At 37.0% G+C, this 72,089-nt stretch overlaps 1 protein-coding gene across 1 annotated transcript; it reads right to left on the bottom strand.

The window, feature by feature from the left end:
• Window positions 1-17,203: 17,203 nt before the first annotated feature.
• MTPN (myotrophin) lies at window positions 17,204-58,916 on the bottom strand. Its single transcript, XM_035343606.1, has 4 exons — window positions 58,599-58,916; window positions 33,746-33,859; window positions 32,539-32,622; window positions 17,204-20,444 (listed from the first exon to the last, which is right to left on the bottom strand). The coding sequence occupies exons 1-4, from the start codon at window positions 58,668-58,670 to the stop codon at window positions 20,358-20,360; spliced, it is 357 nt and encodes a 118-aa protein (XP_035199497.1). The 5' UTR covers window positions 58,671-58,916; the 3' UTR covers window positions 17,204-20,357.
• Between the last annotated feature and the right edge of the window lie 13,173 nt (window positions 58,917-72,089).

The following is a 72,089-nucleotide window of genomic DNA, read 5'->3' as shown; positions in this document are numbered from 1 at the left end:
GGGGCTTCTGGACTCCACCATAAAGCATTAACTTGATTTGGTAACAGCAAATCGGGCTGAGAATTTTGGGGGATATGAACTTATTTATGTCCTTGACCGTGAGATTTTTCTCCCTAAGTGTCTGCTTCCTCTATAAACCTCCTACATGCAAAAGAGTGTACAAGAACCATGCATTACTAATTATAGTTTTCAGCTGTTTGCCCATGATATCATGGTAGTGGTGAACTCAAGCAAAGATTATGCATCATTCAAAGCATATGATTAACTTTTAAATAACTGTGTAGTATATTCCCAGAGTAATGATCAATTATTGATATATAAGACAGACTGGTGGCTTGTCCCATGCTGTTTGAACTGTCAGACTGTTGGCAAAACTTGGAGTTTCAATTGCAAAGAATTTAAAAATATTGCAGAGATGCTAGTTCACTCTGTTCCTGTGTTTGCAACATCAACAATCTGTCCAAACCTAGGTGAGATGGCTATGAAGTCATGTATTGAAGTTGCCTTAAGAGTAGCTGATCATTTGTTTCTTGCTACAAGAGTTAGGGGGCAGGGAATCAATTCATTCATTTAGAAAAGGTATTGATCACTACCCTAAGCATAAGTTTACCCTTGTAAAGAACAGTTTAAAGACTACGATGCTTACTCTGCAGGAAAAGAGGTCTTTGGGGAAAAATCGAACTTCTGGCCAGACTTTAATTGCTTATTTATCTACTTGTTATGGATACTTGCATCCCCTATTTCCTTTGAAGTTAGAGTTGAAGAAGCTGAAGAACTTTAAAGTTGCAAAATAATTATTGATTTTTAAGGAAACATATTAAGAAAATAAAAATGCCCATGCTATTTCTTCTCTATTGCCACTCCCAACACAATATCTGATTGATTTTAAATACACCAACCTGCAGATAGAAAATGTTTAAAATTTCCAAAGACTTTTTAAAACCTCCTTTACAAGAAATTATTGGAGAAACTCAGCAACCAGCATGGGCTAAAGTCACAATGTGGTTTAAATGTGACAGAGAAGTAGTTATGAGTAGCTATTTCTCACTGTTGACAGAGGTTAATACTAGGGCGACCTTGGCACCAGGATGAGGACTGGACCGAGGACATTCCACCTACATATTAATGAACTGGAAGAGGTGAGCAGCAAGGTGACTATATCCCCTTGATTACAGTTGATTATTGTGGCCAGTGAGAATTACAAGAAACTTTGGAAATATGTGGTATGCCTGGGGAATGTGCCAGATGCAATGAATCCACAGATAGCTATACACGTTTTTTTGTCACTGCTATAAATTAAGAAAGAAAATTTGCTTCTGCTCGCTAATGACAGCTGAAATATTGTTTTAGTCTTATCACATTTTTGTTATTACTGTTAGGCAATATTTTCTGCTGTTTCAGCTCTCTTCAGGACCAGGTGAACATTAGTGCTAATGCAGGAAAAGAGTCTGGGGTTTGGCCTAAGGCAGGGGATGAGATTTGCCTGTTCAGCAGCATTTGCTATTTTAACTGCTCCATCAAACTGCACCACAAATTATCTGTCCAATGATCAAACAAAATCTGTTATATGAGGAAGTTAGCCCTCCTGAATCTGGGACAGCCACTTAATCACTTGGAATATCCTTCTCAGCAGAGGAAGGCAATGACAAGCTGTCCACTTTGTCTTTCTGTACTCTGTTATCTGTAATTCTCCCACCACTGCTGCAATGATGACAACACACCTGTAAAATCTGTGACAGCTCACAGCACTATGACTCTTACCAGTTGCAAAAGAATCCTTTACACCAGTCCCCAATACGTTAGCGTTTGAATAGTGATTTTCTTATTCCTCTGCTATAGTTCACGGAAACTCATCAGCCAAGGCCTGCAGTATTATATACTAACAAGGCATTTAACACCGCTTACAGCAAGCCTGGAGGTGATGGCTGTGAAAAATGAAGTAAGTTGCAGCCAACGTAAACCGGTACTCCTGCCACTGCTAGCTAGAAGAGGGAGTTGCACCAAGGACAGGACCCTGGCAGGAGAACCAAAGCTTTGTCATGCCAGAGTGACAAATAAATTTGTACTTCCCAATGTCTATTGGGACTGATTATTCCAAAAGGAAAAGTTTAGTGTGGGTTTGTTCTGTTGAAATATACATTTATCTTCATTATTTCTCTATTAAGGATTATTGGATTGGTGATAGGTCCTCAAACTTTAATGTATAAAGAATCTGTGTTAAAACAGAAGAAAATTTCACAGCTTCCAACCAGCTACAAATAAATAACTGGAGCTTGGTCATTCCCAATGATAAGAGAGTCACAGTATGTGTGCGTAGAAAGCCTATGGAAAGCAGGGCTTGGAAAGGGATATTCACTTACATGCTGGAAATTTAAACACACTTGCATTTTAGGGAGGTTTCTGGTTTTGTCTGTTTCAGCAATAAACATTACAACTGCTTTCCTGTTCTTCTTGCAACAGCGTATTTCACAATTTCCACCCTGTAGAATACAGTGGCCTTACAGTTCAGGACTAAATAATAACACCACTTAGAAATTAAACATTGAGCCAAAGAGCTTCAAAGTTGCAACTTTCACGTACTCAGCTTTTATGTATTTATTTAAAGTCACAACTAAGAGAAAACAAAATGCAAGATAAATGAAAAGACATAATTATTCCATTTGAAAATAGATTTTAAGGTCTGCCCTCAAGTTTAGACTTCTTTCTTTCTCTCTGCCCCAAATTATAGCATAAAAAAATGTTTTCAACACTTGTCTCACCATACTGAGCTAATATCCTCTGGAGAATAACCCTTTGGACTGTGTACACTTAAAGTTTATTATTGAATGCATTGTGATAAATAGGATTGATACTCATTGCTTTCCTCTCCAATACTGGATATATTTTGCCATTCTCTAATTTTTTTCCAACTGCTGTTACGATACATACTTCACATTCTTTTTGATTTTATTATGTTGCTTGATAATTTTCCATTTTCACTAAAATCACTAGAAAGTTCCTGCTTTGCTCTGCTTATATATCATCATTAGATATAATGTTGAAGCTGTCATATTCCAATGTAATTTTCTCCACTTTTTTTTTTTTTTTTTTTTTTTTTCATCCTGTCATGCGAGCAGGGTAAATTCAGAGTTCTCCAGCTTGGAAGAGGCATCTTTGTGCAGCTTTACACATTAACTGTGCTTAAACTACTTTCAATCCAGAGGAAAACTTATAATTGAGAAGTCCAAAACAATGTTTTAAGGATTGATTTGCTAAATAACTATGATCCAGAAGGCAGCAAGTATTTTCTGGTGACATAGTTTATTTATATATTGGAAAACCAAAAATCAACAAAATTCAACATTTTCTTCCTATTTTGCCACACTCTTATCTATTTTATCTCAATCCAAGTTCCTTTAATGAACGAATGCAATATGAACAACATTCAAAGCTCAACTTTGGCTTTGCAAAAGCTAAACACAACAGATGAAAACAGATTAAAATATTCAGCTCTATGTCTAATATTTTTTTTTCCTAATATTTCTTGAGAAAGGGAAGCCCCACGTCTTGCAGTAACAAAATAAAAAACATCAAAGTTTTTGAGAAGGCCTGGCCTCCCTGTAGACTCATGGCCTGGCTAACAACTGAAACAATGCTATATGAAAACTTTTGTCTGAAGACACTCTGGAAATGGCGAACAGATTGCTAATATACAGACCTTTAAGGACTGATATCCCATGTTTTTCTTGTGTAGTCACATAATGTTATGGTAACTTCTTTAAGATGCTGCCACTCTTGGCACAGGTAGAGAAACAATGAGATTTGTAACTTTGGTGGACAAAATACTAATCTTCCAGCTCACCCAGACAGGAGCACAGAACTGCATCTTTCTTTTTAGTTGTTCATTTGTTCTGCTTTTTAAGTTTTCTAGCAACACTTCTAGTCAGACATTTGCAAAGGAAGTGGAAGATTCCCACAGGTATTTCCATGCCTGCTTATTAGCTGCCACTCAAAACCAAATACATTAATTTAACTCCTCATTATAAAGAAAGTGCTTGGAACAAATTGCCCTGAATTCTTCAACTCTCAAGAGGAAATTCTTACATATTAGGTACCAGATGTTATAACAAACTGATCCATGACATGATCCATTTATATAGAATTAAACTGAAAAAATTCATCAGGTCTTGTTGATACACTAATCCTGCCAAAGACATCTTGATGAAGAAGGTATCAATTTTTGATCAGAAAACAGTACCAAAGTCCAGAGATCAGGGAAATTCCTACCCCTTATTACTTTGTGATCGATGGTCCTTGAGTAAGATAAATTACTCTCTCTCTCCCTCTCTGAAAAAAAAAAAAAGCAAAGTAGCTTTACAACAAACAACAACAACAACAAAAACCACCACCACCACCACCAAAAAAAACCAACAGTTTCTATGGTGAATATTACTCTGTACATTTAACATGTATATATATATATATTTCCCCAGGTTACAAGTATTTATTTATTATTATTATATTTAATCCAAATAGCATATAAAACATATACCCCAGTTTTAAATCAGAGTACTGAAAAACAGAATAACCAATAAACTATCCTTATAGGTAGATGAAATTGTGAACACAAGGAGAAGGCTGACTGAACTTCTCATTAAGACAAATGTTAGCCTGCAAAAAAAAGCAAGTATTAATAACACATTAAAAAGGGACATCCATGGTCCCTACTATTAACTTAATCTGAAAATAAGTTCAGTGAAATTTCAAGTCTTCTATAAGAAACGCTTTGTATTTTTATTTTGTCAAATACCTTAATAGGTCAACTCCCATACTAGCTATTAGTCTTTTTTACTGCTGTTCTTACATTAAATAATAATAAAAAAACTGCTACCCCAGCATCCCCATGCATCCCTCAATTGGTACTATTTCTTTTCTTAATGCCGGTGCTGTCAAGTAACAAAGGTAGGTTTAGACTTCTGGTTTCACTCATCATTTTTTTAACAGTGAATTGCAGAACATTTGAACAGAAATTCTGAATCCTCAGTAAATAGATTACATGACTAGTTGGCAGTTGCATCCTAGCACATATACCACTTTCCTGGTAATGGTTTTAACATTTCATTGGGAGAGGATCCAGCAGAATGCACAGTTTTCTATAGAAGGTTTATATTGGACAGGTCAAGCTCATGTGAGAAAAATCTCAAATAATTTTCTTCAGACAGGATCTTCTGTGAAGCTTATTTTATTCACGATTGCAATGGCGGGTGTCCTGTCAATCAGGAGCACATTTTAGCAAACAAATCATAACCTTTTATTCCCTATTCGCCGACGCCTGATCACCTCCCCTTTTTCCCCACTGGCTGAGTACTACGGGTTCACAAGCTACTTGACGCTCCTCTATACCATATATGTACAATTTTTCTTATTTTCAACCCTTTAATTTCTCATTTCTTATGTTTTCAGAACTTGTGATCTTTGTTTTACTGTTCTCACACTGCTCATCCTCTTTTCCTCAAGCTTCTACCTTATTTTAGGACAGTGAGGCCTTCTATTGTCCACTTATCTACTTAGCATTTCTCCTCATTATGACTATACAACTACCTTACTACCTTGGAATAAAGAAAAAGAATTCTCTACTGCAAAAACACAACTTTGTTTCTCTCAATTCCCCCCTCTTCTTTTCTTACTCCTATTGTTGTTTTTGCACCTCTTCACATACCGCACTCTTGAGTTTTTCCAACATTAAGGTGCAATATTCTTCTTTGGATGTCACGGGGGATGACAGATATACAATGCCATTAATATGACAATACCAACAAATAGTTGTTTGAGCCAATTCTGTTCAGGTAACCACGAAGTTAGTTTCTCCCAAATGTTTCTAAATCCCCAAGAATTGTCATCTTGAGCTACTCTGTGTAGGATCCTTTTTTTTTTTTTTTTTTTCCCAAAATATTTTTGAGATCAGTCAAATTCGTCGCATCTGATCTACATATACAGCAATTAGTAATAATTACAGCGCACACTCCTCCTTATGAGGTTACTAATAAATCTAATACTATTTGATACTATTTTTGCAAACTTATCAAACTAGAAAATTCTAATTCTTCAATTATAGCTGAGATATTTACAATAGCATTTTCTAATTCACACACTATTCATCTTTTTTCCCCCAGGTTTACTAATTTTTCAAGTATCTACATAAAGCAGAATTCATTTTCATTTTCAAAGTAGTAAATCTCAATGATGTCAGTTGGATATTAGAAAACAGATATTTTGAAAATAGACTAAATATTAATAATATTTATTAAATTTATTAATAAATAAAATATTAATAGTAGATAATAGATTATAGATAATATTAATAATATATAATATATAATTAATATATAATATGTAATATATAAGAAAGAGCAGTCAGGCACCGGAATGCTTTGCCCAGGGAATTGGTGGAGTCACTGTCCCTGGGGGTGTTCAAGGAAAGGTTGGATGGGGTGTTTGGGGACATGGGTTATTGGGTGACTTTGGTGGTAGTGGGGTGGTTGGACCAGATGATCTTGGAGGTGTTTTCCGACCTTAATGTTTCTGTGATTCTATGTTACACTGATGAGAGGCTAGAGCCTGAGCTGGAAAACGTCGTGTGGAACACGGGAGGTGCAGGGCAGTCCCTGCGGTCAAGGGGCTGCCTTTCTCTCAGGCAAGCCAAATGGCCCAGGGGAGCCAGCCCCAGAAAAGGGTCCTTCAGCCCCCCCAACCCTCCTCCTTCCCCCACATGAGGACATCTCCCACGCCGCTCCCAACACAGCTGCTTTTGGCCATGCATGGGCCACTCCATCACAGAGGCTTGCTGAGGTCACAGTGGCCACCACTGCCTCGTGGGCCCTATAAAACAGGCCCCCTGCCGCTGGCCCGCCACTCGCTCAGCTACTAGGAGACTGGAGGCAGCGAGGCGAGAAGCGGCTCTGCCTGGTTTGCGAGGACAGCCATGCCATCCAGAGCAGCACCAAGAAGGAAGGCAGCTGGCAAGGAGACGTGTCACGGGCAGAGAGAGAGCGCCAGCAGCACCAGATAGAGCAGTGCTCGAGGGATAACTGGTGCTCAGCCCACAGACACATACAAGCAATATCATTGGCACCGCAGGCGAGAAAATCAAGCTGACAGTGGCATGGGACCTCAGGGTGGAACAGGCCGACCCCCTCGTGTGGCACCCTGGCCAGAAAACATGCGGAATCGAAGGCATTCTCTTTGGGCAGTCCCAGGCAAAGACTGACTCATCCTCCTGCCCAACACCATGGAGCCCATGGAGCTGGATCCACCAGAAGATACGGAGAACAACATTTCTCAGTCTAAATGGTTGAGGAACAAAGGACACCTAAGCTTTTCTGAAAAAAAAAAAAAATAATAATAATAATTAAAAAAAAAATGCAGCATCTTTCATCTATCAATTCAGAACAGGAATGCAATAAACACTGCCTTCAACATGAACATAAAAATGTGTTGCAGAACACTTTAAGTCAAAATATTAATGATAAGAAAATACAAGATGTTTCATTCATTGGGATAATGGTCTATGTCTCACAAATGCACAAGGAAAGCTTGCTCATTAAAATTCTAAATGTTCTGGAAAATAAAATGGCTTGTTAAACACAAAAACTTAATGTAATTCTTTACTCTGCCTTATCCCCCTCAACACCTCCTGCCGCCAGCACCCCGCCCCCCCCCAAGCTCAGGTGTTTATGAATAATTATAATTGTGAGGAACTGAACTCTAAATAGAAAATAGACCATGAAAAACTACTTAATTATTGTGTCATTTTTATATCATTTACTTGCTTCTCTAGTCTGCTGGTACAAAGTGCTAAAATACTGCAAATCCTACTCACACTCCTGCCTGGCTTTTAAGTCTATCATTTTAACCTTCTGCTTCATGGACAATGTTTTAAACACTTTTCATTTTACTATGGTATTTTGCCCAGTTAATTAAAAATAAGATGTCCGTTGCCGACTCAGCTTGCTCATTAAAATGTCTGGTCTTGGAGGCCTTCATGTGACCAGGTATATTTTGAAATCTTTTAATGGTCTCAAGTTGCGTCAGGGGAGGTTTAGACTAGATTTTAGGAAGAATGTCTTTACAGAGAAGGTAGTTGAGCATTGGAATGGACTGCCCAGGGAAGTAGTGGAAACCCCACCCCTGGAGGTATCTAAGAGGTGTGTGGACATGGCACTAAGGGACACATTTTAATGATGGGACTCAGTAAGTAAAGTTGATTGTTGGACTTGATGATTTGAAGTTATTTTCCAACTTAGATGATTCTATAAATAAGCATGTTACATCTGTTCAACAAGTTTTACTTGAAGTTCATTGAGCTAAGATTAGCAAAAATTGTTTGTCATTATGAAGTATGCTTACTAAAGCAGCCAAAGCTACAATTTCTCTGTTTCAGAAAACAGGCACAGTAGCACAAAACTCAACTGAACCACAGAATGCATATGGTGATCATTTGAATATTGGGGTTACAACTGCATATTTTTTCTAAAATGTTTTGAACAATGGCAAAATACGTTGTACATTAATTGTAGTTATGCAGGGAAGGTTCTTTCACACACAGATGTGGCAGATGCATAGGATCTAGACAGTTTTTGAAACAATCAAGTTTAATGAATGTCAGGATAATACATTTAGTAGCATGGGACATGTCTTATATCCTTATTTTAAATCTTAGACTTAAAACAGTGATCTGCAATAGCAGGAATCACATCAGTACTAATAGTGTTAATTAAAGCTCAGGAGGAAGGGCTGAGATGACTTTTTACTTTACACCATGTAATGTATCTTTAAGCCATTATGGCTACAAGTGAAGCCAGGTTTGTAAAGAAGGGGCAGTATCTTTTATAAAAGCAGCTGATAAGATTGGAAGAGAGCACCAATTTCTGAGTCCTGGTGAATAAGGCTGGTTTCAAAATGGAATTGAGCAAACATATGCCTGGAAAAGAGGGTCAGCTCAGAATAAAGTTATTTCTGATTTCAATGCTACCCCAAGACTGAACAGTGAAATTGCTCATAATGGTTTGCTTGGGTTTTTCCATAACATAAAACTCCACTATACTGTGTTCCGCCTTTCCCTCCAGTAACATGAGATAGCTTTCCAAGTAGAAGAGCAAAGCAGAAAGAATGGATTTCAGCATTTCCTTGTATCCATCAGTGAGGATGGGTATTTGCCCAGAACGCTTCTTGAACTGAGTGAGAGTTCGGTCCACATATAGAAGCTAAGCAGCATTTACCAACAAAGATAAATTCATGATGCCAGTATCTGGGGGTTTATATGTGACACAGCAATTTATTTCTTTTTTATTATTATTATTATTTTTTTTTCAGACAAGCACTTCCCGCACACAAGGTTCAGCAGTTATTTCATAGAATAGAATAGAACTCCAGTCATTCATAGAATGGCTGGAGTTGGAAGGACCCTAGAGATATCTATATCCAATCCCCCTGCCACAAAAACTGATGTGCGTTGGCCGGGAATTGAACCCAGGTGCACCACTTGGAAAGCAGCTATGCTTACCACTATACCACTAATGCATGGTTTCATAAGCTTCTAAAAAGTCTTTTTTTTTTTTTTTTTTTTTTTTCCTCCTCTGTATTTCATAATACAGATGATTCTAAGTATCTCCAAACTATAGACTCCAAACTATACTCTTTTTAAAGTGACCAATCACTTTCTCATTTATGACTTCATATTTTATTTCCTTCAGCCTTTCCAATTAGACACTGCCTGCTGCATTCCTAGATAAAATCTTTTAGTAAAATGCTTTAAACTTTCTGTAAACTTTTCTATAAACAGGAAAAAAATGCCTCTACTAACATTGTCAAAAAAACATTGAAAATTCATGTTTTTGATGGTTTTGAAAAAGACGAGTTGAACAGCAAACGGTTGATTATCAATTTTATTATTATTATTTTCCTCCCTCTCCTCTTTTGGGAAGAGCTGCCTATCAGCTTGATCAACTTGTAGGATTAGGAGAAAATTAGTCAAAAGGCCATCCAGGTGTCAAACAATATGCAGGTGAAAACACCCGTATTACATCCAAACTGCTTTAGGATGGCACCAAGAATCTCTGGCACCACCAATACTGCTGCATTTTGAAAGCACCTGGTCTTTCAGTAGTGTTTGGGAAAAACAAGTGGAAAGTAAATCAATTTGTTCCAGCGCTATAACAACTCTTTGCTGTGCACCTGATGGGAAGAGGAAGAACAGCAAGTAAATGAAGCATCTGATAAAAAATAAATGGGACAAATTACAGAAACATTTAATGGGAAGAATTAGCCTGTAGTAGCAAGGAGATAGGATTGAAACAGTCTTTATTTCACAGGATTGAAACAGTCTTTATTTCACTTCATTTCTCCTAAGTCTTTTATCCCATGATTTTGATACTTCCATTCCTCTTTATACAGCATCTTTTATGGGGTCAAACTACAGCTTTAGAAAGCTGTACATTAGGTAAGGGAAGATGAAGATGAGAGCACATGTTACAAGTTGGGCATGTGGAGAATGAATGAGCCTGGCCAAATGTGATCTTTAGAAACTACTGAAAGAGATTGACATTAATTTACAGTACGCTTCACTCTGTATAGCTCTGTAAATTTCACTTCTGACAGCAATTAAAAAACAAACAAACAAAAAGAAAAACAAACAAACAAACAAAAACCCTCAACCTCCAAGTTTTGCAAATTGGGATCAAGGGAATTCCTTTCCCCCCAAAGCAACCATCTGTTAAGTGTCAGTTTTATTTATTTATTTTTAATCGGATGAGAGAATAGCCAATTTATACCCAGCTGTTTATAGTCAGAACAGAGCCTTAGAAGCACCTCCTTAAGTGTACAGGTTATACAACTTTATTGTGTAGGGTTTCTTTTCTTTCAAGTTACAATTTAATATGGCTTTGTAAATATTTAAAGCTATCTTCAGAAATTTCATTAATGTATAAGGTTGAGTTTTGTTCTTACCTTTTAAACCTCTGTCATTAGAAGTTGGTGTGCTTCCCATCTGTTTCATTTCTCTCTTCAGATAACCCCTTTTGTGCTTTTGAGAAGGTTACTGACAGTGACTGAAAACACAAAAAACTTTAAGGTGTGTCAGGTCCTGAGAGATAATCCTTCAGTCGGTTTACAGGCCAAGTGCACAAATAAAAAATGAAGGAAAGAAAAGAGCTTTTCAGTTGACAGGTGATATACAGAGAGGTTTGGGCATGGTCACAAAACAAATTTGTTACTGTTGTACTGATCCTAGTTTTTGTTGTATTGAACAAAGTTGTAATGACATCTCACCAAATACCTCCTGTATTCTATTTAAACTAACTGTTCAGGATTTATCTACGTGTAGGTATTGATATCAGGTGAAGGAATAGTTTTTCATAGTAATTTGACAAAGTTATATTTGAGAAGTATTCTTTGGCACAAGTGTCCTTATATAATAGAGAAGAAAACAATCATTGGATATAATTATGATACTTTTTTCAACAAATAACTTAAAAAAATACATTTCTACTGTAAAATGTAAAGTTACCATTTTGCTTTATGAAAAGGAACAATGAAAACTAAACTGCATTATTGTTTTAGGAAACTTTCTTCCTAAAGAATATGTAAGACAGCAAAAAAGGAAATTTATACACATGCACAAAAAGAAGCAATATTTGGAAAGACTTTTTGGAAACTAACATTAGAAATAATTTTCTTTTTATAACAGACTATAGCAGACTATAGCAGGCCATCATAACATGGTAATGACAAACTGCTGTTTAACTATGTGTTGAAAGATGTATACTGGGAAGTCTTCTGCAATACAGAAACTGAGTCAGGTTATAACTCCACTCAGGTCTTTGTCCTAAATATACTTCTACCTCTGCCTTGCACTATAATGGACTGTAGCATGAAGCTCAATTAGGACACAGTATTGTGTCCTAACAATGCCTCCAGGGTGATATCTCAGGTGATATCTCAGGGATATTACAATTCTAAGCAGAAAACAGTCTTAATGATCTGGTTTGGTGGCTGCACTGAGGAGTTTGGGAAGGAAAAAAACGAACAACAAACAAAAACAAATCAAAAACATCAGTAGAGTCAACTTCGAATACAGCTGTTGGTTTTCCTACTGAAGATGAAGACAAATGTGTGGTTGTATTTTTGCCACAATATTCTGCCTCTTTTTAAATTAAAGGTTATATTTCTAAATGAAAGGCTATTTCAAAGAAGAAAGAGGAAGTATTTCACTTTATTTCCATGAACAGCTACATAATTTTCAAGACTTCCCACCTCCAAAACACTTTTGAAGCAAAATAAACATTGATACGAACTAGAAAGAGATTTCTTTTATTCTGAAACAAAAACTTTGGTGAACAAACAAGTTTTCAATAAATGTACTGAGAAAATATTTTAAGTTAGAGGAAGTTTATGAGAAACACATATGGAGGAATGTTTTGAAGGCAATTAATTTTTATACATACAGCAAACTTGAATTTATTGTAGGACAAGAAATTTGTGTTTAGCTTGAGATTTTTTTTTTTTAATTGTAAATTTGGTAGAGGAATTGAGATACACTACCTAGTGGTTTTGGCTCATTGTCCTGACTTTCAACTTTGTAATATCAAGCAATATCCCCTTGAATAAAAGCCCCAAACTGCTAATGCATACACCTCCCTCCCATCCTGACTTGTCAAAAGCAGGTCCTATTATCAGCGGCATTATTTCTAATCAAAGGACTTCAAGTAATTCTAGAGAAGCTGCTTTGATACACGGTGCATCACTGGAAACACTGCAACTAATCAAAGTTTATGCTTGTATGAGACTGCCCTTTAATATCAAACTGTCTTATTGACTATCCATATAAAGCTTTATGGTCCTTAAATTAGAAGGACAAGATCAGCATCCTCACTCACAGCTACTATAGCAATGATTTAATCTGTTATTAATAGAGGAAATCAATTCATATAATTTTTTTACACTTATTATTTACTTTGTAATTTAATCACACTGGTTATGTGGATTGATCTTCCATTGTTTGCGGATGTTCCCTGTTGGTGGTGGATTCCACTATTGCTTAACTCCTGGATTTTGAATTCAGATTAACCTCCTATTTAGACAACACTGATTCTCATTTCCTTCTCCAAAATTTACCTCCTCAACAGAACAAAGACTTTCCAGCAAAGCATCAAAAAGGCTTTGCAAACTTTTTTTTTTTTTTTTTTTTAAAGCATTATTCATGACCAGCAAACAAAGGTAGCAAAAAAAAAGTGATGAATATTTCAAGGTAGAAGCAGAGCTTCTTCATCTCTTACTTACATCATAATAACAGGTAACACAAAGCACAAAACAGAGATAAGGCCTTACTTTGTTTTAAAAAATCTTACTATGTTCTCAGCTTCAGCATTTCAGAAGAATCACAGTCTGTGATTCTTCTGTATATATGCATCACATGCAGTATGCATACATATGCATCCACTACCATTACTACTCTTCTCATTCAGCTCTTAGATCATCAGTAAAGCAGGAAAACCAAACCCCACAGAACTATAAATCCTAAGCTTGTAGTTTTCAGTTTAGATGAAACTGAAGTCCCCTGAAGCTTTAAATGACAAATTTGGCAATTAAAAACAATAATTCTCTCTCTAAATATCTTTACACGGCTTTAATGAGAACTATCTACCTAATTGGTTATAGTTAGAGAACTGAAGTTTTTTTCTTACCATCATAGAGCATTTTTAAAATTATTTTTATTTTTTTTTTAAATTTAGCTCTCTTCTCATGCAATAGTTAGCATTGTGATACATTGCTAACATGTGCTAATGGGTGCACATTGTTTCCCATTACATCCACGTTTATTGGTAAATACTTCATTCCTTTATCAAACTAGATCTTTGGTCTTAGAATTAGCTTTATTCTTAGAGAAAACCTCTAAATGTAAACAGCTTACCCCCCCTCCAACCCCAATATAAAAGCAGATTAAAACCTAGTTTTTTTTTTTTGTTGTTGTTTGTTTTTTTTTTTCCCCTCCCCTCAGGAAAGTTTTTACCATATTGAAGGAAGCAAGTATTGCCATAAAAAGCAAATTCAGGTTGTTTCTTAAAAAGTTTGGAAGCATTGTGTGTGTAACTGCTGACAGATGCAAAAAGCTGCCATGAAAGCTAAATGAAATAATACAAGCACTCAACAGCCCGGTCATCAGAGACACTGTGGAAGCTGTGGTCAGCATCATGACCACTATCCTGACTGACCTGAAATATGCCTGTAACTTTCCTTCATCTACACAATATTGACCTGGTAATTCCTTCTATTCTGTATATTTAAGAACATGCTAACTTTGTCTGGTGAAGACAAACTGTCTACAGTTAAAACCTCAGTACATTTCTCAGCTCTATAGGGATAGTTATCTTTATGAAAGCACATCCCTTTTATATCTAATTACCAAAGACTAGTCTCTACCTTGAGGCTTGGGAAAATGCAAACCCTTCAGTCGATTCCTCCCCTACTACTTCCTGAAGTTTCTCTAATGCATTTTTCATACTATTTTCATGTTTTTGTTTGATTTTGCAGTATTAGCAAAACATTAGAAGTAGTTAATGGAGCTTATGGAAGTTTTTTTTTTTTTTTTTTTTTTTTTTTTTTTTTTTTTTTAAATGAAATTGCCTGTAGTGGCAATATTTGGCTTAGTGTCACTATACAAAAGGTTAAAATTCATGGTACTCTGTTAGTAATGTGCGGAAGGGAGCTCCTGTAAAATTTATTTATATCTATATATGAACATGTTCCTATACGGCTGTTTCACACATTTAGATTTAGCAAAGCATCCTCTTATTCTGAAGACCTGGAAAACATCTATTTTTAACTAGTGCTGATCTTTCCTGTAGAGAGAGCTGTCGTGTTTTTTTTTTTTTTTTTTTTTTTTTTTTTTTTTTTTTAAAGTATGAAGGACACACTGCATCCTGTATTTTACATATAGTTATTAGCATTCATTAGTCTCCTTTAAAGGGTAGCTTGAATGAAGTCTTAGAGAAAAACTAAGTATCTGCTTTTACTAGAAAAGAGACTTGCTTTTAAGGACAGATGGATGTTTCCAAAAAGTTATGATAAAACTGAAACTTTCTTCACCAGAAATACCTATGATCCATATCATAGGTGGATCTCCTCAAAAATCTTAAATATGCATATTGATGCTTTTGATAGGTGTGTAGTCTAGTCAAATTAGCAGCATGAATTGATCTAGCATTAAGACTGAAGCTCTCTTCCTCTTACAAGGAGAGGTATATCCCAACTGTATACATACGTGCGTGTAAAGAATAGAGAACATTTCTGTTTTTATTTCAAATTGGCGCTACTTTCTACCATTTATTTCTACCATTTAGGAGACTGAACTACTAAAGGCAAAATGAATCATTTAAAAACAACTTGGTTATACTGCTTTTACATCATTTTTTTTTCAAAAAGAGTTTAATTTTGCTATGTAGCAACTATAGAGCTAGATGTGAATATTTTTAATTACCTTTGATTTCCTTTCATCTGCTGATCTCCCTCTCATCACATGATATCACAGATAATGATTTAGAAACAGACTAAGTGTGCACAGAGCAGCCATCTCCACCAAATCAGTGTCTAGCTAACAGAAGCACAGACAGCCCAGTAAGAGAGGCATAGTCAGAGTGAAGAAGTTTAATCTCACTGTCATGGTTACCGCTGTGTGGGACAACAGCTAGACAGACATACTTCCTTTTTCAAAATCATCTATTTATTTCAAGACAAGTAGCTGTGCATTCTCTAGCAGGAGAATAGACGTGTCCGTACTGGTATTTCCAGATACAATTTGAAGAGTGAAGATTCCAGGACTTTTCCTATTTGAAGAAGGACTTTCAAACATTAATATTAGATCACAACAGCAAACTACAGTATTTCATTGGATTTTTTTTTTCTAGTTTTGAGTTATTAGAAACATTGTTTTGACTGCTGAGGCAGGGAGAAAAAAGAGTTACTCCTAGGAACTGTCAGTCACTTCCTGAGTGGGGTAATACTGTATGCTTTTGAAGCCTTTCAAAGTACTAAAGAAATAAAATGCTTTCCAATCAATCCAGGTTTATGTCTCAAAGTTTACAGAATAACTTAGTTATAAACTGGCATCTTGGAACAGCTTTCGAGTAAAACAAAAAATATTTTGAGGAGAGCTTTGAGGAGAATATACTATTCTCAAAACAGAGAGACAATCGAGTCATCCACTTGAAAAAATTTGCTTTTTCAGGCCAACTTCCTTTTGAGCTAAGAAATCAATTTCTTCGAGAAGATTGGACAAACAAATATGAGGATAAGTGTTTATATGTATAGAAGAATTTGGTTAGCCAGAAAAAAATGAAGGAAATCTACATTTTAAAGCTTAGCTTGTACTTTGTCCTGCAGAAAAGCTATCTATCCACTAAAAATAAACACAAAAACATGATGTACACGGGAACCAAAGCACACATCAGTTGCCACTAGCTATCACCTTATTTGAACTGCTTTGGAAAACTATTTACGATGAACACAATCCCCTCTTCCATTTTCCAATATTTACTGAAAGGTTGTGCATACAGCAATTAAGTCCCTATTTCCAAAATTTAGCACAGAAACTATTTTTCTTTTGAAATACTCACTTTTTTTCATATTCATTCAATTTTCCCACTTCAATACTTCTTTTTATTCAAAAGTCCGTATTTTAAAAATAAACCATATAAAACAATTGGATATAAATCACTAATTCAGGTAGCACTGACAAAATCAGGAAGAATAATGAATATATATTTGTATACAATTTTATTTATATATCATCTGTGTTTTCTGTAAACAACTGGTTTACTTTCTGTGATAAAGACTAATAATTCATAGTCTCCCTAACAGGTAATAAGGGGGACATCCCTCCACTACAAAATGCCTCTTAAAATTTAAGATGAATAACAGATCTTCAATATTATGTATTACCATTTAACTGGGAAATGCAGACTACAAGACTACAGAATTAACCAAAAGCTTTATATACTTAGTTCTCAAGGGAGCTTCCATTCCACATTTAAATCTTAATTATCTGAGTATTTTAGTCACTGTAAAAGGGAGATGATAAAAGGGAGATGAAGCTTAAATGCCTTCTAGGCAAATACAAAGTTGTAGCCAGATTAATAAAACACAGGAGCAAAAGGAGAAGTAAGAGTCCACATTCCCATACCGCACAATTCAAGTTTATTCCATTCATTCTTGCAACACAAACTTAAAAATACAGTATCATTTAGCATTCTGATGTCTATGAACCATGATAATGAACCCAACTGTGTCAAAACAGTTAACAATGGTGAAAAGAGGAAGTCAAATATCAAAATGCACAAAGCACTAATATTCTTCCATCACTGCGTAGAAAGATGATTGTTTATCCATTTACAAAATATAATTAAGACAAGTTCATTTTGAAATTTTGCATGCAACACTGCAATTGCTTGACCCAGGACACTCCACTCTTACCAGCCTCTTCTACTAATAATTCAATGTTATATTCAAGGATAAGTTCCATTTAACTACTATATTCCTTTTCCAATTTGCTCCCCCTTAACAAAAAGGAGCAGAGGGTACAAAATCCAAAATACATTTTAGGTTATAAGTTATTCAGCACAAGTTTCAAAGGAAAAGGTTTAAGAACAGAGTGGATTTCCAGGTGTATGTGATTCCAGTCTGACAACATATTTAAATGCTTTTTAAAGAATGTAAAATAATTTACAGTTTGGTATTTTCACCTAGTTAGGACCTACTCAAAGATACAGGCACCCACCCATTACTTTTTCCCCTACAATATAGTTAACAAGAAGGGAATGAATGAACAAGCCCAGTTTCTAGAAAATTACAAAAGAATTTAGCTTTTTTTTTTTTTTTTTAAATCCTGGACAGAGCGATCAATCACCTCTCATGTAGTGCAAAAAGAAAAAAAAAAGAATATTTTGTCTTTACAAGTCAAACATTAAATGCCATCTTTTAACGAACTGGAAAGGCAGCTTGGGTGTATATTACAGCCAAATTAATACTTGTCTCACTGAAGTTTGTTTGCATTTTTTTCCCTCAAGTGAAGTAAGAAAAAAATAAGGTGTTCACGTAACTGTAGAAAAAGGGAGGCAAAATCACCTCAGTGAATCACCAGAAGAGTTAGTACAAAGATGATGTTTCTTTACTATTATAATGCTCACTGAAGCTAGTTTAAGGGAAGTGCAGTAAAGAATACAGGGAGAAAAAACAAACACTATAGCCAGACAACTTGACACTAATCAATACAAACTTGAATAATCAAGTTTTCCACATAAAAAACAGATTGCAGTTTTCTAGACTAGTACTTTAATAGCTAAGTATTGACTAGCATAATATGGAGGCAAATTTATGCCAAAGATGGTTACCTTTATAGCTGAATAGAGTTAAACCTATAGTCTGTGTTCAAACACTATTACAATGACATGACAATTTAGCACTGATCAGAGATGAGATTAAAGAGTTCTCTTTAAATAGTCATTAAAAGCACTGTTCACCAAACATGCTTCAACTTTTATCAGCAGCTCACCATTTGATTTATCACTGATTTCCAATCTTTCTGCTCTTCCTCGACACCCATATCCAAGAAGCAGAAAGTAATTGCACTGTACTGTTGATGGCCAGAGTTGATTGTTTGCTCCATTGCTTTCCTTATGGGATATAAGTGTACATGTATGTGTAAATCAGTTTGTTCTCATTTTACAATCTAAATGCAAAGCTTTTTATAGCTGAAACATTCAGTAATAATATGCAACATGATTCAAGTAAAACTAAGTCTCCATTAAATATTTATGAGTTGTAGTCACCAGCCTATTTCTACATATCCTCTTGATTTCAGTGATATCAAAGTAGTATCAGCTACTTTAATGAATTCAGCATGAGATACTATATACATTTTCTGTATTCTGTATATGTTATCAGAAAGTTTGAAATCTGTTTTCAAAAAAAAAAAAAGAAAAAAGATTTATAGTTTGTGGTACTCAATTCTGTTTAATAAAACCTGTTGTTCAGTCTTGGGTGAAAGCCAGAAGCTCAGGCATTCCTGAGGACTATAGGATGTGACGGGAATCTCTAACATAATTTCTTAAATACCTTCTCATGAGTTGTCAAGGCTCTCAATAGCATTGCCATATTTACTGGTACAGTAAGTCGTATCTAAAAGTCAATGGTTGATGTGGTTTGGCTGTAGTGGGAACTTTCAGAACAAGCCCCATGCTTTAGTAATAAAATTTAAGAGGTTTGTTCAGCCAATAATGAAGCACCAAATCAAGGATATCCACAATTACTTTGCCTTCTCCAGCAATAAGAGCAAATGAAGCTTTCAACTTGTAAGTCTTTCTGTTCCTAACATCTCAACTTAGAGAACTCTCAAGTATTTAAATTACCAGAGAGGTTTAGCAACTATATTCACCTGACACATTTATGTCTAAATAATTACTGTTCATTTTGTACGACTTGATTATCTTTGCATACAAAACAGCCTGGAGCTTTTACATGTGGATAAATTTTATGCTGACATGGTGAATAAAGAATAAATTCTATCTTACAATCATTTTTAGAAATAAGTGCAATGAGGTTTTTAACTATTAAAAACAGTTGCTTTAAACCTGTCTTGGACTAGAACATGCATAGGAAAAAAATACTCAAATTCAAGCATCCAAAACTATATTGGCAGATATTCTGGAGTGTAACACCATGCCTCAACTCATCTTTTCTGGTTTACTCAAGAGTCAGAAAAAATATTAGTGTGACATCCAATTAGTCAATAAAAAGACCAGCTCCAATAACTAGTATCAAAAGTCCTCAAAACTGCAACATAAGCTTTAGGCAGAGGAAGAATAAAGCTACCCACAGAGAAATGAGAGAAAAGCAACCCAGCCACCTACATTACTACACTTCAGATTATAGCAGACACTAATAGCATGGGACTATTGTCCCCTTCACAATTAGTTTCAGGTACATAGCACAGTACTTTCCATCTAAAGGAATCTTCCAACAAAAATCTTAGTACTAACCTAGAAGGTTTACAAGCCAAAAATTCAAGATCATGGTCTCTCTTCTTCTGTTTTCACTAGAAATGGGAAGAGATTGTGCACTGAAAAGAAGTCCTAGAGGGACACTGCTCATAATTGTTTCCAACCTTCTCCAAACAGGTTATCTTCGATAAAGGCCCCTAACTAGTCTGATTCATAAAGAATTTCCCTCCCCCCAAAGTATTTAGCTGAAGAAGCTGGAAGATGCAAAGAGTGACAGACAGGCAGCAGTGTGAGGCCACAGGAGAGACATTTAAGATATCAGTCCATCCGTCACTGAAGAAGAGTTTTGATTGCCTGGTTGTCAGTGGCTTCAAAGGCAGTTAGTCCATCTGGGCCTTTCACAGTCTTATCAGCACCCTGTAAAGACATTGAGAAGGACCGTCAATTCATAAAGTTAGGCTGTGTAAGTATCAAGTACATCACAACACTTACTTATCTTGGATAATTACACTGATTAAATTACAGCTTTTCAGTCCAGTGCATATTTCCATTTAGAAACCAAACAGGCTACATTTACTTATTGAACTATTCAGCATGCAGCTAAACTTCAAACTTTATAGCTAGAAAAAAAGCCAAATAACCTTTGTTACAGAGCAAATTTAAAGATCTACAATTTATCAATTAACGCAGAACAGAACTATTAGGATTTGTATGCGGTAACTATTCATATGAACGTAAAAATTCTGTCTCATACATTTCTATGAAATCTATGGTGCAGCATCTCTTTCCACATTCTAAATTAGTTAATAAGATCTTGGAGAGCTTAGATAAAGTGTTTTCTTTCTATATCATAACAGATTACATCCACCTAGCATTGTGCTTCTCTTCCATTTTGGTGGGAAAAAACCTTATTACTACATGGAAAAAAAAAAGTCATTCTAAATGAAAAATTGAACAACCTTTCTGAATAATTTCTGAATAAGCTATGCCTACCTTAAAAACAATAAAACAGAATAGGAAGGCATTTTATTTACAGATCTGGCATTACTTGACAGATGATAACAAATGTACCAAATGGGCAGTAGGAGAACGGTAACCACAAAAGCAGCCCCAGTGCCAGAAATATGGAAGAAAAAAAAAGCAAAAAGTGATTAGTCATGTTTGTTTTGAGCACTGTGTAATATGTAACACATATGTATAACATATATGTAAAATTAAAAACTCAGAGTAAACCATAAATAGGGTAGTTAAATAAATTAAAAGGATAAAACATTAGAGAATATAGAACTTCAGAGATCAAGACCAAGATGTTTCCTGAAAATAAGTTAGATTCCAAAATAACTCCTCATGAAAAGATGTGCAATTCTCACTTTAAAATGCCTGCATTACCTCAATCAAATGTCAGGAAGAACACTGTGGGTACAGACATGTTTTGGCAAGAACATTTGCTGAAGAGTTCTGCCTTTAGTTCATGTATAACCTGTCTATACAATAGAAATTTCTTCTCCAGTACATTAAAGGGAAGAAAGTGCATAGATTAACTGTAAAGGACACCCAATAATTTTCCAAGAACATGCTGGATCTAGAATTTCAAGAGCTTCTTTATTGAGAAAAAGGTTACACACACAAAAAGCAGCTGAACTTCCACATGTAATACCTTGTTTGTTCCCAAGACAACTCTTGCCACTACACTTCCCCCGTAATTGTTCCCAGTACTTTGGATCTCACCTTACTGTAACTTGCTGCCAAAGCTGGAAATATTCCACCACTAAGGAGATGTCTTTGCAGTACTTTTTAAATACAGTAGTGCTCATCCTGTAGTCCACTGGCCAAACTGACCCTGTTTACAACCACCAACTCTCCACCAATGTACAGCATTTATAGTATAACAGACAACATAAATGAAGTAACTTTTAACAGAAGTTTAGTATAGACTTAGGACTGCTTTTCTCCCTGAGGTATGTTTGTACTTCAGAACAGCTAGACATGATAGACTTGAATTTCTAAAATAGCTTTACTGAACGTAAGAAAATGGTCTTAGGTCATGACCACCTAAGAATGACGTGGTTTAATAAAGTTTAATAAAGTCAGTGTTCATAAATTAGGAGAACAGTGTTCATAAACACACTAGAGTCAATGTTCATAAATTAGGAGAACAGCTCTTCAGCTACGCAGAAAGATTCCTGCCAGCATTCAATAAGAAGAAGAAAATAATAAAGTTCAGGTCAAGAGGACTTCAATTTTCAGAAGTGCAACACTGCCAGGAAGCAAATTTAATGAAAAATTCATAAAAGTAAAGTGATTCCGCAGCATCCTCTACTTCCCCAAAGTAAAAAGGTATTAACATCTTCTGTTTCATGTTCTCTTGCTTATGTTTCCTTCCTTATACACATTAAAACATGTATATACACACACAGACACACACTCTCTTTGGCAATGTGAAATGGAGCAAACATTCTTGTTTGTTGTTAAGACACCGTCCAAAGCAGAAGTGTTAAAAATGCTCTGAAGGGAGCACAATAGCTACTATGGTACAGTTGTAGCTCAGAAAAATCTTGAAGGTGGCAGGTAGTCAATGCAGAGCTGTTCAAACCCTGTGAAACTTGAACTGGCAATGCTTGATGAACTTAGCTAATAGAAGACTGTTTTACACAGCCAGCAGTGGACTTTCAGGATAAGTTTCCAGTTGAAGTCACAGAGACAGACATCAGTTAGTTCAAAACGGATGCGGGTGAATTCTTGGAGAATGCTTTTGGAATTGACTTCAGAGGCTTGCATGTCTATTTAGAGGTTCAGAAGTCTTCTGAAATCCCCAATACAAGAGGAATAAATGAGCAAATGTGGTCAAGCCCACAGCTTTTCTCAAATGGCAGTGATCCTGTCACTGTCAAGAGAAAAAAGGTGCTAAATCAAAAGTATGATATTGAATTAGGTGACATTTTTAGTAGTAAGCAAAGATCAAGTTGTCAAAGATCAAGTTGTATTAGATATTTTACAAAAATGGTAGAAGTATTCTGAAAGATGAACTGTGCCACAAATGGCAACCTCCATTAGAAGTAGTCAAAATTGACTAAATAACATCTATTGTAACAAGAAACTTTTATCTTTTGTAATGTAGGAGAAATCTTTTCACATTTAAAACTCAAATATACAACTCATATTGTAGAAAAACATAAAACATTCTTATATATTTCTGCGTTCTAAATAAGTACTTCTGCTGTCTCCACAAAAACTAAACGCAAACTGAAGTACAATGACTTAAGTTAACAGATAAAATGTGCACTAATTGGTATTTTGTTTTGTAGAATGCTTGCATTTTTACCTTGTAAACTAAATTCTTGGTACTTAAGACAATTCATTTCCAACTTTGTCAAAAACTACTGATAATTCACTTCTTCGCTAAGAGCGGAATATCCTTAATCTTCTTTACCATTAATAATACTGAAAAGGCAGAAGTGAACACAATATATGACAATTCTGCTCTACATCAAAGTCACTATATGCTGCAAACCACTTCACTGTTTAAAATGACCAAATGACCAGGAATATTTTTAAAGGTCTTAAAATCCTGGAAGAAATATGTTAAAATTAGCATATATATATATATATATATATATATATATATATATATATGTATATATATATATGCTACTGTTAAGGTGTGTTGGATCTGTCTGGGATGGAGTCACCTTTCCAGGCAGCAGCCCACGCAGCGCTGTGCTCTGCACTCATAGCTGGAACAGCACTGGTATCACTCCAGTGTTGTGTCTATTGCTACATAGTGCTGGCACAGTATCAGGACTCCCTCCAAGCCCCCAAGAGCCAGCAGGCTAGGGGTGGGCAATTGAAAGGGAGGGGACATCACCAGGGCCGCTGACCTAAACCGACCAAAGGGATATTCCATAACACTTGATGTCACCACACTCAGCAATAAAAGGGGACTCTCATGGGGGAGGTGGTCCTCCTGAACAACCGGTATGCGTTTTGAGGCCCTGCTTCCCAGGACATGGCCGAACATCGCTCGTTGATGGGAAGTAGAGAATAACTTATACCTTTCTCTCTGTGTTTTTGCACGGCCTTGTTGTTTCTTTTGTTTCTTTTTCTCCCCATTCCCTTTCCCTTTAATTAAATCATTCTCATCTCAAACCTCGAGCTCTTTGTGTTGTCTTTTCTCCCCCTTCCTCTTTGAGGAGGGGAGAAGTGAGAGAACGACTGTGGTGGAGCTTGGCTGCCCACTCGAGTAAAACCACCACATAAGGTAGCATCAGGCCCTACCTTAGAATTTAAAACAAATTGCTCTTTAGACTAAAGCTAATTACTTTCATGTTGTTTTGCTCTTGTTTACTGTAGTATATTTTGGGCAAACTCAGATCAGTTTTTGGTACCACTCTACAAACCTCCATAGGTCTATTCTTCAGCAGGTCTATAGTATGATATTCCATCTCTTTTCATAAACTTCAAAGCTATACCAAGAATTTCCCAAACTGGTTTTGGGCTATATACATACTGTATAACTGAGGTTTAACAGTTTAAAAGTGATTGATTATTAAAAAAAAAAACAGTTTTGTGGGAATCTGATAAATGGATTCATCAAAAAGCATGTTTTAAAGATATATCAGAGGTCAAAATACTGTAACCAACATAAACGTTTATTAGAAAAGCCTGCCTCAGTTCTGACCTAGAATGTTTATGCCACTGCTGACAAATTTAAAAATTAACTTATAAATTAACTCTTAAAGATAAACTCATTTACTTTAGTAAATTCAACCATCCTTTACTGAGGGTAACAAAAACCTTGCTTTACGAATTATGTATTTCAGTGCTTGGAGTCTTTCAAATTTGAATATCAATGACACTGTATTATTAGCTACCAGTAACAGTAAGTTAATTAAGCTTTTTGTAGGCTTAAAGCATACATGTAGCAGCAATTTAGAGAACAAACATTAAAACCTTGTTCCCAAATGGAAAGAAAAGTTTCAAGTACAAAACACCCCCTCCATGCACTTACTTAAGTACATATTACAGTTCTACGATGAAATGATAATTTCAGACTAGCATTAAAGCTTTAATCCTTAGATGTCTGGAAGGATGACACTATTTGAATATTGTACACACGCTAACAAAAACATATCTTAAAGTTTAAATTACCATATTATCAATATTTCGGTTTAGCTGATATTGGACAAGCTTAAACCATCAAAGAAACATTTAATGAATCCAATCCATCACAGTAATTGATTATGGCTGATCATTACAATTAGCACAACAGCAGAGCTTGAACACACTCAAACAATATCTTAAGTTTTGAAGCTTTCAGACTGTATTTAAGTTTCTTATACTATAATTCAAACTGAGCACTCAAGATTCCAAAATCAAAGCATCTGAACAAAGTATGAGGAAGTCCTCACTGAAACATTAACTTCAGAATAATGAATGTAATCACAGGCACTTTTAAGGAAGTGCCTTTAGATGAGTATAATACATCTACCCTTAAGCCATGTTAGGTATTTACCAGTAATCCTATACATGCAATTGTGAGAGCAAAGTCAGGTAACTTTCTTCTCGTTTTAAACAATGCCAGTCACGTTGTTTACACAAAATAACCATATGTTGGTTACATCATACAGGAAAAAGTGTCTGAATTTGAATACCACCATCAATTATGGTAGTGTAAAGCTACAGTTCAAAGTAGATTCATCATAAAAGATGAATCTAAAAACGTTTTTGCTGTTTCACAAGTAGAAGACGACACTATAAAAATAAAATGGTGGTGGTGAAGCATATACAACCACCACAGCAGAACAAAGCTTGATAAAAATAAATCCTTGTAATCAACTTCAATACTGAACAAAGGATTTACCAAAGGGTAAAAGTAGTTTATAGAGTTGTGGCTTTCTGAAGCTGAAAAAATTATTGTGTCAACCTGCTAGAGTACTCATTTGTAACCACTAATAAATTTTAAATCACATTTCAAATACTTCCTATAAAATCTACCAGGAAATTTCATTGCATGATTTCTCCTTATAGTACTTCACCACTTTTGATGAATGTTCTTTCCAAGGTCAAATCAAATGTTATGGGGTTACCCGCCTTTCACAGATCACCGCTCTTAAAATGCCTGCAGGGATTCTAAGAAGAAATTTGGAGCTAAATCTCTTGGTTTAGGCAGCCCTTAATACCCTTCCAAAGACAGTAATTTGAATACTTTTATCCTTCAATCATCCTGCAATTTCTGAAGTGTCTCCGTATACAAGGCTTACATGGCAAGGTTTTGGTAGTGGGAAGGCTGCAGGGGTGGACTGTCATGTCAGGTAAGTGCCAGTTCCAGCCAGCTTCAAAAGGGACCTGCCGCTGGCCATAGCTCAGCCATGAGTGGCACCAGTTGTACCTCTTGGAGAGGCAGATTTAAGGAAAATCTGCTGTGCTACAGCTGCTGGGAGTGAGGAGTGAGAAGATGCAAAGAACCAGCCCTGCAGAACCCAAGGTGAGTGCAGACAAAGGGCAGGAGATGTTCCAGGCATGGAGAAGAAGTTCCCCTGTGGCCTGTGGAGAGGCCCCTGGTGGAGCAGGCTGCAGGCTGTCCCCCCTGCAGCCCATACGTCCCTCAAGGAGCAGATCTTCATGCTGCAGCCCATGGAGGAGCCCCCAGTGGAGCAGGTGGATGTGGCCTGGAAGAGACTGTGGCCCATGCAGAGCCCCCGCAGCAAGCCCCGGGCCAGAGCTGCAGCCTGTGGAGAGGACCCCATGCAGGAACAGGGAGTCTGGGCAGAGCTGCCACCTGTGGGGGACCTGTGCTGGAGCAATCTGCTCCTGAAGTATTGACCATGTGGTATGGGCCCATACTGAAACAGTTCTTGAAGAGTTTCAGTCTGTGAGAAATCCATGCAGGACTGACAATTCGGGAAGGACAGCATCCAATGGGAGGGACCCCACACTAGAGTAGGGGCAGAGATTAATTTTTATGGACTGACTGCAACCCCCATTCACCTGCTCAAAGGGAAGAAAAAAGTGGATAGAGTGAAGGTGCTTTTAGTTTCTCACTGCTCTAGTCTGTTATCAGTAAGCAATAAATTACATTACTCCCCCTTATGCTGAGTCTGTTTCACCCATTACAGTAACTGGCAAAGCGTTCTAACACACAAGATTGAGGAAGGAGCTCTACGCTGCAGTTTTTATAGTATTCCAGTTCTAATATATAAAGAAGTGCTGCAGGACCTCAACATAGTTATGAAAATGTTAGCTATTTCATAACTTGAAGTTGTGGTTGACAAAACAACTTAATGCATTTGTAATAGGAAGGAAGAAGCAGGAAATAAGATCTAGGAATTCTACGTTTATCCAGAAGTAATCAGTTTGAGTTTCCTGAAATAGTACTAGAAGAGAGGTAGCAGCATGGCATACCATGTTTTTAGCAGGAAGATTTTAGTCTTTTTCCTACCAGTGAAATCCCCTCTCATTGAGCATGCAGCTACAGCTTCTTTTTCAAGTATCTATTTCACTTCACTTTTTACCTCCTTGAAGTCTCACCCCACCTACAACTACAACTGTTACTTCCTATACAAAGGTGAAAAACTTATTAACCCAAATTATTGTATATTTGGATTATTTCTGGCTACTATACTTTTTCATAAAGGTTTTCAATATTTTTATTTTCATTGCTAAAATGAAGCAATCAAAAGCTTTCTTGCTGTTAGAAGATGCAAATATTTCATTACAAGTTCAATACCCAGGCAATGCGACCGTGCATCCAAGCAACCTGATTTCCTGTGATAAGGCACTTCCAGAGGCCTCCCTGTATAAACTGCTAGCCAAAAATAAATCTTATACTACACAGTCAAGGAATATAGTCTCATATGAAAACAAAAAAGGTACAGGTGTGGCAAAAAATATGCCTTGAGTAACCTTTAGCCTTTAATAACCTCTTTCTTAGAACAGATGTTCTGAAGATGCATCACTCCTTCAGATATGGAAAAACAACAAGAGCTGTATTTTTTACGTTACCAAAACTAATAAAGTTTTCCACATAGTTCCTCAAGAATAAATATGAAGTGTGGCAATAGACAGAACAAGACCACTCAAGCCATTGTAAGTGATAGGATGAGGCAAGTATGGGTATAAAATATACTAATGAGCCAGCTAGACAGACTATAGCTTCATTCCTCCCATCTGTTCCACGTCTCCTATTGTCAAGTCTCAGCTGAAATTCATCCATTCCCTAGAAAAACAGTGCCACAGAGACAACTACGTAAGCAGTTAGTATAAGGCAACAAGCAAACATCTGCCATTTACAAGGCAACACAGATACAAGGTGAGCAGTAAGACATAAAAAATGGGTTCTATTGCACATTTGCAAAGACTGCAACAAAACCCAGAAGACCACCCTATAGAACAGGTATGTCACCACTGCAAGAGCACTGAAGAATTTCCCAAGGCAGCAACAGAATTGAAACTGAAGGTATTTCCATTCCATCTTGATTTGGCATCAGTGTTTTCCTAATCCCATAAATTAATGCAAGGAACTAAATTTAAAACAGAACAAATTTGGAAACCTCAATTTGCAGAAAACTAACTGCAGGAAATTAACTTGCAGTAGAGACAAATGAAGAGGGTCAGCGCCAGGGCTATTGTAAGGAAGCAGTTAGAACACACAGGTAATAATATTAAAAGACTAAACAGAATCGCCTGTTCTGCTGGCAACTAATATTTACATTGGCTGAGCTGTAACAGAACTGCAGCTTCACCTTCAATGGTGAATGCTGGTAGACAGCATGCTTGTTATTCCCTCTCACCCTCTAGAAGAGATAATATGCCATGAAAAAAAACATGCATACAAACACTCCTTCAGTCTTCTGTGACTAAAACTACTGCAGAACATCAGAAATTGAACATCTAAATATGACTTAGTTATCTGGTTGCGCAAAATGTGATTTCATGTTAGCTGTATGCTACAATGCATTCAGTAACAATACCTGCTTAGTCCGTCTTTTTTTCATCTCTCCCCATCTCCACAGACCCATATTGATCCTGATAAGGCTACCAATGAGGCTGCTTTTTATAAGATATGGCTAGATTCTTTGTCCATTTCTAAATGCTGCTACGTGAAATAATTCTACTGATCTACTGAAATAATTCTACTGTTGGTGATAGTACAAAATGCTTATGCAACTCAATGTTTTCTCTTGTCATACTATATTCCAATATGTTTCAAATTCTGAGCTGCATGGAGCCAGCAGTCTAACTGAATATGGGCTGCTAATGATTCCTGGATAAACAACCAAATTTCACTAATCAAAGAAATCATTTGCATTTTAGAATGTCTCACACATTCAGCTTACATATGTGCAATAAGTATTAGCTAAGAACACCAAAACAGCCTTTACTAAGAAATCAAAATAGTAACAAACAGTGCTTAAATCACAGGAAAGCCTTTTTGAAAGTCACTTGCAATTCCACAAAACCGCTGCTTTAAGGGACAACAGTTGATGCAGTGACTTCAACTACTAGCACTGTCTACAGAAAGTTGTGTTACTGGTAAGTGACACATACACTAAAAACTTTTGTGGAAACTGAGCTAACAAATTCAGAGTCAGTGTAGGTCCCCCCATTACTTCTTAGATTAGCTTCTTAGTAGTTCAAATGGTTTCTATTATGAGCTTAGCAGCTTGCATACATTCCTTGTAGAACTGCATGATCACAAGATCCAACAAACAGAGCATGTTTAAAGCAACTTTGAAGCAACCCAGGCTACTTCAGCTTAAAATCAAGAGGCCACTCAAACTATGTCAGTTTGAGAGGTGGTGATAAAAGATCAAAAATATAAATATTTCATCAGCCAGCCCATGTCAATGGAAACTAGCAGATGTGGTACAACATCTAGGCCTCCATGAAGAAATCTGAAAACTAATACAAGCTTTTCCAAGCTACCTAGTTTCAATAGCATTTTTCTAATCTCTCGTCCTAGACTAAATTCACGTTCTGCATATCTTTGTATGATTACCTCATATTTATGACCATTGAAATTCACCAATTCCAATCAATTTATAGCAAGGATAGAGATCAATACATTCTCAAAAACTGTGTGGAAAAAAAAAAAGCTGATTCAGGATGGACTTTAATGCCATCACTAACTGAAATCCATGCATAATTGTTATTAGATGCCAGAAAATTCATGCGTGAACTCAAATTTTGAGGCATTCACAGGAGACAAGTTCAGAGCAACTTATTTAGAATGCAAAGCACTTCAAAACAGAAATGGCAAGAAATACACTGTGTGATAAAGGAGATCTTTCGTAATGCATATAATGTCAATAAGTATATACAGTAGATACATAAATAACATTTTTTAAAATCTCAAAATTTAGGATTAGCCCTACCCTCAAGGCCTGTATTTCCAATTTCATTACAAGATACAATCATACAGAGCCATATGAGCACTGCTGCAAATCCCACTTTGTATAAAACCATACAGTAAACAAAAACTATGTAGAAATCATGAGGTAAACTCACTGACACTAACATATCTTTTAAACTAAAATCTCTTGGCTCTCTAAAAACTTGGCAAGTTTGTCTTAACTCTAGCTATTACTGTCACAGTAGATTAATCAACAAGAAAAAACAGATATGGGAATATTAGCTATTAACTTAACAGTTAAAAAACAGTGGTAACAGTAATGTACTGTATCTGCCAATTCCATATAACGAATTTAAGTTTTATATATTGAAAAGCTGCACCTCTAGAAGCGCTCTCATAATACACTCTCCCTGAATCAGAACCTTTTAGTACTGTACCAAGTGTGTTTAACTGAATCACTAGATGTTGCTTTTTTATGTTCGCAGTTTATTGCTCATAGAGGCATGGTACCAAACATCTTTAAGTTATCCTAGGCTGTAAGATGGTGATAGTATTACAGCAATATGCAGAAAATTAAACATTTGTCTTGGCCACGAGCATCTAAGGCAGAGAAAAAGTTACTGTCTTTGAATTGGGCTCTTTCTGGCTTGAAGAATGAAGGATTTACATAGTATGTGCACTTCTAAGACATTAAATTATTTCTAGTTACGGACCACATGTGACAATCTGTTGCAAGGGACTATTCTCAAAGGAAGTCCTCACTACAAAATAAAAAAATAAGCCTTCTAAGCTAGAAATATGTCCAACATCATGGAACAAATTATCAAAACTGTATGAAAATTTACAAGTCTGCTTCTGAACAAACTAAATTTCCAGAACTGAACTTGTATCAGAACTTATGTTGAATCAGACACCAGGACATAAGGACAATAGTCTGTATTTAAGCATTATATACCACAGCTCTGAACTGTGTTAGAACAGCAGCTCAGAAAACAAGAGCCTAAGTCTGTTCATTTAAATTATTATATACTTTACCAGTAAAATGTATTTTATATATATATTATAAAATATATAGTATACAAAAATAGTATATATATAAAAACAGTATAGTAAAAATAGCACACCAGTATATAAAATATATACTGGTATATACCAGTAAAATAAACTAAAGTTCAATACACACCATGAAGACAAATGTTGAGAAATATAAGAATTCTACACTAGTTATACAAAAATTCTTTTCTGTACATATGTTAAGTTTCTGTGGTCCTAAATGAGGGACCAGTCCTTTCAACAGATGTAAAAGACCAATATAACATTTGGATCCTAAATTAAGGAGTCACAGCATTTCTTCACTTCTCTGACCCAGGCTGATGTTAATTATCTTTCTGTGAAGTAGAGATAAAATCCATGAAGTGCTAAGGCAGTTAAGGAAAGCCATTTTACCTTGGAAACTAATGTCATGCATAGCAGGAAACATATATTCCATTGTCTGAATAATTTAAGTGGGTTGATGTACTGAAAATTCACTGTTAATCTTCTCTCTTCAAAGGAAATGAGGTATAACAAGAAGGAGCACTTATAGAGACAAAACACTGCTTGAATTAACTACTGCTTTGTAAAATTGATCACCTTTGCAATATAAATTAAAAGGAGACCAAAACCAGGTAAGTTTATTCTGCTCTGGACAAAATTTACAAGCTCTATAGGAGAGAAGTTTGCCACCTTCCTACTTTTATTGCCCTTAACCTATACTTCTCAACCCTGATGGGTTGTCATTCATCTAAGAGAAGGAGAGGGAAACTGCACCTCTGACCAGCTTCACAGTGGACATACGAGACAGCTAAACACCTACTCCAGCAAAAACTCACTCTTTTGTCCCCTGAACAAACACACTTGTAATTTAGCCTGATCTTCTGTTAACTTTTCAGTCAGAGCTCACAATACTCTTTTAATGGTTTTTATTACCCTTGCTACGCTGAAGAAGTCCTAGGACATTTTCTTTCAACTATCTTTTCATTACAAGAATATCCTTTCTCTTTTAGTAAAATAAAAAACATTTGTTTGATGTTTTGATCTTAGCTGGAGCAGCTAAATCTTATTAAAATATCATAACATACTTCACTAATGGGTAACTTGTTCTAAACACTTGTATCTCACCTTTGACAGAAGCAATTTCACACAGGAAACATGGCCCTCATAGACTGCTGATAAGAGTGGTGTAATATTATGTTTGTCTGGAGCCTGTAAATTGAGACACAGTTATTTGAAACAATTTCAGACAGCATTAAAAGGTTTCACTTAACTTCATTTTGTTTTTGTCAACCACAGAATGAAGTTAAGGATTTAAGAATATTTTCCAGAAATGCATTCCTTCAGATTTTTTTTACTCTGCCTTTTAAAAATAAGTGTGTTTAAAAATCAGTCAGGGAACAGCACGATAGCACTTCCATCGATCTACTTGGTATTCCAAAGTTCATCTAATTTTTTTTTAGGCCAATGACAAAATTTGCAAGGTTTCAGCTGAAAAGTTTTGCCCAGTTTAAGAACAGTACTCCCAATTCTCCCACTTTTCAGACAGTCTGGCTTCAGAAGTCCATTATAGCCGGAAACATTCTCTGTGCTTTCTTCTCCTCTCTAACCTATGATCCTGGAAAGAGCAAGAAGTGTAGCAACTGAAATTTTCTTATTTTTTCCTCCAATTTGTGCTGAATTAGTAAAACACCTACTAATATTTGTAGGCACCGATGAGAAAATTCAAGCTGTTTTGTTAAGGTCTGAAGCTAAAATGTGTTACACGTTAATTTTAGGCAGGTATTCTGAAGCATGGCATTTGGGGTATATGGTTGAAGTATATAGAAACTTCATGGAAAACTGTTTTGAAGTGCCAATACTGCTCAGCCAAATCTTTTCATGACACAAAGCCATGCATGTCAAGCTACAGCAAAATGACAGTTTGTGCAATAAAAATGTCTCAAATCAATAAAATAAAAAGACAAGCAATCCCATTTAAACACAGCTGATCCTGCCCCGGCCAAGGATGCATTGCAATATCTTCTGAAGTCCCTTTCAACAAATTTAACATGCATTTCATGTCACCCTTCAGATATGATTGGTGATTCTATTTTTCTAATAATCATCAAATGAAATTTAATTTTTGTAGATACATCTTTTCCTAATGTGTTTCAAAGTGTTAGAACATTTAACAAATGTAATTTTAAGCTTCTAACCTTTAGGAGAACACCTGTCAGGCATTCTTAAATGAATCAAATTGTTGTTTCATCCAACTCTTCCAGTAATCATTTAAGCACTTATACCTATCTCGTATGTGGGAGACCCTAAACTGTTTGTAAATTGATGTACATACATTAATATCAGCTCCTTTCAATAGCAGGAATTCCAGAATCTCAAGCTGTCCACAGTCTGCTGCATAGTGAAGAGGCTTCCTCCCACCTTCAAGTGTCCGGTTGACATCTTCACCCTTCAGTGTAAACAAACACACAAGCAAACTTTAAATTTATCACACCAAAAAAGCTTGAAAAAAAATCAAACAACTTCAAATACACTGAAGAATGTTCCATCCAAATATTTAAGTCATTGCCTAATAAAAATCAAGTTGATTGATTTCCTTTTTCTCTTCACCTACACATTTAAAACTACATGACAGCCTCGAGTTCTCCTTCCACATCAAATTTCAGGTTTAGTAACTAACGCCAAGCGCAAGAGGTAACTTGACAACAAAAAGTCATCATGGTATGTGGAAAATGCCCATATCTGCTTGTTTTGCTTCTCCTGCTTTTAACTGGGACTTTAGTTATCTGGCTGCTCTAAGTTACTTTCCCTGCTTTTACACATGCTGAGAAGCTACATGTACAGAAATAAATCAGCATTGTAACTACTAGCAAATGAGTAAAGACGATCCATATCCTAAAAAGCATCTACAAAACTTCACTCTTTTAAAAATAGCATCCACCAAATCTGTAATATGACACAAAAAGGTCTGAAGGCAGTTAATCAAATCAGGACACAGGAAGTTATATTCTAATGTCCCTCATAATAGTAAATTGAGGCATCCCTTAAGGTGCACATTAAATTTAATTCAGTGAATGCCTAATTAGCTTTGTTTCTTCATCTTGGGTTGTGCAACTAAAGATTACTGAAGTACATTAAATCAGTTTATGATAAGAAGTTACTAAACACCAAATACTGACAGGCCATATGGTAATCTCTTGTTCGTTTGAGCAAGTGAGCTGAGTATTTCAGGTCAAAGCTAAATTTAGCTTCTTACCTCAAGTTTTGTGTCTCCACAGAAAAACAATAAAAATAATTTAGCTGCAGCAACAACTCATACTTCTTTATAGAACCTCTACAGTCCCCTTACTCCTGTCTCAGCTCTCTTCTTAGAGTGGAAGGATAGACTATCAGAAGAAAATCTTATTCTGCACTTGATATTTTATATTGTCACAGCTATATACTGCAGGCCAGTCAACAAGAACACCTCACATGGTATTCAGAACTCTCCTCTCCTTGCCAATAGGCTATTTGACTCTTTCCATAATAAATCCCAATGAAAGTCAAAGCAGCACAACAGTGTTTAACTTCATGTGTTTAAATAGAACACTCTGCATTTTCTGGTCTCAGAAGTCAGGACTTTGTAAGAACATTCAGTAGCATGTGAGCTTCAAAACAGTATGAAGGAAAAATCTCAGTAGGTGGTACTGTTACTAACCTGAGACATGACTAGGGCTTATGAAGCATGTTGGACACTAGAAAAGAGTTAGTTAAAACTAACTTTAAATAGCTTTAACTATTATTTATGATTTTCAGAACAGTAATAAGTTGTACCTATAAACAGAGTCCAGCACAGCTCTAGCTATGGATACTCAGCACTGTACAATAACATGTAAGATACTAGTAAGGCTACTGAAAGTCTTTGACAATTTCACTGCTGCACGAGTACTGTGATGCAACTTCTCCCTTACTTTGCTGATTTTCAGTACAGATCATTGGCTGAGATACGTTAACAATTGTGTTCCATTAAAAAAAAAAAAAAAAAAAAACAAAACAAAAGAACACCACACTCATCCAGATCACAGTACACTAACAGCATACAAATAGCCTCATCCATCTGAAAAGCACATAAGGAATCTGCATACTTTGCTTGAATAGGGAGTTAAGCTCTGATTTTTATTTGCACCTCAACCCTTTTCATCAGTTTAAAAACAACTAGCATTTGAACAGCACATGTATGAAGATAATGCCTGAAAACAGGCTCTGAAGCATCTAATGTCTGCCACATGTGAAGACAGGGTAAATAAGGGGAAAAGGGAGAGGGTCATGAAAGTTAACTCTTGGGACATCACACAGTAAAGCTTCATATTCAAAAAGTTCATGGTCAAAAATGATACTTTGTACTTTAGAATCATCATGTGTTAAGATTAAGACAGTCAAAAGCTCACCTTTAAGTGTCTAAACATTCAGCTGCTTGGCTTACACTATAGGATATCTTTATTTTGAAAGAATATATGACTGATTCTTCTGCGCTCATCTAAGCTAGTTGCAGGAAAAAATCCTGCTGGACAATGAATTTAATCACTCAAACACCAAGTTTTCTAGGATTCCTTTAGAGACTGTTAAAGCTTCCTTAAAGGTAAGTACTTTGCAAGAAGTCTACAAACAAAGATGTCCCAAAAAGACAAGATGTGAATTGAATATGAGCACTAAGGAAGTGTATTAACAGCATCCAAATATAAACTATAGCACCAAGATGTTTCAGCCTGAATTAATGTAACCAAGATACACTATCATTTACAATAATAAATTGAAGAACAAAAATGTACTCACTCCTAGGTTCTGTAATACACAAAGCCAAATACCCATATTTTTAGTGTTTGTGAAAAGCCACTGTACTGTGAAAAGCCCACTGGATGTTATAAAGCTTCATTTGGTCTTCCCCATCCCCAGTCTAAGACACTTAGAAGTAGGAAGGGAAAACAATCCAATTGACTTCATACACAAGGATCAAATCCTCTAACAAGTAACTTTTTCAAATGTAGTTTATAAAATGTCAGAAAAACTGCAGAACTCTTCATAACTAATTTCTTTCTGGCTTTTAGATCACCTGCTTATACTGCATTCCCAGCTAATAGAACATGAACATAAGAAAGGACACAACTGATACAGAGCAGCAGTCTCTGGAGCGGGGCGCATATGCCCAGAGGGGTGTGCAAGATAATCTACTGGGGGGTGAGGGCATTTTTTGCACCATAACTGAGGTGTAAAAACTGTTTATTTCATCATTATCACATCCTTTAACTTCTATTTTGGGTAATGCATAATATATAAGCACAGTAGTACATGTTATATAACTTATAATCTATTAGTGGTGCTTGTCCATTTTTATTATTTTTTCACTGATAGGGGTGAATAATCCAAACACCGTGGATACCACCGGTCTAGAGTTCTATCCATACACATGGAAACAATAAGTGAACTCTTTCAGAGGGTGATTAAACTTTTCCAATGAAAGTTTTACAGGCTAAATAAAAAACCCTTAACCTTACCCCCCCAGAATTATTAGGATTAAGAGACCAACTGTTATAAAACTCAAAAATATCATTATAGTCACATTTTTGCAGAGACAAAGTGCCTTTAGGCATGGAAATGTTGACTTTTAATAGAATTTTAATTAAAGATATAAAGCTTCAGTCTTAATGTACACCAGCTGTCATTTATGTGCTTAAATAAGTCTGTACATGTAAGTTTCATATAAGATCACCAATAAAATGGGAACATCAAAAGACTGCCTGACCCCTCCTGATTCAAACTGGCAGTAGGCTGCTGCCAAAGACAGCAGTCACCACAGCTGCAACAATAAGCTTTTAACTTGTCTAGACAGTGATGTGGAACATATCTAACATCCCAAATAATGTTGTCAAAGATTATCTAAACAAGATGCTGTGCTTCTTTAAACTTTGAATGTACAGCCCCATGAGTATTGATTTTTGTCTTCAGTGGATGAGCACTCCACATTGAATTTTCTTGTTCTTCCATTTGAAGTATCCTGGCTAGTAATCCAGGTAGAGATGTTGACTTGTAGTTAGATGGGTTCTCAGTTCCAGAGAGGTCAGCCATGACAGGCCGTATTTTGCACGGCAAACACATTTTATCTATACAGTAGTGTCTAAAAATGAACAAACAGGTACTAGAAAATTCAAATATTCACAACTGCAAAGAAATTATGTATTGTAGCTATAGCAACAAGCTCCAAATCCCAATTCACATCTTCACAGGATACGAAGAGTGTAAGGTCAAGACTTGGGTCTACTCTCTAAGGCAGCTCTGGTGAAGACATGGCTAATTATGTCAACAGAATGAGATGAAGAGCTCAGCCAAGCCCTGCTAACAGGCCAAGACTGGAAATAGCACAGAAAGTAATCTCATATGTATGTTAGCCAAAAAGCATCACAACAGCTCTCACAGGACGTTTTATAAGATTATTTTTGTCATCTTCTGGAGTCTAACATAGCAGAAACAAAATTAATAGTTATAAGGGTACTTTGAAGGAAACACATCAGAATGAAAAAGAGCCATACCAACTTCAAAATAAAATATACCTTCACTCAAATGCCACACTGCTCCTGAAGAAAGGTTATTCCCACTTTCTGTTGTGGACCTACAAATTCACTAACTATTGTGCAAATGCTTGTGCAAAGCCGGGGAAAGGATCGTTTCCCTTTGCAAGGGCACATTGACTTCTTTTAATAACTTCCCAGAGTACACTGAGTTCACTTAGAGATTAAGTCTGGCGTAAACCACATCAGTAATGTTTTTCTTTGCTGATCAAAGACCTAGAGCACCAGCTACTACTAACATTAAAAACTGGTTCAACACATGAAACATGAGAACCAGCAGTTAGCAGGTATCTGCTTTAATCCCCCTCTACTAAAATCTGATTACAGGTTAAGAAAAGCCTCTCTGTGAATCTCCAGTTACTATACAAAACAGAATAAAAGATGTTTACAACACAGTCATCTTATGTCCTACTTAGAAAACTCACATACACAGATAACTACCGAGTATACATTTAGAAAGATTAAGTAACAGCTTTAATTGCAAACTACCTACCAACATTCAATAAAAGACAGGAAAATAAAAACTCAAAGCTCAGTTCTAAACACTTAAAAAGTCTTTTCTGCTTTTGAAATAGCTTACAGTAGGGTTCATCATGAAAGCACATATCACTTTAACTTCCTGTAATGGAGGAATTAAATCCTTAAAAAGATCTGTTCAAACTAATTTCTTGAGTACTGTTCAGATTACTTACTCCTGAACTTAGTTCTCCCACTAGCCTCTATCAAAGGACTTGGGAAACATGCTTACTGCAAAATCTAAGTTTAGTGCAAGATTTTGAATGACAATCTTAGATTGTCAGAAGTAACATAATAGAATCACAGGAAAAGTAAGGTCAGCAGCGATCAGGAGATCATCTAGTACAACCTTCCCACTCCAAGCAGAGCTATCCTTTAAGTTTAATCAGATTGCGTGGGGCCTAGTTCACTTCAATGCTGAAAAACAGAAACACTTGAGACTTTTATGCCACCTTTTCCAGTGCTTAACCACTGCTGCTGTGAAGGATCTTCTCCCTTGTGTCCAATCAATTCCCTTTGTGACCACTGCATCCTGTCCCATAGCTGAGCACCTCTGAGCTAAGTCCAGTTTCATCTTCTTTACGTTCCTGCATTTAATACTGAAAGGCTGATATTAACCCCCTTTCTAACATCTCTTAAAGCTGAAGAAATGCTGTCCTCATGTATCATAAAATCCAACCCCCCTTCAACACCAATACATGGCTCTTCTCTGACCTCACTCCATTTTATGTCTCTTGCAGCAAAGAACATCATGCTGAACACACTAATCCAGTTGTGGGCTCAGAGGTGCTGACAAGAAGGAAACAACTGCTTCTGTCAAACTTGCTGGACTCTTCTCTCAAACACACTAGACTTGTTAGTACAGTGTGCAGGTGGCCTTCAACAATGAAAGGACAAACTGTAAACTTGGTGCAACCTGTGTTCTCTCTGGGAAGCTGTTTCTGAGTGAATTAATCCCCAGCGTGTACTAGCACATGAAAGTTACACCATCCCCAGGGAATGACTCTGCATTTGTCTTGTTAAAATCTGAGGTTCTATCAACACATTCCTCTAACTTCTTGAGGTCCCTTCTGAACAGCATTCCTACTTTTAATGTTATCAGCCAATTCCCCTCAGCCTGGTGTCATTTGCTGACCTGAGCAGTGTTTCATTCCACCATTTCAGTCATTGATGAAAATACCACGTAGTATCAGCCTCAGGACCAACCCTGATAAAGAACACCAGGTAAATAACAGCCACTGAGCCATTTAGGTTGAAGTGGACTCAGGTCTCAGTCTAATCTCCCGTGTAAAGTAGGGTCCATACCCTACCAGGCTGCCAAAACTCTGTCTAATTAGGCCTTAAAATCCATAAAGATATTGGTTGGAACCCCCATTCCAGTGCTTAATTATCTATATAGGAAGTTTTATATTTTATACAAATGAAACCTCCCCTATTTCCATCAAGAATAACAACAAAAATCATAAAAATTACAGAGAGCAATCAGGTTTGTCAGGCACATTTTGGCCTTGTTAATCTGTGATGGCTACTCTGAACCACCGTAATGGGTCTGAAAAAGCCTTCCAGGAGGATATGCTACACAGACTTCCCAAGGACTGAAGTGAGGTTGACCAGCCTTCCTTTCTTACCCTTTTGGGACATGAGCATGACATGCTTTTTTGCATGGGAACTATCATTCCTTGCCATGACTGACAGGTCATGGTGGAAAGACGACAAAAAGGCCTCAATGATGTCAGTGCTTCTGGTTGAACACCACCAGTCACATGGATTGGTAGGCACCCATTTTAAATGATCCCTGACTCTACCCACAATAGAGAGGATTGCTTCTAACTCAGACTCCAAGCTAGGCACGGAAGCCCGCAAGGCCTGACAGCAGAGCTTACTTATAAAGAAAGAGGCAAGAACTGCATGGAATATCCAAGGTTTTTTTTTTTTTTTTTTCCCTCCTCATATCATATCATCACTAGGTCATCTGCAAGCCAGCATATTCCACCTTTCTTGCCACTATACCTACACAAAAGCCCTGCCTGCCTTATGCCCTTTTCCACTTTAACTACAGTGAAGCTTTGGCTTTTCTAGTTCCATCCCTGCATACCCTGGGAAAGCTTCTACATTATTCTTGGGTTTCAAGACCCATACTTCTACTTTTCATACTCTTCCTCTTTGTATTTAAGACTTAAGAGATGAGTTCACTGTACAACCACACTGCTCTTGTCATACCTGCTGGATGTTTCAGAATAATCTGGAAGGGTCTGCACCTTAGCAGTTGCCTTGAGTAAGTTCTTCTAAATTTCTTTATTCTTTTGCAGTCCAAGTGATAACAATGACTTAAATTTCACTGTCTGCCTCTAGTGAATATTATGATATTAGCTCATTAAACTTGCTCATTTGGTGTTTCAGTCATAAGTTAAGTTCTAATGCTCGTTATTTTTTAGGCAAATTATTTAACCACAAACTGACGCTACCCTCTAGAACAGCCCTTACATTTTCTGTAGGCTCTGATACACAGACTGCATTCCACGCCTCCCTTGATCTAGCTCTGCCCACTAACTCCCTCCTGTACCAGTTCCTGTCAGCTTCAAAAACATCAATATCCAAGGTCAATTCAGCTTGAACAAATTTATCTAGTGCCACTCAAGCATCCTTACAGCATAGTCCAAATGCTTCAACCACAGGCTTACTTTGCAGTGGCACTCCAGCTGAGGCTGAGACAGCTATTCATGTGGGCATTGTGGTTTGCCAGTAGTTTTGCTCTAGAACATTACTGCCATCCCCTTAATGTCTCAGCTCACCAATTACTTTAACACTCATTTCTTCTTGTGTTACAGTACCACAGTTTAATGCTTTCCACTCCTGGATCAAAACTAGTGGCTGAAGAATGAATCCAGTGTAGCAACTAATCAATCTTAGAATTAACTTGATCATTTCATCTTTCCAAATGAACCTGTTTCTTCATCTGATTCACCACTTGGCACTTGAACACAACAGAAATAAGTAGCTGGGATTTACTCTGCAGTTCTTCCACAGGAATAGAAACTGAAACTGGTGACCTCATTAAATCCTGTTGCATAGGTTAACTGGATTAGTAGAGCAGTATCTGCAATTCTGATGGCATTAAAATGCTCTTTCAGATTTAGAAACAACTCCATATCCCCATCTGTACTTATCCTATCATGCAGAAATAACTCCATCTCCCCACTTCATGCATTCTCTTCCTTGAAATTTTAATGAAGAAAACCAGATTCCATGCACTCTGATGTCCTTCAGGAAAGCACCCTATAGGAGCTGCAGTACTGAGTAATGCCAGACTCGGTTACCCTGGTAAAAGATGGACTCTACAAGCCATTTCATTACCCCAATCTCTTTGCATACACAGGATGGCCATACTTAAAGTGTTAGATAACTCTGACATTTTATATAAAGCAATAACTTCATTGATGAAGTTTGAGTGGTAAAGAAGACTAAATCCTCTTTCTATAAAGAGAAGTTTAAATCCTATGTATGAAATATTTAGAAAAATCTTATGGAATATTGCGAACACTACTTCCAAGCATGTGATATTTTGCTATCTTTTCCATAAGCCTTTGTTCACATTGACTAGATTTATTTTTAAAAATTCAACCAAAACATTTAGTAAGTTTTAGTCTATCAGGAACGTTTCAAATCAATCTCACTGTACATATCTATAGCAAAACATATTAAGATCTCAATTCATGGTAAGCATGAAAAAAGTAGCATCTCAAGCTTTGAATATTTATGTTCTCCAGGTGTAGAAGCAACAGGCAAATACTAGACAATAAAAAAGAAAAATGTGAATATTTTACATTTTTGTTCCCTTGCTACATCGTGGTGTATGACCTTCATACCAGAAGGATCACGTGTAACATTCCTTCATGCAATGTTAGTGACATTTTGCACTTTCAAATGTATGGTGTCAACAAACAAAATCCTCCAGAAATTTTATGCCAGAAAAAAAAAAATGAAAACAGGAGAATTTCCATGCAGCATCTGCTTTTAATGTTCTTCATGAGATGTCTTTAAAGAAAGCTCCTATTAGGTAACTAAGTAAGCTCTGACACTCCCAATAAAAGTGATGGAGGTGACCTCTAGCTGAAAGGTAAAATCTTTCTTATTTCATGATATTCCGAATCCTGAGATCTTCTTCTGAATAAAAATGCCACGGTCAGGTGTCCTAATTTCACTTAAACTTTGTAAAATGAAACTAATGGAACTAAATTGTAATTTATGCTCTTGAATACAATCTGAAGACACATTTCACATTAAAAGAAGTTATGCTGGTATCCACTGAATGAAGCGTCTTTCCTTACAACCAGAAGTCACACCTAACCCATTGCCTGAAAGAGTAAGTTTTATGCTTTTAGGTAGAATATAGATAACATAAGCTTAAAAATGCATAATAGTGCAACACAGTCCTCAATCTTCTGAATGAAAAGTAAGTTTGTACAAACCACACCTTGCAAAAAAAAAAAAAAAAGAACAGCCATATTTTCAGAGTTTAGCTGACAATCTTGCTTTCTCACAATGAGGAGCACAGGAGGGAACTCCTGTATATTCATCTTCCTCCAATACTCTTCTTCCTTTTCTCAAAGTTTGAATAACGGGGTGTAAACTGATTCATTCTCCAGTATAAGTTTATCTTCTTTTCCTTTTTTTTTTTTTTTTTTTCAAAATTCATCCATATAGGGAAAGGCTTTCTGCTAAAATATCCCCACATAAGCACTCTGAAGATAAAAATACATATAGCTATCTTTGTAATCCTAATTCTACTTAGAAGATAGCTGTATTTTAAGAATTTAAGCCAAAATTCAGTGCCTAACCTGTATTTCAGTTGTGTGTTCATAGTATTTTCAAACGTTTACTGCTGTGACTGATTTAATCCAAAAGTTACCTCTCTAGCTCTACAGATCTCAACCCCTTGATTAATAGACTTCCAGGACAACGCAAATAAAACTCTTTTTTTTTTTTTTTATTCAATCATCCTACAAGTTCTGAAATGACTATGAGTTCAAAAACATCATTAAGTGAAGCAAAAGCTGTTGTCCTTATTCTACATGCTTTACCATTAAAAACATAAGATGCTATACTAACCCACAGGTCATAAATACTTGAGGTAGTGAGAGGAAACTCAAACACCACGCTTCCTGAGACATGACTAATAATATAAAAATAGAAGGACAGTTCAATATTACAAGCTTGTGAGTTTACTAACTCATTGAATCACAGACTATTTAAGGCCGAAATAGAACTCAGGGGGTTAGCTAGTCCAACATCTTCTCAAAGTTGGTCCAATCAGATCAGGTTGCTCAGGACATTGCCCAGCTGAGACCCATGCTGAGACCCTCTGAGGACAGAAGATTCCACAAGCTCTCTACACAGCCCTTCCCAGGGCTTGATCATCTTCATATTGAACAATTTTTCCCCTTATACCTAACTGGAATTTTTCACATCCCAGCTGGAACTGTTACCTCTTATACTTTCAGCGTGCACCTCTATGCAACCTTCTCTGTATCCCTCCCTTGGTACAGAAAGACAGTAACTTCCCCCCAAACTCTTGCCTCTGAACACATTCTAGTATTTTATCACTAGGCTTTCGGCCCCACTAAGCTGTTGGTCCACATCTTCCTTTTGTTATCGATCTACTAGCCCTTCTAGTGCCCTTCAAACTCCTTGGTAGTTTCAACTTCAGCTGAACTTCAGTTTTCATACCTCCACTCCCCGCACATTGGTGCAATGTTTCTTCATTCCTTCCAGTAGACCATTTCACTTTCACCTTCTGTGTAACTCTGTTATTTGTTACAGATTCCTCAAATTAACTGACCTGTTTGCTCTTTCTAAGTAACAGCCCTTGAAAGCCTGCTCTCAACTCAGTGTTTCTCATGCTGTCAGGAGTTGGTCTCAGAATGCAAAGAAAGGCTCCTGAAGCATGTTAACCTTCTGTACTTGGGCAGGCTGCAGTATTGCCTCATTTACAATCAGATACCACCAAAAACTGAAATCTCATTTTGTGTGATTGGAATAAAGTTTCATTGCTCGTCTCTCCTGATTTCCTCCAGCTTTCAGTTGGTTAAGCACAAAACTCAAGCCTCAAATACCCTGGTTTTCAATTAACTTCCTCTAAAGATTCAAAATTAAAACTGAACACTGAATTCAAACGAAGAGGCTTCACTTTTACCATCTATCAGCATAAAGTCTAAGCTGAGGCTTATCACTGAAAACTCAAGAGCTACTACCTCAGTTTTCTCACTACTGAAACATTCCTGGGGCTTACATATGGAAATCCCCAATTCTTCATGTGACCATATGGAGAAAGCTCTTTTTTCAGGCTCCCTCATGAGGGAGGCCTTCCATTTTGTAACCCTTGTTCTCACCTAATGACTGCCAATGAGGTGATTAACATGCTGCTAACCTCAACTCAAAGCTGGATTTGCAGACATCTATTGTTTCAAAATACATATTTCTATAATGCTGTCAGGCTTCTTTGCCATTTTTTACAGAATACCAGATCTTAAGTACAGAGCTCACTATAAAAAGTATTCACCTGGTCTGTGTTTTCAGCCTTCAGTTCAGTGACCCAACAACATTCAAGTCTTCGCAGGTAATATAGCAGTTCAACTGAACATTTTCCCCTTACAGAATAGTCTAAAAAAGCAGCACGGACTTTGAAGCAGTAGTTTTCATTCCTGCCGTGATATAAACTGATTTGGCCAAAATCCACAAGCACTTTAAGAAGTCCTTGGAGATCACCAATAGAAATACCCTTAAAATGAATTCAATAACTCAGGACTAATGACTTTTCCCCAAAACCTTATTTCTAGTTTTCCAGTGTTATAATTAAAATTACTTCCTGCCTCAAAACCCTTTCAAGCAGCAGGGACAACAAATTAGTCTCTTCTCCTGAGCTGTTTATACCATTTTCTCTAGAGATTTTGTCATAGTAACTGGAATGGAGTACAAGGATGAAGCAGTTTCTGCTGGGTAGAGCAGAGAGGTTACATATCTGCATCTATTACTGAAACTCTGTTCTGAATTGGTACAGCAAACATATCCTCACATCAGCTGTCTTAACAGAAGCCTAAAGCTAACTGAAGTTATTAGCACTAGTCTAGCACTTCAGGCAAGAACCATTTCGTAAGCCTCTCTGTATTTCATCACAATCATACCTTAATGCACTGTTTCCACGGGCTTGTCAATTGTTATTTACTAGAAAGAAAAATAAAACAACCAGCTCATAACACAAGCCATTGCAGAATATTGTTTAAACTTTTATACATTTATTCTATAAGAGAAAATCTTGACATACAATGACTTTGGGATTGCAGAACTAAGAACCAGGCAGAGTTCAGTTCTTCTGGTTCACAAGAAAAAGTGACCTTGTTGCTACAGCCAATATTTAGCCTAAGAGTAGAAATAGTGAATATTTAAGTAACTGATAATTCAAAGTTTGAGAAAAAGGAAAGGGGTAAAAAACAGTAAGTGTTATGATTTGTTTATGATTTTGAAGCAGATTTCTTCAGTTAAAAACCAACATTAAGATCCTGCCAAGGCTAAGGAATCAACTCATTGTAACTGCAAGTAGGCAGTTTCCCATGGCAACTGCAACAATTTTGTGCGGGATCCAAGTTTTCATTAACATGTTGATATTTTCAGAAGTTACCTATTTTCAGTCCACTAAATAAATTAATGTAATCCTGTCTCATTCAGCCTGCAGCAGGAAGACTTCTGCTTCTGCTCAGTGGTTAAGCAAATGCTGACCATTCCAGTAGTTTTCCAGATGTGGTCAGAGTAGTCCACACACAACTGTGGTGAGAACAGAAGCAAGTGACCTAGATTTATTGTGTGGGATATTGGCTTCCACTCAGAGAATTTAAGATCTAGAAGCTTGTTGTTGTTTTGTTTAAAGACTGGGAGCAGCTGCATTAGCGAAGCCTTTCTACTGGTAATCTTTGTGTTCATGATAGGAGATATTTAAAAACGCCTTTCTGCTACTGCTGTATTTTTCATTTCTCTGTCTCAAAATGTCATAACCTGGAACAACAAGTAATTTTCTCCCAGCTGCCCTTTTTCTTCCCGGTTTACTTTGTGGAATATCTAGGACAAACTGCCTTTACCTCTATCTTTTGCGTCTTAACATAAACAGCAGAAGTGTCTCCACAAAAACCCATAGAAAATTATCAAAAAGCAAAATTCAGTTAATAGGTATTTGGAGGAGGACTTTTTAAATCCAGGAAGTTAAATCTGTGGAAGAAGTTGCAGACATCAGTAGCAAGTGAAGTTTTCATTGCTGCTCTGGATCCAACCCAGTCTTTTCCTATTAGTTTTCTTAAGACATCCACCTGTGCTTCAGTATTTAACAAGATGAAAATGCAACTCAAATATTTTCAGCATAACATTCCCTCTAAAAGTCACTCACTTATCAAGAAAGGTAGCTGCTCTCCTGTAGACATTTTGCAGCAAGTGCTAAGACCAGAGCAGACAGATGTAGATGTCCAAATGTTTAGAACAGGTAACTACTTTATTACTGATGTATGCAGTTCTGATTTAATAGATGCCTCAACTGCCGATGACACCACAAATACTTGGTCCACACAAGTTAAGAATGTGAATTCTGAATACAATGCTGGTTTTGGCCTATCTTTATATAGTATTTAAAATACTCTGAAAAGCTTTTATAACACCCTTCCACTTATTTTTGATTAATATTTTTTTTTTTTTTAAAAAAAAAAGGTGCTTAACTAATCTACTTTTCAGGTTTTGTTAGTGGTAAACAAGTATCTAGCTTGTCCACTTTAGTCAATGCAATCCAAAGTTCTTTCTCTCAGTCAAAATAGAGTCCAGAAACAAACTGCAGTACTGAGCCATCTGTCTTTGTTGTTTTATCAGCATTTTTAAAGACAAACTAACCTGATAAAAGAGTTGTTCTGTAGAACAAAAATGAACCTACTGTTTTCTAGCAAGAGCTTCTAGAAATATGCTACAATCCCAGCCTTGTAGATGTATCAGCTATTTGCATTGTTGAAAGTAACTGCTCTCCCCTCAATCCTTAATCATTTAGGACTTGAATTAAAAGCAGTGGAAACTACTCAATATTTGCATTAGTAAGCGAGATGAAACAAGAATATAAGGGAAAGTTTTGCATTCTCTCTTAGCTTTTATGAATTCCTATCAAAACATTTTGTCCAAAAGTACTTGCCTTTTAGTTAGGTAACAGCTCCGGGTAATTGCAGCAACTAATTATGACAGAACAAGCTGCTGTAGACAGAGGTATTATTGCTCCTAACAAAAGATCTGGTGCAGAGGTCTACAGGATGCCAACCATAGAAAAGAACTATGAACAAGTAATTTTTTTTCTTCGCTTATATTAAGTTGTTAGAATTTGGAATTAAAGCTAAAGTGATTTACTTACAGAACCAGGGCTTGTCTGTCAGACCTGATTTGGAATACAGGCAACACAACTCAAAATAAAAACATTTAACAATTTTTCAGGTATTACAACCAAATCTCATCACTAAATGCCTTAACTTGGCCTAAAACTAGTTTCCGCTCTGAAAAGATGTGTTAAGTATGCATCCACTGAATACAGTGCAGTGTCCATTTTCACATGCAATGCTGAGCTGGCCTTAAAAAAAATTCCCCTCCAGAAGTGATTGGCCAGACTCCACATTTTAACACTGCTGCACTTTGACCTGATTTGGAAGATTTACCACTTCAGTGGTGTTATCAAGCAGAAAAATATTCCAGCTCACATGGGTGCCAGGGTGATTGCCAGTCATGGTATTGCCAGTCATGGCATTCTGAAAGCAAGCTTGGACAGAAAAATACAGCATAACATGCTTCACCTCCTTTCCTGGTACCAAGTTAAAATATAAAACCGTTTAGAGGTTCAGTAAGAGAATTCAGGAAATTTCCATCATTAGACCATTGCTCCAGAAGTTAACCAGGTCAGGAAAGTCTAAAAGCAATTATTATCCAATTTCCACTTAGTTTCTACCTCTGAATGAAAGCATTTTCAGTTGTTGTACAAACACCAACATTAGCACCTGTATTTACATTTTTGATGATGTTGCCCAAAGAATGACAAGGAAATGACCGTTTTCTTTCTAGGAGAACAGTAGGGGCGGCCAGCTACTGAGTTTCAGTTCCATTGATGCCAGGTTGATATTTTGACTTCTGTGTGACCTAAAATCTACTATCAATAATTTAAGGAAAAAAGAACACGACAACAATCATGAGTTCTCAAGTTAAGATCATACTCCACCATGAAGATATAACAGGCTAAGTGGGAAAACAAGTACATCTTCCAGAATTTATTGCTGTAGTTTAAAAGGTACTGAATTTAAGTTTTATAACTGGGACTAGACATCAAAAGCATGACTTCCTCCTCCAGAATATAAACAAAGGATATATCCAAGGCAAGATCAAGTGTTCTGTCAAACCCAAAGCAACAAAGTTTAGCTTAGCTTATTTACAAGTATTCGTATCACTTTAGCAGGCATTATTTTTCTCTACATGTAGAGTTTACATTGTCTTCATACAGAAATGTATAAAAATACATAAAATGTAAAAAGCAGTATTAATAATATGAGTTCCAAAAGCTCTGACACTTAACACTGACTTTTGGTTAAATAATTCACTAAATGAAATCATGAAAAAACACAGTGTGATGGAAGTAAAAAACTTGATCAGAAAAGCTATTTTTATGTGTATGAAATAAATGCTGAACCGTAAATCCATGAAATACATGCTATGCAGCATATATGTAGAAAACATGTATAACATTCACAGAATGGCTTTGTAAACCACTTATACTTGGGGTATTCAACTTTATGGCAACGTTTTTATTAAAATATACCAATAGAGATATTACACTTACTTAAATAAGCCATCTACAAAAAGTTAAGCTAATATTTCAAGTCTCACCTATTAATGAAAATGATTTAGTAACCACAGGGTCTACTAGCTTGTAACAAGAACCATACTAAAGACTTCCATGAAAAAGATCTAATGTTTCTTTAACAAGAGTAAAATGAATAAGGTCTCTTAAAATAAAAACCTTGAATTTAAGTGTATATACTATTTGTTGAGCTACTATGTCCAAGGTAAATTTAGCTAACATAAATAATGCTTTATTGGAAATCTAAATCTGTTGTCAAAATCTAAATTTGTTTGTTTTAAGCCATGATAATGACTCTTCCTTAGCTAAAGAAATAGATAATATTATTGAAGGTATTGAGAAGTTAGGAATCCAAGGAATTGATAATCCCAAGCCTTACTTGAATACCAAGGATCCTGCAAAATTCTTTGTACGGGGCATGCTCAAACAGAAATGCAGGTCTCACTTCACAAAGGAACTCTCCTGGCCCACACCTCCTCCCCTTCCTTTTTTTTTTTTTTTGGTAAATAAATAGGACTTGAAAATTCCTCCTCTTAATTACATTATCTGAATTGAGTATTGGAAGTGTTTTTGAACAAATATCTTTTTTTAAACACTTGTTGCCTACAGTATTTATATTCATAGCATTGTTAAAAAGTCCGTTTAGAAGAGAGATGCTGATAACTGTTCTATAGACAGCTCTCTCTTGTCTCAAATGGCCTTCTAGATCAACTTTCCTCCCTGAAGCTAATCACTAATTTATAGGCCATAAGTGTGTTAAAAAGAATCTTCATACATTACTGGAGTTTGAGCAAACAAAGAATCAGTCATTCAACAATAATTATCAAGACTTCATCTCAGTTCCTATGAAACTTTGAGCACACAATTCTGTTTTATAAACTGACTCCGTAATTAGATACACATCTGAATATTCTTTGAACTTTGGCTGGAAGTATGACAGGCAAATCTCCAGAAAACCTTTCTACTGATGTTTTGGGCTGTTCAGCTTATTAGCCACTGCATGCAATTACTCCATTTGATTTTCAAAGTGTAGCTGCAGGCTAAGTAAAATGATTTCACCATTTCCCTTTTGGCCTGTAACCACTAAAAGTGGCAGCAAATGTATATAAGCAAAGACAAAAAGCTAGACTAATGTAATTCTTGTTGCAGCTACAGAAATACTTTACTCAGAGAAACGCAATGACCCATGTTGTACTATACATCTGCATTAAACTATAAAATACTAATAAAAGAACAAAGATCATAAAAGCAACCCAAGTGTCAAAAAGTACTAAAATTCAAGTCCCCTGAGCTAATTTAAAGTCACATTCAAGTGCATATACATTATAATAGTGAATTTACAAGATCATGTTTCTCTTTCCCTTCCTTCTCTACCTCATCAGTAGGTCAGCTGCTTCCAGGACAACACCAAGTTATTTTTTGTTGATGTTTTTAGGAAAAAAATCCAACAAGAAACTATAAGTACTTTCCAATCAAACCAACAACTGAACAAGAACAGTATCTTGTTTAATAGGAGTCATTAATACTGATTCTTTCCAAGTCAGAGAGCTACAGACCTTCACTGCATGGAACAGCACCCCAGAATAATCCCCTAAACACTGAAAGGAAACTATTGTTTCCCCTCTCCTCTCTGCCATATGATTGCAGAACTTACCATTGGTGGCTGCAATCAACACAGGCTTTAGCATCAGCTTCAGCCACTACTAGCATCTCAAGCACGCAATAATTGCGAACTCCTAAATGCGAGCTGTGCTAATTTGTACCTGCCCATCCTCACAAACTACGGCAGAAAAAAAAATAAATAGTTAAGACTGCTGGAACAGCAATTTTAAGAAAAACATTCATTATATAACTAGCTGATCACTTATTGGCACTTAACTCCAGTTAACACTTTTGTCTTAGTAATAAATCTTCATATCCAAACAACTACCTCTTTCCACAGAAAGGTGTTGGCAGGTAAAAATAATGTCCCAGATGAAGTTCTTGCTAGGGGAATAAGTAAAGTTAAGAACAACTTAATATAAACCTTCAACTTTGGAAGTGTGCAAATTAGGCAAAAGTAACTTCGTTCACACTTTTGTCTGGGAACATATCCAGAAGCTGAAATAAGCATAATCTTAAAAAATAAATGTTAACAACACAGAACATACATAAATAAATATGTGACTTAAGCAATATAATTTGATACATCCCCTCGCTTTCTTTATCTTTCCTCCACTTTCTCTTCTGACTTTTATATGCATCTTTACAGAGCCTTTTAGTCTCATAAAAATTCTTGGACTTGCAAAGCCTGTATTTCTGAGTCCACTACATTCTCCTTAAACTTTGGTAGTTTATTTGACCTTCATGTCCCAATTCCTTACTTGTGCTTTTTGACACTACTACAAGCTCTACTCATTCAGTATTTTTACTCATGAGCCTTGCATGACTCACCAATTCCATGGTATCCAAGTCAACATTCAAGTGCCTAACCTTCACAGCTAACACAACTTTCCATCCATACTTCCAAATGGAGACATAATACAGACCTCTGCAGAACTCTTCTCTTTGGTTTTAAGAAAGCTTAGCTCATCTTCCATATGCCCTCCTGTTGAAATCAACAGCAACTGAATCAGAGTACAAGACCTAGGCTTGAAAAACATGGATTTAAACAGGAGGGAAAAACGGGCTTAGAATGAGTAAGAATAAGAAGAAATACAGTGGTACCAGAAGTAAATATTTGTTCCACACCACTGAATTCTCCAATTGTTATTCATAACATATTCCTAATTGATAGCACTGTAGTTTGTGATATGAGCTAAAGACTGGCTCAGACAAAAGAGAATTTATCCACAGCAGAGGCAGTTTTCTTTCATTTGTGGAATTGAATATATTAACAAAGTTTTCCAGCAACAAACATTTAAATTCAATGCTTTATTACAAACTGGTCTTAATCACTTTTTTTTTTTTTTTTTGCAAGCAGCAATTAGATACAGGATGAGCACATCAATATAATAATAGCCCACATAAACAAATGAGAAAGGGCTTAATTTTTTAATTTGGGCAAGGAAAAAGACTCCTACATAGGTCACATACTTCGGCAATCTCTTAAAGTCACCAAGATCTTCAGGGTGCAGAACCCAACTGATTGAACAGAACCATCACAGGCACTGACATCAACATCTCAAAGATACCACTATATCTAGCTGTTCCAGACATGTGAAGATTCTTAAAACCTCCATTTACATTTCAGGTGAAAATGGCTTCAGAATCAATTATACCAGTATCTTCATGAAATGGAAAGATCAGAGAATTCTGGGACATCCATCCCGTCAGTGAGTCATACATTCCACTACAATGCCGAGTTTACATTATAATAGACCCTATTTTCCCCTGGAAAATATTATTCTTGGCTGATTCACTCTACGTTAAGTCAGTATGACTTTCCTGACACTTGTCCTATTTTTCCTTTTAACATTATCTTAATTGGTAAGATTCAGTGGGGACAGCACATTCAACTTCAGAAGAGTCCCTTTCGTTAAGCTTCACATATCCCAATGCAGGTTCTCCAGAACTGTTTCCTACACACAAACAGTAAGAGCCAAGCTGTAGCACAAAAGAATTAAGAACTAGACATTCAAAAATTGACCAATTTCAAAGTCAGTTTGCAACCAAAGGCCATGACACATACTCCTAAACAGGCCCTCTTCATACCAGGTGAGTTTGTTAATCCTTGACATTCCTATACAAGTACTTAAAGAAACGATGCGTGAACCAATAATACTTGTGACATGTCACATGTCTCAAGACTCTTTTGCATCCCACTGGGGAAGCTAATCAGCCACCCTGAAATGGTGTTTTCATTGACTTCATACATCTCACTGTACCCACTACCGAAAAGTAGTAGCCATGCTGTGTATTTCAGAAAATTGTTCTAGTATATTCATGGCAATTTAGTTAAGAACAACTACCATGAATACACAACCTGCTAGCAGCCTCTCTTCTATCCCATCATAGGCATTCAGCAATACACAACTGTCTTGTTTACAAATGAAAGATTTAGATTATCATATTCAACTTGCAAAACAAACTGAACACCAAGTTTCAGTTTTGTTTTACTGCTTAGCTATACTATCTTAAGTGATCACACTCCAGCACACACAAAAGTAATCATGAGAAAATGAACAGAAGGCCTAGAATACTCCACATAGAGACAAACCCACACAGTGCAAGTATTAGCACAACACTGGGGAACTATAACACAGAAGCATCTGAACAGCGCTACAGGGGATAACCTCAGACCAGCAGCTTCAGGTTAGCACTAGTCCTGATGTGTTCCTGCACAACTATTGCAGAGAATTTACACTTCACTCTAAAACAGCAAGACTTTTAAGCCAAGGAACTGTTTCCATACTAGCTGCATACTGTATGTCAATATAGCCATAATAATCAAGTGCACTCTAGCATTCAACATGTTCAGCTAAGGTAGATTTCAGTGTATTAACAACAGGGTTAAACAAATTCAAGTAATCCACCCATATGTAATGGTTATATAAGTGTTTGTTTTCATTTAGTTTGTTCCTGAAGGAGTAGAAATATCAATTGACACTCAAAAGAATAGAAGGTACTCCTCAAAAGTTAAAAAAGCTATTTATTTCTCCTTGCTAATCATTTTTCTCTCAGACATTTAAGTCTCTTCTCTCACCCCTCCACAACACACAGACTTCAAGTTTACCTGACCGCTGTCCTTTTTACAAAAGAGCACTTCTGATTTCTAAACTATGTTTTTTACATTAGTGTCTCCAGTTAATTTTGCAGCAGTCATCTTCTCTTCATTTCTCACAGAATATTCATTTAGAATATTAAACATCATTATATCCCAAAGTGCAATACTTTCTAAAGTATAACAGCAACTTCGTGAAGGATGTATAGGTGGTTGCTCTGTTTTCCAGACATATGAATTTTTGAGGGTCTCCTAGTGTTTTTTTTTGTTTGTTTGTTAGTTTTTCCTTTTCTTTCCTTTAAGAAGTTAAACTGAAGACTCCCCACCAGAAATGCTCACTAGGCAAGCATAGCATGGCATTTGTTTTCCAAACACATTCTACTCTCAGCCTACCATCATTTCAACCTTCCTGTCCTCTTAGCAGCAAAAATCTGGTACTTCCAGTCTGGCCCTGTCCTATCTTCTTATAGTATTAGGTTAGTTGATTGGTCAAATTCATCTGTAAACAGTGCTACGTTTAAGAAGAAACAATGTAGGAGATTACAGCAGCTTGTGAATTGAGGAATTCTCAGTTAAGCCATGGAAAGTGAAATTACTCCACAACATTTATTGTAGCCTCTTTCTTATAAGTATAAGTTTATCTTGTGAAAATCTTTGTGCCCAGTGACTGAACATAAATTCTACTTAGTCTGAGAAGTCTTACTGCTAACTGGAAAACTTACAGGTACATGTTAATAGAGAAGTCTTTTTAAGCAATTATATAACTTATTTCATTTTAATGGGGAAGGAGAATAAAGAAAGGGAAAAGCGCAAATACCACTCACGATAAAAAGTTCTGCAGGCTTAATATAGACTGCTCTTCTTCTAACTGGTACTTTTTTACCCTCTGTTCCCTCCCCTGAGGGAATCAAATTTCTCTAATCTGCGTGGGTCCTCCTCACCCATTTGAGTGCACATTTGATTCATCTGTTCCTATGAAAGCTTCTGCTTTCTTGTGGAATGTTAAAAATTTGAGTGGATGTATGTGGGAAGAGTGCAAAATTCCTTCAATCCTAGCCCTGCAAAGATACCTCTGAAGGCAACATATGCTGGCTATATTCAAAAGGAAGACATCAAAGAAAGCAAACAGTAAAATTACTTTTTAATCTAGTCATCATAAAAATAGATGACACCATACTTAACAGCTAGCATAACATACTAACTGCAGTACTTCAGTAGAAATTAACATTTACCATAAAAAGTTAACATGATTACAAGTTTAGAAATGTTGAGACTAATATTTCCTACAAAAAAAAAGAATGAAGTTTGACAGGACTCTTCAAACAATATAAATCATCTTTCATATTTTTATTAAGTAGAAGCCAGCTGTGACCTCCAAACACACAGATAGGAAGCACTAAAAACTTCTTTCCAAAATAACAAAGAAATACTATGTGGCATTTGCCTGTTTCACTGTCATCCCAGAGAACTACTGTTTCTGAGAACATGTTCTTTCTGAAGAAAGGATCCTTAGGAGAACACAAAATCTCTTCACACCAAAAATAATAAGCAAATGGCGACTTCCTTTTGCCTCTGTACCCTTTGCTTGTCTAAGAACCATTGAAGTTGCAGAAACTTTCTCTAAAGAGAACAAACCATGCCACTGAAAAGAAATGTTTTCACGTTATACCTTCAGTTTCACTTGATGTTTGAATCTGAATTACTGTTTTCTCCATACCTACTAATCATACCTGAGGTGAAATAAAATAAATGCTAATAATTCCAAATACAAAACCTTCATAGCTTAAAACACACAAGTGAAGAAAAGCTGTGAGTGATTATTAAGAGTTCAACTCTCAAAACCTTGCTGATGGCATCCATTTATACTATTATGGTCAAATCACGAGTGGTCATCTGGATAACATTTCAAGACCTTTCACTCAGATACTAAACAAAATCAAAGGTCAAAAAGCTTTATGATCTAATTGGCAGCAAAACCACACAATTATAAGCTGTTTTGTGTCAAATCAAGTAATGGGAAATAACACTAGCACAAGAACTTAAAAAAAAAAAGTTGAAAGTCAAAGGTTCCAGTAAAACAGAAAGGAAAGTTAGAAACTTAGGAACATGAAGACTGTAAGATATAACACTGCCTCCCACATTGCTGGGAGAGGAAATTCTACCACTACAAAGTTTATAATTCTAGCAAAATTCCAAACAATTAAATCATACTTAAAACAGGAAAGCAGCAGGAAGAAGCTATATAACTGATAAGCAAGACAGTCAAAAAGAGAACACGCAGAATGGAGAAGATATTTTTCTAAGAACTATAGCTATCAAAGCATGATTTGACCTCACAGAATTCATTAATTTAGGATCTAAGGTGAAATAACTGAGGCTTTTCCTACAGTCAGAATGCTTATAGAGTTTTCCTGTACTCCCTTAACACCCTTTTGTCACACTTGCACTCCTTTCATCTCTTCAGGATCTCCCTTTGCCTCATTTAGTTTCATAAAAAAACAGTACCTTTGGAAACAACTGCCCTGTAAGACTTACAAGAAATCAACCAAAAAAAGATTAACAAACCATTAGCAAGGAACATGGTCAGCCAAAATTTGTTCTTTAAGTTTTGTTTCCAAAGGAAATCACTATAAAGGTTTACCAGCCCACCATCTGTCAGGTAAACATAGCAACTGAAAACAAAACATTATATTTCTTGCTTTACTGGAAAGTAGGATGCTTAACAGCTGAGGATAAGAGACTTATTCGCAAGTGAGGGAAAAGAATGAATGGGATTTGACCACAAAGAAATTCCCATAGTTTATTTATCTTCTACATTAGAAACCATTCCAAAATGTAAGGTTCAAGGATTGTAGGCTTTTTTATTGTAATCATCTAACCTTAAGCAGAATTTCCCTTTTAAAGGTTTCTAACTCATTAGCACAGGTAGAAGATGCCCTTTATCTTCACCACAGCATCCACCAGGTTGGCTCAAACAACTTTCTGTATTTGACTTTGTACTGAAGTGGATGAAGAGTGATCACATTTGCTGTATCAGCTACAGAGCCGTTTGGGAAGGGTCAGAACATTAAAAGCAAAACAAAACAAAACAAACAAAAAAAACAGCTTTTTAAACTAGAATTGCAGCAATCTCATGGATATAAACTAACTCAAGATGACTACTACCAGACTCCTTGTGAGAGCAACAAATACAGAAAAACGCATTACCAATGAGCATGCAGCAATTTCTCTAGGTATGCATGTATGTAATTCCTGTAAGAGCTGTAACAGGAATCCAAATCTCCTGCTGAAACATTTTAGAGGCCTTCAAAGCTGAGAGGAAGTAAGAACACGTCAATGTAGCATTCAACTTTGTTACACACAAAGAGGTATGTGATCATTAACAAATGGCTGAAGCGGGATAATAATATTACTCCTCATTATTACCTCTAACGCTTTGCAGATAAAGCAAGACATATGAGCACACAGCCACTTTGATGCAAAGTCCAGGAGCTTAGCTGAAATTGTCAGAGAAGACTATTCAAGCTAAGCTGTTGGACTTTGCACTAAAGCAGCTGGAAGTACTTGCACGTTTCTTTCTGCCAAGAGTGCTACAAGTTTGGGTAACTTTCAACCAAAGCTGACAAGTGGAGTAGGAAGAACTTAAGTCATCAGAAGGTATGTCAGCATGCGTCAAGTTCCCAAAGACAACCATTTGTGCGTTTGGAGATCTAAATAATTATAGCTAAATTACATGTAAACCAAGGAGCCTGTGAACAGCTGTTCTGATGTAAGTTTGTAGACAAAATATTCCTGACTGAAGCAGAATTTCATTTTTATATACAAGCTCTTTTCCCCCAGAACTCACTGACAACTGCAAGCGAACAAGGATGGAATCCAGTCTCCAAATATGAGGATGTGTGTGAAGATTATTTCAGCCACTACACAGGTGTCTGCTGTTCCTGTAGCACTTGCCCTAGCTAAATATCAAAACACTTGACAGAAGGTTAATGAATTAAGCCCCAACACACCTGGCAGCTTAGCATCACCCTATTAAGGACGAGCCCTGAGGCACGCAGAGAGGATAACCAAGCCGAGGCCACACATATGCATAGCCACATGAGCTCAGTGAGGCAGGACCGGGGCACTGCCTGTCAAGTCACGACGCTGCCGATACCGGCCTCGCAGCAAGCTCCCCTGGAAAAAGGCCCGGGGGTCGGCGGGGGGCGCAGGGCTGCGGGTGCGGAAAGGAGGAAGCAGAGACACGGAGCGGGCCGCCGGCAGGGGGAGGGGAAGCCCGGCCTGGATGCCCAGCCCCGCAGGAAATCCGCGCAGAGACGGGGCTTAGCACGGCCTGCGGCCGCCGCCCGCCCCAACGAGACCCCCAGCAGCAGCGGCGGGGAGGCCCTGAAGGCTGCCAGTACACCCCCTCCTCCTCCGTCCCTCAGCAGGCCACCGCCGGCTCGGGCCTCCCTACCTTAGCCACGTAGTCCTTCACCTCATCCAGGTCCCCGTTTTTGAGGGCCCACATGAACTCTTTGTCGGACATAGCGGCCGCCGGGCAGGGAAGACGCGGGCAAGGCGGCGAGGGGCCGGCAGCGCCTCCAGGCAGCAACGAGGGCGGCGGCGGGCGGGAGCCCCTCCCCCGGGCGGGGCCGGGCTGGGCTGGGCTGGGCCGGGGCCCGGTGGCGGTTGGGGCTGGTGGCGGTTAGAGCCCAGCAGCGGTTGGGCCAGCAGCAGCCGGAGGGAGAGAGGGAGCAGCGGTTTACTGGCGCGCGGCGCTTCCGCTTCCGGTTTGCCTCCGAGCCCACCGTCCCCTGCCCACCCCGCCGCGACACCCACGCGGGAGTGGGGAGGGCGCGGGGCGCATGCGCCGCACGCCGCCTCCCTCCGTAGCCCGTTCTGCGCAAGTGTCTAATTTTAGCACCCCGCCCCCTCCTCGGGCCCGGAGATACCGGGCAGGGGGGACGGGATGAGGGCGGAAGCGGCACTGCGCATGCGCACTACGTCCCCGAAGCCTCGCCCCGCCCTCGGCGGCCCAGTGGTTGCCATGGTGACGGAGGCTTGCGTCGAGCCCCAGCAGCCGCCCGCCCGCGGGCCTTGGGGCGGGAAATGGAGGTGCGGGCAGCGCTGCGCTTACCTCACCCAACGCCCGCGGCCCTGCAGAGGCCTGGGGCTTGTGTCCTGGGCTCCTCCAACCCTGCTGCCCGAGGAGCAGCGTGTCTGAGTGTCTGTGCTCTCTGAGGAGCCGGGTGTCTAAATATCTGTTCTGTAGCACCCCAGGCACTGAAACATGCTGTGAATAATTACCATAATACTTCCAAAACATGAGCGGTGAGACATAAAAGAAAGACTGTGATAATTAATTAATAGGCAGGCACTTGGTGGTTGCATCTGTGTTTTTTCTTTTCTTTTTTTTTTTTTTTTGAAACCACATGCTTTGCGTATGGAGCATGCGGCCTGTTACGTGAGTCACGGTTGACTGTTAACAGGCAGCCGCTCTTCCTAAGCCCCGCTGGCAAGCATCAGCCCAAACACCCTTGCAGCTAGAGCTCATGTACAAGTGTACCCAGCCAGGCAACAGTATGCAAAAGCACAACAGTGTTTGAAGTTAGCAATGGTGTCATTAACAGCAAAGAGGAGGCATTCCATGGCCAAAGAAAATTTGTGAGCTTGCTATACAGCTCATGATGTTTCTGTGTTTTCTTTATATTTCTGAACAATTAAATGTTAAATATGTGGAGATCTGCCCGAGGGTAGGAAGGCCCTGCAGAGGGACCTGGACAGGTTGGATCAATGGACAGAGAGGCCAATGGGATAAGGTTCAACATGGCTAAGTGCCAGGTCCTGCACTTTGTCCATGACAACCCCATTCAGCGCCACAGGTCTGGGACAGAATGACTGGAAAGTTGTGCAGAGGGACAGGATCTGGGGGTAGGTGATCCTCCCACTCTACTCAGCCCTGGTGAGGCCACACCTGGAATATTGTGTCCAGTTCTAGGCTCCCCAGTACAAGAGGGACATAGAACTACTGGAGCAAGTCCAGAGGAGGGCTGCTAAAATAATCAGAAGACTGGAGCACCTATCGTACAGGGACAGGCTGAGAGAACGGGGTGTGTTTAAGCCTGGAAAAGAGAAAACTGAGGGGAGATCTCATCAATGTGTATAAATATCAGAGGGGAGTGGGGAGATCTAATCAATGTGTATAAATATCAGAGGGGAGTGTGTCAAGAGGATGGAGCCAGTCTCTTTTCAGTTGTGCCCAGTGAGAGGACGAGATGCAATGGGCACAAACTGAAGCACAGGAAGTTCTGTCTGAATATGAGAGGGAATTTCTTTTCTGTGAGGGTGACAAAGCACTGGAATAGGTTGCCCAGAAAGGTTGTGGAAATATTCAAAACCTGCTTGGATGCCATCCTGTGCAATGTGCTCTAGGTGATCCTGCTCGACAGGAGGGTTGGTCCAAATGACCTTCAGAGGTCCCTTCCAACCTCAACTGTTCTGTGATTCTGTGTTGGTTGATACTTGCCTGAACATGAGCCGAAATTGTGCCCAGTTGGCCAAGAAGGCCAGATGATCTCGGAGGTCTTTTCTAGCCTTAATGATTCTATGATTCTATGATCTGCAGAGTTTGGACAGGGATTAAATGGTATTTAAATGAAATAGCTAGAATTTTATGTGCAAGGAAATAAAAATCTATACTCTTTCAAGTCAGAATCCTTATTGATTTCACATATAAATTGGGATGTTTTGAAATATATATGGTTTTGTTGATGTTCCTTCTCCTAATGCAATAAAAGAAAAACTCTGAGAAACTCAAATTGTCAAGTGCTGTTGTATTGTTTTGTAAATGCTCCCAGTATATGTGTAAAATTTTTCAATGCTTAATTTTCAGTTGACAAAAAATGGTAAGGAGGTTTGGAGTTTTTAAATAAGAAGTTAAATTTAATATCTTCCTTATTTAGGCAGGCTAAATAGTCCTGAGTTAATACATCTGGTGAAACATTATTAAAATTCTGGTTACTTACTTAAATATTTGAATATGCATCAAGGTGCCAAGCTGTGACCACATTTTTTCTTTTATTTGTTGCCAGACACTTCAGTTGCCATATTTGTACTACCTGAATCCAGTCTTTCAATTTTTATTCATCGATATGCCTGTGTTTTCCCTACTCCTACCTTATCACTGAAGCAGAAAATCTTTCACACTTTCCTCTTTCTCTACAGGCCCTGTTATGTAAAGTGCATGGTTTACTCAGACTTTTCTCCCCTTCTACCTGATACATGTCTTTACTAGAGGCATACTCACTGGTTAGCTTCAGGCCCAAATTCTGAATGTTTTTATCTGATTAGTGACTAATACCAGATTTTTCAGGCATGCATCCAGGAATAAAAACCCATACCTCATACCATTTTCTAGCTGTGCTGTCATATATACCTTAAAAGCTATATGTACTGCATTAGCCCTCGTTATTTTTCTTTTACTTCTTTTCCAAATTCAATTTCAACTCCTAGAAGCCTGTATGCATGTAAGAACTTTGTTTCTTAGACATATTAATCTTAAAAAAAAAAAAAAAAAAAAAAAAAAAAAAAGAGAGAGAGAGATAGATACATTCCATACACATTTAGCACAGGAATTTCTTAAACATAATTTTTTCTCCTGAAATCACTGCAAAATTGCATGTATTTGAAAATAAATGCAGCTAAACATAAAAAGTCTGGGAGACTTGGGTTTGATTGGAAATCTTAAAATTGGAATTGCTTAAACTAGGAGTTTTTACACTTCTCCCTGTTTACTATGTCATTGTAATCAGTAGTGGAATCACTTTTAGTTTGTAAAACGGATCTCCTCTTTGTACTGTCTTGAACCATACTAGGCAAAGCTCTAGGTGGGCTGTAAGTTCACCATCTGGAGAATTATTTCATTGTGAAGAGAGTCATAATTGTTAGCCTTAGAATTTATGTTGGCTTCTTGGATATAAGCCTTGACCTGGTGACATTTCCTTCTTCAAAAGAGTATTTTTAGTCTTACCAAAATAAGTGTCAATGCAACGTGCAAGTAATGTTCCTGAGGTTATACTATAAAGAGAACCACTAAACAAAACAGCATTTGTAATTAATAGAGATATAATCCCAATGTATTACAAGCAAGAACAAACATTTTTTCCAGTCAGCCACTTTGTATGTTCACAATGAATGCATGCTTCAACAGACTTAAAGCTGGTTATTTATTTTATATTCTGCATCCTACAGAAATCTCACGAAGAAGCATGAGGTGCATCATCCCGTCATTTGAATGGCTGGAGTAGATAGGAATTTATAATAAGTTAAGTTATAGGAAGACTGCTAGACCAGTGAACCAGAAACTATGCATTCTCTAGCTGAGTTACTCCTGTTGAGATGAGATTCATCTCTCTGCTTTCATTCACAAGTTAAGGCCTGTTTTGGAGGCCTACATAATTGCTCAAGTTTCTCATAGACTCATCTTGCTCTGCCGACCAGAGTGAATCTCACTTAATGAATATAAATACCTTTTTTTTTTTATGTATCTTCATATATTTTCACATATTATTTTGTATGTAAGTGTAGTTTTACATTTTTTTCTATTTCAGCAAATAAATGTAATTCAGTTAAAACATATTCAGTTACTTGATGGTACTATTATGTAATGCATGTGCTTGTATAAATCATAAATGCAATATGTAAATAGTCTAGAACAGAAGAGGAGACAGTGAATTTAGCTATTAAAATAAAATAAAAAAAAAAAAAAAAAAAGAACAACATAAAAACACAAACAGGAGACGTGCACAGATGATGGTCCCCTTGCAGGCTTTAAGTAAAACCCGTGTTTGATGACACCGTTGCTGTATTGCCTTTGAATAATGCCAAACAGTTCATACACAGCCATTGTTAGTTTAGCAACGATAGCTGAACAGTAGTATTAAATATCCTCATAAACAAATCATTCTGCTGAGGAGAAGTTAATAAATCTAACACAAAATAATAGAGTGAATAAAGTTACAGAATTGGCATTAGATATAGAAATGACAGGTGAAAATTGGATTTTTTTTTTTTCTTTTTCATATTAGTTTGCAATATTTATACTATTTGATGCAGTTGGTTTGCCATGGAGACCACCAGAGAAAAAAGTTCATATCTTCCCCTTGGCCCTTGAAACCAGCAATCATTTTACTTCATCTTACCCAAAAAATGTTTTGGGTTTTGGTCTACACACCTTAAACCTTTACATACAGGATATGAAAGGCAAGTATCTTCTCTCTTGAAGTTCTTTCTTTAGCTGCATAAATCTCTGGTGAAATAGTTGAGTATTTGCTGACACTACTGCAAATAAATTTATTCCTAACCTTTTCAAAATCTGTGTAAATATTTGAAATGTAAACAAAAGGCCAGGTTTTGCTTTGCCTATAGCAAAACCTGGTGAGGTGTCTGGAGGAAAAAGAGAGGAAAAGGAAGTAAGTTATTTTTTCCTTCTTGATGTCAAACAAAATTGCAGCCAGGGAAACCCAACAACTGTTGACTATATTTGTTGTGGTCCTTGAAATAGCACTAGAAGTAGACAAAGATATATAGCTCTAGCTCCTTGGCACTTGTTCTTCAATCCTAATGAGACTGGATCTTGGAAACTAATATAGTAACTTAGGTGCCAGCCTTTGGTAGTAACTAAGGGCAGCATTTGTGGAAATGAATCTTCCCATGGAGTAGAACTGCCATTTCCTTGGTCACTATTTAGTAAACAAGATCTAGCGCTCAATTTAGCAATTGCTAAACAAGTGGCTGTATCTGAAAACTGAGTGTATCGGTGTTGACAAATACTCTCAGGAAGATCAGCAGGTGAATAATAGTGTAGAGGTTTGCCCCATAAAGAGCCAGGCTGGGTTTACTTATTAACACAGCGTATAAATATCCTTCTGTCTGTAGGCTTTCTCTTTCCCAGATTCATTTGTAGATGACAATAGTTGTGTTTGTTGTTGTTGTTGTTGTTGTTTTGTTTTGTTTTTTAAATTTCTTTTTTTATTTCATATTTAAGTACTCTACCTTCTCTTTTATTTAAAAAGACCATTAGTGAAAGTCATTATTTCTGTCTCCATGGCTAAAAAGGCTTTTTTTTTTTTTTTTTTTTTTTGTAATTTTATTTCTCACTTTGGGAATTGTTCATAGAAAATGGAAATACAATAAATTATTTCTTCATAATCTCAGCTATATCTCTAAATTAAAATCAGAAAATTATAAAAACGGAATATTTCTTGTTGGAAGGAACCTGTGGAGGTTATCTGACATCATCCCTGCTTAAAGAAGGGCTAAGCTACATGAGGTTGCTCGAGGTATTCTCCAATCAAGTTGTGAACATATCGAAGTGTGGCAAAACCAATTTTCTTGGCAACTTATTCCAATGTTTGGTTCCTTTCACCAACCAACTCCTCCCCACCCAAAAAAAAAAAAAAAAAAAGTCAAAAATACAACAACAACAACAATCAACAACAAACAAACAAGAAAAACTTGTATCTAATCAGAATTTCTCTCTTTCAGCTTTATCTTTGTTATGTCTTATCCTATGTACCTTCAAGAAGGGTTTAGCTCTGGTTTCCCTTTACATTCTCATGAGGTAGTTGAAGACAACGTTGAGATCCCCTGCTGCAGCTTCACACCCAAATCTTGCCATCTCAGGGCTGAACAAGCCAATTTCTTCCAGTGTTTTGTTATTGTTGTATGCTTTGGTCGACTTACTGTCTTGGTTGTCCTCTGATGGATTCATTCCAGTATCAACACCTTTTTTTTTGTAATGGGGAGCCCAAAACTGGAAGTAGTACAGCTGCAGCCTTGCAAGTGATGACTAGAAGGGATCAATCACTCACTATTGATTCTTCCTTTGAGGGCTGAAATTGCCTTCCAGCAAATGGTTGCAATGAAGGGTTAAACACTGGAGAGCTCATACTGTCATGGGTCTCTGTTCTAAAGCAAGGGACTGTACCAGATAGCTGAGAATCGCAGTCAGGAGAACCTAGCCCAATGCTTTGCTGATTGTGCAAGAGTCTGAATAGGTTGCAGTTTGCTTTTTGACAACAGCATGGGCTGCGCAGTGCTGACAAAGGTGAAATCTTTTGCTAGTAAGCACGAGAGTTGGATGCATTAGAGACTGATGCTAACAAAGAGGAAACTTTAGGAACATCATTTTTTTTTTTTTTTTTTTTTTTTTTCTCACAGTACTCAAAGCAATAAATAACTGACTACTAAAACTGATACCAGTGTGATCTTCTACACTGAAAACAGATGATTTTTGAACTAGTCCAGCTGCATAGAGATAATTCTACATTGTAATACTGTAAGTAAAATTCTAGGATTTTAGGAAAAAAAAAATAAAAAATAATAAAAAAAAAATTGCTCAACTCCATATGGAAGAATTCCAGATAACAAAATTCTGCCTTTTGTAGAAAAGACAGCTATTGAAAATAAAAATTGAAAAATTCCGTCTACTCATGCATTGCCTTAATTCAGAGAAGGTGTCTGTGTGCAAGTTAGTATGAGAAGAGTGTAAGTTCATGTAATATATATTGGCTGAATGAGCAGCTGGAGCAATTGGCTAATACCAGGAGCAGAACAAACAAAGTGTTAAGAAGTTTTAGGGTAAACCAGAAAAAAAAAAAAAAAAAAAAGCATTTCCATTCAGATCAGTGCCTCAAGGTAGCATGTGGTTGTGTGCAGTCTTCCAGGTTTTATTCATAGAATAATCAATCATAGGTCTACTTGCAGTCTGAAAGTTGTACTTTTAGTAGAAAACAACTCTTTGAAAAAACTACAGAGATTCTACTGAATTCATCAATTTCTACAAACACAGCAGAGAAAGCTGCCTCTGGAGCAGCTGCTTCTTACATCTGAAATTTTCCACTCATTGACTATGGACTTTGGCGTGTGATGGGGCCTCCTTGCCCTTTCTAAGCTGAGAATTTCCTGGGATGCCTTTTTTTTTTTTTTTTTTTTTTTTTTTTTTCATGGTGGCAAGATCTTACAACCTGGGGGGGCATTGAGTGCTAGCTTACAAATCTTGTTCATTTTGGAACAGTCTCATCATTTTTTAGTGCTTTGAGCACTGTCTGAATCTCTCCACTTTTAACCCAAATGGAATTTATTGTCTGAACAGTCAAAAAGACTGATGAAACACATATACTAATGTTCTGTCCACTACCATAATAAAATTTGGGCCACTGGTTCCACATTGAGCCATACCATCGGTATGGTCCTGATTTTATGCAGATTCTTCGCTGCTATACTGGTTGTCCTGTGAGCATCAGAGGATAAACCAAAGATCTTCAATATAATAAGATCTTCAAAGCAAATACCTTCAATATAGCAAAACTCATTAAGCTGTGCTGATTTAAAAAGTGTAACACTTTGTGGAATATTTTGTATATTCTGATGTGTTTGATAAACTGAATCACTGTCTATAAATCAAAAGGCAAGGAAGATAGCTTCTTTTCTTTCTTGGGTATTGAATTTTTCACTGGTGACATTTATCTAACAAATGTTAACAATAACAGCCATTGTGCCACAGGGAGACACTGTTGTCTCAGCCATCATTTCCTATGCCTTCGTTTTCCTATCCATAGTCTAATGTATTTCTAGAATACATTACCCCTGAAAATCTTGGATGAAGGAGGCCTTATCGTTGAAAAGTATTATAAATATATGGCAGATTTTTCTTTTCTGACAATTGTATGACAAGATGATAGACAGGTGTGAGGAATCAATTATGATTGTTACTACTCAGCTCTGGAGAAGAATTAAAAAAAAAAAAATAGTTTGCTGAAAGGTGAATTTCTCCCCCAAAGTGAAACATATCATACTTTTGCAGACAGTTCATGCCAAATATGTGCTTTTCAGACACATACGTGTGACTTGGGTAGGTATTTAGTTTTTATCGACAACCTTCCCCTGAGTTTGAAGCAACAGTTTTTTGTTTTTTTTTTTTTCCTTTCATTTTTTATTTATGCTCTTTCTTTCCACATTTTTCCACTTTCTTTTCTCCATTTGCTATTTAATACATGAACTATCCCTTCATAATAACAGAGGCAGAACTATGAGAATTTTCTTACCATAATCTATTTATACAACAGTTTGGGTTCTCCATGCTTTGCAAAAGGCAATAGCTTCCTTGAGTTTAGTGTACATCTCTTGTTACATGGATTATGAAACATTCTGGTCTCAGTTTGATGAGAATCTCCAGTACAGTACAGTCTGATTCAGTGTTATGTTGCAATGCAGCCCCTTCCATGCTTCCTGGGTACAGTTTTGTTGTATTCTCCATGGTCTTGGCAGGGGGTGGGAGGAATTTTAAACGGTTTGAAATAATACCTCTCCCTTTAATTGCGCAGAAGGCCCTTGCAAAACTGTAACATGCATTATTCCAACATTGTGTGTGGGAATACTGCAGGAGCCTCACAATAGTCTCAAGAGGACAGCTAAGTATTGCTCAATGCACTTGGTCAGATTGCTTATGTCCTGTATAGGTTACTCTAGAAAGAGGACTGCTCACGTTTGTGATGATAGGCACCGTATACAACCATCCCTAGAGTTAAAACTGTAACTCTGCCATTACCCACACACTCTTTACTCAGATTTGTAACAGCACAAAAACATCTGCATTGGTTTCTCATTTGAAAAATGTGAACAATTCAGTCTTGCTGCATCCATGCACTGCTGTGGCTAAGCTTTGTTGCACTCATATTGGCTTTAAAAGCAAAGTCATTACTTCTGCATGGCACTGACTGTGTTTTAATGGAGCACAGGAACCAGCTCAGATGCCCCTGCACCATGCGATCCGGTGCCTCCTAGAGTGTCTGCATTGTCCTAGGTAATGTGTTTTTAATTAACCCTGCGTGTGCTGTTGAATATCTGTGTTTAATTTCTTAGCAGATTCATGAGATCCTAAAGTCTCAGATCACACAAGAAGGGGGAGCGAGATACCTATGCCCAGAATATTTCTGCAGCTCTGGTTATTTATAAAGGTTTATGCTCATGCACCATGAGTCTGTAAAGCCACTTGTTGTCCATGCTTCACTTCATTCCATCAATATGCCAAGGTGCTATGTCACTATTGTGAAGATACATAGCCTGTTTCTGCTCAGGAAAATGGAATAAAGAAGCAGCATGCCAATACAGCCTAACTGGATAAAATGACACATGCTGACCATATACTGACTGTATCTCATTCTATATCTACCCTTTCTTTTTGTTATGGTCTTTATTAACTTACAGAATCACTGATAGCAGCCTATTGAGTATTAACAGAATTTTCTCACAATTCATATTTTAAATGTAATTGCAGATTGTATTGTGTGCATGCTAATAATAAAGCTTGTGTTGTCCTATGCGCAGACCTGTAATATTTACTTCACTCTCCATTCACCAGGTGTTACTCTCCAATTTCTAACTGCTGTGCAATGTGAAATTCAGTGCAGGTGGCAATAAAAACAAGTGGCAAACTGCATTTTCCTGTGCCTTTGTATTTCCTTGTTTCTCTACATGGAAGCTGATGAATGATTGGCCCTTTCTGTTTCTTTGGAAGAACAAAAGAAACTGCAGGATACATGACCTATGCATCTAGTAAAAGACATAATATGCTATAGGCATCTAGTCTAAAACAGCAATGCTACATATATAAAATATATAGAGACAAAGGAACCAGAACAGATCTGTGCTATCTTTCAACCACCTTCTGTAGTCCCTATTCATGGTGGTAGCAGGTAGGTCATTCCTACTATAAATAGGAATAAAATAAATATAACAGCTGCAGAAACACCGTTTTTGGGTATACCTTTACAGGTTGCACTTGTACATAAATTTTTGTTTGTCAGCTCAGATACAAGTCCTGAAAAGAAGGATTCCCAGTTTTCCCTGCTTTGTCTGAGGCCAGTTCTGACACTGAAGCAACTGTACAAAAGATGCAGGTCTTATTCCTTTACAGCTGTTATAGGTGATGTACACTGTTGAAGGAAGAAAAGGTTTATCAGAAGCTACATATTAAATATTAGCAGACTGTATTAACTAGCGACATGTATTACGTGTATCTTCCTTTACTACTACTACTATTGTTATTACTATTATTATGTTTTATTTTCTATTGTATTGTTGCAAGTGAGTCTAAACTTACTGTATATCTTTTTGGCTAATACCAGTAAGGACTTATGTACATAACACAACTATCTTACAATCCAGTAGATGGCAAGTGCCTATAAAGATTTTGGCTAACCTGAATAAAATGATGTTTCTGGCCAAAGTGATGGCTTTGATAGAGCTATCAGGGAAAAACATCTGTAAGTATAGATTTACAGATCTATAAGGAATTAACAAAATAGGAGGTAGTCAGGTGCAAAGCTTAGTAAATGTTACCAAATATTCAGAAATTTATTCTGTTCAGCCTGAGTATGGTATCCAAAAAACATAGGTATCTGCAAGTAAGTAAGCTAACTAAAATCACTAGTTTTTGTTTGTTTTGGATAACTGATCCCACCTTAATGTAAGCATTTGTGGAATTATTTTAAATGTGACAAAGAAAATGAACTGTAAGGAAGCAAAAAAAGTTCCATCAAAGTTCTATATTCACACCCAGCTATGCCATCAAACAGGTTGATGAGCTTGATGATTTGGTGGCAAAATGTGGTCCTTTATGCACCCAATGAATTTAACTCACCTATTCCTGCAGAAGGAACAGATGTTCCTGAGGAGCTCACAAGTGGGTAATTCAGGGAAGTAGCTGCTGAACTCTTTTGAATATTTCAGTGGCATATCTTCAAAGACTGGGATGGTATTTCTCATTCAGACAAGAAAAAGAGAAGATGTGCTTTTCTACTTTCAAGTGTTTTTCTACTTCGTCCGTCTTCTCTTCCCTTCTGTAATGAAAGCAATACGGATAAACTGCTTCATATGGCAACTGAAGGTCCACTAAACAAGTACATTTTTGGTGATTTGAACACTTCCTGAATTAGGTGTTTGCTGTGACCAACTTCTATTTATATCATTGTCCATATTTAACTGTATACCTGTTTTCTAATAAAATTGGACTTCCTCACCATTTACCTACTACCAGCACAAGTCATCTGCCTGGATTATACCGGTTTTCAAAGTATGGTTTTGCTTTCTGACATGAAAAGTAGCAAATATTTCAATCTTCTTATGTAAGCATCACTCCGGTAACTCATTTATCTTGCTAACAGCCCTTACAGAAATCTCCCACCTCTGTGTGGCGATGAATTATATCATGCCTGACCTCTAGTGGTTACATTCGTGAATTGAGTCTTCTCCTGCCTACAGGAAGACTACATTCTTATCTTTGACAATCAGGAGGTGACCACAGATTTAACAGTACATCACGTTGAAGGGTTCAACACAAAGAAAAGTCAAATAGGATTCCAGGACCAGATCCAAATTAATATTGTAGCATGAAGGATGTATGTGGTTAAAGTCTTCAAAATCACAGCATGAGTTTAGGTATTTCTTCCACACCTCTGTGAGTTGAAGTAATATTTATCCATCTTTACAAAGTCCTTTGAGATCTAAGGATCAGTTTTTCATGAATTTAGATAGACTTGATCTACCAGTGATGAAGAGGTAGGGCACAAAAGAGATCCTATCACATAGAATCACAGAATACTTTGGGTTGGAAAGAACCTTAGAGATTGTATAATTCCAACCTCCCTGCCATGGGCAGGGACACCTTCCACTACTCAAAGGTTGCTCAAAGCCCTATCCTGACCTGGTGTAAAGCAGCAGTTACATCTTTTGGATATATGTAGAAATGTGTGTGTGCACAAGTGCTTTTGGTGCATTGCTCTGCACATATACATCATGTAGCAGTGTATATATACAAAGAGGATGTCTCTATTATAGTATCAAATGAAGACATATTTTTTGTTATTTATCCTACCTCTTTGCCGATAATTACGAAGCATGCCTGTATGCATACAAGTACTCATAGGTTATGTAAATATGTACATGTGTGCGCTGATTCCACATGCAGATTTCTGTATGCTGTAATACTATTTCTGTGAGTGCAAAATCAGTATGGTGTCCCAAAACCTGTTTTTCCTATGATCATTAATCATGTTCCTACTCTGTGCATTTAAACCTTCCATATCTATCTGCTTACATAAGAATTGCTGTAACAAGCAGGTATTCATGCTGCTCTTCCAGTGACTTCTGTCTCAGCAGATCAGCCCCATCAAATTCCAAGATGCTTCTACAGTTTTCCATTCACAATCCTTTTGGCTACATTTACTTTACTAATAGAAAAAATAATCTTACTACTAAATGTGCATCTACTTCTAAAAAGTTAACTTTTTTTATAGCTTTTACTTCATAAGAATGAACATGGCTTTAGAATGTTTAATGTCAGTACATATAGATATTACTCTTGATTGTGACTTTAACATAGGCAGTTCTGCTTCAAAAATTCAAAAGTTCCAGATTTCCTTAGCCTGATATAGAATCATAGAATCATAGAATATCCTGAGCTGGAAGGGACCCACAAGGATATTAATGTTTCCTGTCTGCATTACAGATACTGAAATTGGTAGGAGATGTCTTCCTGTATCTGAGAAAATGTTTCTGATTAGAAGACCCATTGGAGTGGATAATGATGTAAAATCTCATTGCGCCTATGTCTGAACACCTGAGAGAGAAGTAAAGTTTTCTATGCAAGTTACAAGAGCAAAGAAATAAAAAAAAAAAAAAGTGTGGAAATGTACTTTCAGTAACAGTAAATAGTCTGTCACTGTGGCACCTAACTAGTGCTTTAATAGATTCAGTTTTAAATGGAATTTGCTGCTGTTCCAACTTGTTGTGAACCAGCTATGGTATCAGAAATATTAACTTAGTAAAATGCAGCTTTAGAGCAGAACTGAACTTCCTGTACAATATTCCACAGTACTATCAGCAAGTAAATGCTCCATTTGTT

The sequence above is a fragment of the Oxyura jamaicensis genome, chromosome 1 (genome assembly GCF_011077185.1).
Source record: "Oxyura jamaicensis isolate SHBP4307 breed ruddy duck chromosome 1, BPBGC_Ojam_1.0, whole genome shotgun sequence".
NCBI lineage: Eukaryota > Metazoa > Chordata > Aves > Anseriformes > Anatidae > Oxyura > Oxyura jamaicensis.
Note: the sequence above shows the minus strand (reverse complement) of the source record. Positions and strands in the feature narration are given on the sequence as shown.

Excerpts from the sequence above, each read along its gene's own strand:
- MTPN (XM_035343606.1), bottom strand. The coding sequence starts at position 58,670 with ATGTCCGACAAAGAGTTCATGTGGGCCCTCAAAAACGGGGACCTGGAT. Across the intron at positions 33,860-58,598 it reads TGAAGGACTACGTGGCTAAG|GGTGAAGATGTCAACCGGAC; the intron begins GTAGGGAGGCCC and ends TTTACACTGAAG. Across the intron at positions 20,445-32,538 it reads TGAAATTGCTTCTGTCAAAG|GGTGCTGATAAGACTGTGAA; the intron begins GTGAGATACAAG and ends ATGTCTTTACAG.